Genomic DNA, 72089 nt, shown 5'->3' on the forward strand with positions numbered 1-72089 from the left:
AAATAAGATATCATGCTAAGGAGGAGATAGACTGGAAATGTGGCTCTAAAAAAGTATTGCATTTGTATAAACTTGAACCCTTATTTATAATGAAAACATTTGGCAATCACATGACAGGTGCCTTTGGTGCTGTGTGTTTTGGTTGCACAGTTTTGACTGCAACTGTAGGTACTTCCCGTATTTTTTATTTTATTTTTTGGCAGAAAAATACTCTGATTTGGCTGTTTTTCTCCTCTTTATGCATGACCAAACAGACTAATAATCACATGACGTTCTGTCTCTAGATACAGGCCTATGCATTGCTAATGTCTCATCAACAGAAACATTTCTAACATCTCCATGTACTGTGTGTACAGTTTGGGTTGATTGGATGGGTTTCAAGTGGGAAGGTCTTCAAACTGTGTAGTCAGTTTAGACAATCTTACAGACCATGTAAGCAGATACAAACTGAAATAGACAGTTGAATTCACTTCTCCATATCTGCAAGATCTTACAACAGTTACCTGAAAGGTAATTGCAATGTGTGTGACCACCTGCTGTGGTCAATAATGGAGTTAGGACTTTATCCTGAGAGTTCTAACGCACCAAATCATATATATCTTATTGTAATTACCATTGCCACCTTTAAAATATTCAGAATGGAATGGATTAAGTAATAAATGTAGGTGGGGTTCAGTTTTGAATAGGTCATATCCCCCTGGTGGTTGAAACTGGTATTGATATTTTTCCTGGTGCCTTACCACTAATAGTGGCTTATTTGTAATTATTAAATCTAAATTTGTGTGAAATACATTTTATGTAGGTGTGTTCCTTTTTTTTTTTTAAACAGACTTTAATAAAGCCATATATTTAATTCGTATTTTTTATAGCTGTAGATTATTATATTTCACAACTGGGACCAACTGCCTTTAATGCTGATATATTTTTAAGATGCAAGAATATGTCTTAGGTGACAGATTAAAAGTCTTTTTTTTTTTTTTTTTTTTTTACAAGTTTCTGACAGAAGATTAGGGTGCATCAGATCATATCACCCATAGCTGTATGACACACAGATTAACTATCCAGAACTAATGAAATCAGGGCTGCCCAATTATGTTATTGGAGATCTACTGTTTTGTAGGTTTTCATTTTAAGCCTGATCTGGCACACCCGTTTCTACTAATTAGCAGCTCACTGAGAGCTCTAACTGTTGAACGAAGTGTGCTTTATTAGGGCTGGAGGAAAAACCTACAGGACGGTAGACCTCCAGGAACAGGGTTGGGCAGTCCTGAATTGAGTCTTCTTTACCCACAGGCCTGAATTCAAACCCATTGCTTTTCACTTTCTCCTCTTATTTCAATAGGCTCATTTCTCATCTCATTTCAGCACGTAATCAACTTCTATTTTTTGTTACGAGACTTTTTGGGTTTGGAGGCTGTTGGAAAGAATAAACCATGTTGCAAGAAATGAAAAAAAGTTGAACTTGAAAACTCAAAGGAGAAACCGTCTTGTGCTATTAGCGATGTCCATTCACCTCCAGTCTTTTTATATGTACCATCCTCCTGTATATTGAAGTGTTTAAATCACCTCAGGCGTATTCTACCTGTAAGGCTGGATCATCCTGGTGCCCTTTCCCTGTCAAGGCCATTCATTGCTGGTGTGTGCGTGCATGCGTCTGTTCTGTTAGGCACTCGCACAAACCTGCTTGTGTCGTTTCTCAGCAGTTGTTTTGGGGTTGAAACCCCTTCGGCCAGAGTTGCCGAGGAATGCGAGGTCATGATACCCTTTTCCGGAACCTGCCAGGGCAGAGGTATTCCTCACCTTTGTTACAGCTGAATGCTAGCTTGCATGCGCCAGTGTTTTCATATCAAGGCCGGTCTGAGGGAGAATCAGTGAACCGATGCACCTCTGTTTATTGGGTAGGGTCCAGATCACTGTAATGAGGCTCGTGGCATTTCGTAACACGACTGTTTTCAACTTTGCAACTAGGATTTTTGGCTTTTAACTTGAAAACCACTGCCAGCCAAACCCAATGCTGCCAGATACCGAAGACCTTTGGTCCCACAGTTACAGGAGCTGTAAACCCTCTAGTTTCTGGGATACGTGGTAGTTTAATGTAAAATACCTCTTACCTTTAAGTGTGGAGGCACTTAAAGATGCTGCTCAATCAGTAACATGATTCCAGTCACACACGTGTGTGCTTTCTGTACCAAACTTTTTGATGCCTTTGTGGTTTGATTTTTTTCACATGAATATAGCATATAAATCAGATGTATTCGTATTATGAATTGGTAGAAAATACATGCTAAAGAATGTCGAGATTAATTGTTAATTGCTTAAGTGTATTGCTTAACTGCCAGATAAATTAGCAATAAAAACCAGCAGGACCCGTTTTTGAATTCATCAACTTTTTCATTTTTATTGTAATCTTGTTGGTTTTCCTGTTCACATTTCAGAACAGCTGTATTTATGGAATGGACTTGAATAAAATGTTACTTTATGGAAGCATCACAATTGAATATCTAGCACTCGTGTGCATTTGTAGACTGCTATAGTTTGTTTTTATTTGATAAAAAAATGTATTTTGTTTAATTGCACCCATTCAGTATGAGGCTGAAACTGCAAAAGATCAAGTCGAATAGCACTCAGTAAAATCAAAGTTTTATTCACAACATTTTACCAGGCCAATGACTGCAGACTGTCAACATATTAGTCATCAGCTACATTTTAATTTGCATGAATGTATGCAACTTCAGAAAGTTGCGTGACTTTTGGAAATGAGCATTGGTTTAGTGTAATCATTAGTCGTCAAACTAATGTTAAACAACTTCATAAACATACTAAGGAGGACTAGTGTTACTAAATATAATAACTGGTCCAAGCACATATTATGGCAAATTTGAATGTCATTTCTGCACACCTCTATCATAAACATACAAACTATGTCTTATAGAGATAAAACATTAATCCTGAAGAATATCCTGGAAAAGCCTCATTTCAAAGTGGAACACTTCCTTGAAGATTTACCATTCCTGTGTTGCTTGCCAGAAAACCTTAACTGAAAATGTGCTCTTAATAGGATTTGGTTAGGCTTTCACACAAAAGTCCCAAGATCATTCAGGTTTGCTCATCAGTTCAGCTTTCACCTCAGTAGAAAACTGGGACTCAAGTGTGCATTCTGTGAATGCTGTGTTCAAGTTCACTAAACAGACTTAATATATAAGCCGATTCACGGATGTGCATCACCATGTTCAACAGATTGCAAAACTTGTATTGTCTAGTTTGTGACATGAAAGGGTGCATCAGCAAACCTCAAAATCTCACAGATGTCATTTTGAATTCACTGACACACTATAATATGTAAATGCAGAAAATGGAAGGAATGCCTCAACATCAAATAGGTCCCTATTGCTAGCTTTGTTTTCAAATCAGAGCATGGGTTCATTCTGGTCATGTAGGGTTTTGAGATCATTTAGTAAAGAACTGCTTGAATTCTAGTATAAAACTTGGCACTCAATGGCAGCACCATAGATTCCAATACAGAGGTAAACACTAGAGTGACTACTATGTAGCTTGGTAGTTTTGTGCCACAAAATGGAGAGCTCTATACTGTATGCTGTTTTTGGATTTGCTAAAATCTGAATGATCCCAGCAATCATTGCTTAGCAAAACTGAGAGGAAGCACCAAACTGGCTCATTCTACAATGAAATGCTAAATGTTATCCTGAATGCCTGAATTTGCTTTTACCAAATTACTTTTATTGTAAATAAAATAAAAAATAAAGATTTTTTTACAAGTGATTAGGGAAAAGTTGCATTCCCTTTCCAATGGACATTGTCCGCTACTAAGGTTTGACTGCAATCATATATACACATTAACAACACACAAATTATTTGACAGTTTTATTTGTCTTTCTTAAAACTTGAAAAACAATTTAAAAAAAGATAACTGAAGTGATTTGCCTTCCTGTCATACACAAAGATCTCAGGTATTTCATTTAAGCACCCAGGCCTTCGAGCTTCAACCGAGCCTACTCTGCTTATACTGAAGAGAATGTCCATCGTATCCAAGAGTGATCTTCACAATACTATATCGATTCAGCAGGTGGAATTGTCAATTCACTGTGCAACAAACTGCAGTTTAATAGCATTTAGCAGCGGGTGCTGTATCAAAACAGTATTTACCTATTGTTGTTTGCAAAAATTAATATTCTAAAAGGTACAAATTCATAATTCTCTTTTGTACATATCAAGTAATGTTAAAACACATGATTCTAGGTTTAGTTACATAAAGGCTTTGACAGAAACTCTTAGGCCTGATTATACCCAACCACAATGCTCTCTGTACTTGACTGAGTAACAAATTTTACAATGGATTTTTTTTTTTTTAATCACTTAATACATTATGGATGCTGCAGCTTCTTAAGTTAACACTCATGAAATTTGCTCAAATTCATTGCTCAAAGTTAAGCACAGAGTACACTGTGGTTATACTGAACCTGGGCCTAAGATTCACACAAGCACACAAAAATAACTACAGTAGGGTGACGATACACTGCCATTTCAGATACGCCAAATTAAAGCATTACCTACACAAACAATGGATTTACTCCGATGATGTTTGCTCAAAATAAAAATGGTACAATCAATGTTCTATCACTTAAATATTTTATATATTTTCTTAAAAAAAAAAAAACATGGGGGGAAAAAAAAAACCCAACTCCAGAATGCACTTAGAGTACTGAAAGGAAATTACCGTACGCGACATTCATTAACGGGACCTTGTTTTCGAAACACGCGGTTGTGCTTAAGGAAATGACGGGACGGGCGACTCCAGCCCAGGAGGGGGGGCCCAGAGTCCAGCAGGTTACACACTTGCCTCCATTTTAGAATCAGTCACACCCTGAACAAGTGGCACGTAAAGTCCCTATCCAAATGACGAGGGGATTCAAAAAAAAAAAAAACGAACAAAAAAAAATAAAATAACGCGACTCCCCGCAGCCCTGGGGGACTCGAGAACCCAAAATCCGGTGTGAGTAACAGAAGCTGCGGACGTCGGCAAACAAACGCCGAAACGAACGTCGAACAAACACCAAAGGAACGTTGGTATAAAGAACAATAGGTATGGTGGTCCACGAGTGTCTTCAGCTGGCTGGGTGATATTAAAAAAAAATGGCCCATTCTACAGACTGAAGCCCAGAACACCGTTGGATGACCGAGGAGATATGCCTTTAAAAATGTCTCTTTTTTTTTTCTTCCTTTTCAGGCTCGCTCGTGGGGCTGAAAAGGCAGGACTTATTTCCCCGTAGTCCGGTCCTGTTCTCCTTACTGCCGTCTAGATGGATCTATGTACAGAGTATGTACACGCCTCCCGAGGGCTTTCGCAGGGGCTAGACCGTCGTGCTTTTTGTCCCGACTTGAGGTCGCGCGAACTCCACAAAGTCGTCAATGAGAACCGGCCACGCCCCTACGGTCGAAAGAAAACGGGTTAGACGTCAACCAGACCTGGGTCAAATACATATTTACAATACTTCCATTCTTTAGATCAGTGGTCTCCAAACCTGGTCCTGGAGAGCTACAGGGTCTGCTGGTTTTTGTTTTCACCTTAAAATCAGCACCCAATTGAGACCCAAGACACCAGGTGAGTTGAGTTAACTGTGTAATCAACTGCTCTAATTTATTCATGAAGTGCACAGTCACTATGAAAACCAGGAGACCCTGTAGCTCTCCAGGACCAGGGTTGGAGACCACTGCTTTAGATGCTGGTAAAAAAAAAAAAAATCAGAACCCTGCATGTACAATAATTTAACATTTAAAAAAAAAAGGTTTTGATTATTGAAAAGAGATCTTAAATTGTAAGTCATCTGCAGCTATATTTTACAGGTGTCTAAAAGGTTAAAGTGTTTCAAATAATTACTTGATATACATCTGATGGCAACACAGAACTGGCTTTCCAGCCCCAAGAGCAGAAGACACTGCCGTTTTAATTGAACGTTCATGATCGGTTTCAGCTTCAGAATTGTGTTCAGATGCTTTTCACAGAGGTACTCTAAAAATGAACCAGATCATGTGTACCATCTCAGTAGACGTACGTTTTCAGCTGTTTATATGTTACACAATTCTTTGTGCTGTGGGGTACAAATATATACTTGCTATGTATAGCTATACATTCTTAGGGCTTCATAGCTTAACATCCAGAACATAGTGGCTCAAAGATTTCAGGCACACAGGTTCATGGCATTTTTTGACCTGACTCACAGCAAATACTCTGCTACAGTGTAAACCTGCCCCACCTTAGGACATGAACCTGCAACCTTCCAATCCTGAGTCAACAACCATTATTATGGCTTCTGACAGCCAATGCTTGAGTATTACGTCTGCACAGCATCTGGCCGGTTTCAGTTAATCAGGTCAGAACCACCACTCTAACACATCAAACTTGCCACTGGAACATATAAACACACACATATGCTCCTACGATAAGAGCCTGTGCACGTGTCCCCATAGCGTGGGAGACCAAAGGGAATGTGAATGTGCGCAGCCTTACGAACCTTCTTCATCATAATTGGACATGTCATCGGTTATCATTGTGCTAAAGTCTAACAGGAGGTTCCATGTGTCTTTTGGTATTGATCTTTTATGGTGTTCCTGGGAGAGGGAAAAGAAGGTGGATTTAGTGGTAGATTTCATGTATACCTTTGCTTAAAGCACAAAAGAAAGCTAAGTGGTTCTATGTCTACAATTCCTAAAATATATAAGCATTTGTCTCATGTATCAAACAATACTTACACACAATGATATGACATGGGGTGTACAGTATTTTTTGAGTAGGAAGAATGACAGAAATCCCCAAACCTGTCCCAAGAGAGCCAGGTTGCCTGTAGTTTCAATTAGTAAGCATTTAACTGAACAATTAAAGCACTTGATTACATAATGAGGTTACCCGACCTGCTTTCTTGGGTCTAAACTCAATGGTGAGTTTAAGTCAAAAATAAAAACAACCATACCCTGTGGGATCTTCAGAACACTTAAACTATATTTACCACCCACGTGACACAAAAAACTGCATGCTATTTTCTAAACTATGGGTAGCAAGAGATATGACAGGGCCTTAGATGATTCTTTAACCAGGGACTCTCAGTAGAAAAACTAGACCAATTTAACATACAAAAAAACCTTTGAAAAATCTAAATGATTTTTTAAGAATCAACAAGAGCATGTGTGATGAACTTACCAACAAAAATTTGTTCCACAGGTCAAGGAATTTGAATCTTCCTGCAAGTACTAAATTCCAATATGCAATAGCCATTTCTAAATCTGCAAAATATATGAACTTAATGAAAAACGAACCATGAAACAATATTCAGAACATTTTTCCAGTGTGCAGACCTTTTAGATAAACAATGCAATGGAAAGACCAATGTCAAGGGCAAAAAATACATACCTAAACCTTTCTGTCCAGGATTCTTTGCAAAGTTAAATGTAAACTGATAAAAGTCCTTAAATTTCCCTTGGTCTTTTAACTCTTGCTCCATTTTTGGCAGCTGTGCTTTTAGTTTTTCTATGCTGTCACACCTTAGGAAGAAAATAGGTCACATAAGTGCTTACTTGGTGAATAAGGGTCTACAAATTGACACAAACTGTAGCAAGAGGGTATACCAAAAAGTGAAGTTCAATAGGTATGGAACTGAATATGGCTTTCAGAGAAGAAAACAGAGAGTCTGTGCATCTCTCTCTCCATCGTCCCCGGCAACAGACTTACCCTTGCTCGGCCATTCCGTCCATGAATTCCTGCTTGGAGAACTCGCACTGTGTTGCTGCTCGGAACTTCCAGGCAATGAGCAGCACACTTATACTGGCAGGGTCTAGGCCTAAGTCATCACAAAACTGCTGGATCCCATCAATCCCTATCTTGTTATCATCTTGGGGATCTGGTTGACCAATGACAAAGAATGTTTTGGCAGTTATTCTTTGTAATGTATTGTACAATTCAAAAGCAGTTTTCATTTGCAAAACACCAACAGAATTTTTTCACAGAACCATTCTGCACTCCATGAGAAAAACATGATCAATCGCACAAAAGTTCTATTACATTAGTTATATCTTTAACATTTTCATTCTGCAGTCAAAAATCATTTATACCGCATTTCTTAAAAACTATAGTTTTTAAGTAACTAAACTATCAAAGAAACATGTTATCCCAAGTACACATTCACATTTTTAAAGTCAAAGTGATTTATAACAATATTATAAATATTAATTAATGACATTATGATAGGGCAATAGCTTCTTTTATTTTTAAACACCATTAAACAGCACTTTTTGAATATGTGGATACACTCTTCCTCTATGCCTTATATTGAGGCATTATCTGTATGTAAATCTGATCTGCAGATTCTGTTGTTTAAAAATCTTATGAAAATGCCATGGTTATTGATTTAGCTCATAACCTTTATTGCACGTTGCTTTCAAAGCTGAGAAATGTGCATAAAGAATTAAGCGTGCTCTGTTCAATGATTGAACTCCTTTAACAACACTGAACTTTGTCTTGCTGAAAGTCTCTAACATGACTTGAAGTGAAAGCTATTGCTGGAAATGCAAATTATCAAAGGTGAATTAGCTGCCAATGAGTATGAATTATTCAGGTAATTGGCAAAATTGTAAATCAATTTTTTTTTTTTTAAACAAGGCTGAGACCAATGAACAGTCTAAAGGTAAATTTTCAACATCACAAATTGCCACTGATTAGATTACATTGTCATTTACTGTTTTGGCTCGTATTTTGATGTGCACTGTCACTTGTGACCACACCTCACTTCTGTGCAATGATGTAACACTTGTGAGCCTATTCCTCAAAAAAAAACAAAAAAACAATTGTCTGTATTACATAGGACTGATCCTATATATACGTTTGACAAGCACATCTCATCTTTGATCATCCATAATTTGACACGCTCAGCTGCAATGGATGAATGCGTAATGAAAATAAACACGGTCCATTCACAGAGTACCACACAGACATGTCACGTAGGAAAGAACACACTACTTTCCTCCAACTAATTGACTACTTGCCTCTATATCTGTTGTACAGCTGTTCTAACTTTTTTCTGTCCAGCACTCCCTTTAAACTTTGTAAGTACAAATCGGGATTTTGGAAAAAATTGTCTGTTGCGACGTCTAATTTCCAGTCATTTTGCGACAAACAGCTCAGTGCAGTCTTTTCACTAGATTGTGTGAAGATCATGAACTGACGCACTTTATCCTTCTGCGAGGACTTCAGCTTGTTCTGCGGAAGACATACAACTGGATGTTAGTCCACAGCATTTACCACACAGTTCATTCGGTTTCTAGTTACCTACTTTTTTAAAAAACAGAAAGGTTACAGGTGATTATTCCATTGAAATATAAATTCACTGTAGCTAGATAAATGTAAAGTTCACGCCATTCACACGCACAAACCGGACCCAGCAGTCCAATGCAGATCAGCAGTCGCATGAGCTGCATAACATCTAGCCGTATTAATGAAGCAAGGCAAGATAACGGTCAAAATATTATTCTAACGTGATGTTTACATGGCGTGTGTTAAACAACATCGTTTGAGTTATCCAAAAGGTATTATATATATATATATATATATATATATATATATATATATATATATATGCAGCTAGTAACTGTTGTAACCTAGCTCAAAATCAACTAGTCTACTTAAAATCCACTCCGTTTAACATTGGACTACGCTTCCTCGTATAGACGCCAACTCCAAGCTCACTGTACACTATATCAAATGGTGTAAAGTAACGTACCTATGCTTGTCATAGTGAAAACATGTCACTGTAGTTGGCGTTAACTGACATTATAATATAAACTGGCTATCTAGCGAACAGGTTCTATTTAAAAAAGTGACGCTTCAGTCGCTCAGTAACAAGTTATCGAAGCAGCTAGTCTAGCTAGACTACTCTAACGTAATCAACTAGACTAGCTAGTTCATACCCCGACAACTGTGCAGCTGGCTAGCTAGCTACTGTTTATCGCTAGCTAAACAGGCAACAAGCGAGGGAGACATTTTTGCTAGCTAGTACCTAGCAATTTTATTATTTCTCAAGACCAAAAGCTAACAAATTTGCAGCTTAATAACGGTTAACTACGGATAGCGTAAAGTTACGTCGATATAGCTAGGTCTATGGAATAGTTCATTATCCATACTTGATTAAGGCGAAACCGAACGGCATTAGCTAGCTAGACAAGTTAGCCTCCACCGCTGTACCAAAATGCTACCTGGCTAGCTAGCGAATGTTGCCTAGTAGCTAATTGGTCGACCCAAATTTATCATCAACTACTCATCGAGTGGGTGCTGTCAACAGTAAAATGTTAACGGAACATTGCGTTAAATAAGACAGCAACACAGAGCTAGCTCTATTTTATCCGCAGGTTTAACAAACGGTAGCTAACGTCACATGTTATCCCTGAACCCAGCTAGTGTTTGCAGTTTAAGCCCAACTAGCTAGGCCCAGCAGCACCGATCATCGATTACGCAATGACGGCGGGGGCCTCTCACTTTCTTCCGACCGGCGGCACAGATGTCCTGGGTGCAACCGGCGCCTTCTGCTTTTCAGGTTTTACAAGCCAGCTCGCTAAGTGTTAGCTAGCCTGGCCAGCCTTCAATGAATTGTAACCAGCAGATGGAATTTCAACCCTCGAAAATTTACAAATCGATAAAACGAAACGAAATATAACGTTTGTTTATACACGTCGTGGCTGGAAAATATAATCAGAATGAGGAGAACCAACCACAGGAAACAAAAATAGAAGGGTTTTTCCACTTACCATGTTTGTAATTAACAGACTCCCTCTTCCCCCTCACTCCTCCACTCTTCCTGCTCATGCGCAGCCAGACAAGGTAGCTGCACTCCTATCGAACACAGCAATTTGCGATTGTGGTCTCATAACAAGCATTCTTTCCTGCCAACGAACAACTCCACGACTAGAAATTTGACAACTTTTTCAAAGTAGTCGACACTAATTAATGCACTTTTGCGCATGTATAGAAGCAAACAGTTAGAGACGACACTCATTTTCGGTTGTGAGGAAGCACTGGAAGCTTATTTTGTCGTATCTAACGTAAAGACGTATTAAGATCTGATGCAATATTTCTGAGTAGGCTATACAGCAACATGAGAGGGCTGGGTTTTGAAGGGAATGCTCCCAAGCACCATGACATAAGTACAATTTCCTCTTAAATCACCTTGCCACTGTTGCTGAATTGTCCAGTCTAGTTTGAAACTTTACCAATGCCTTCTGCTTTTTTCAGGACTGTCCAACTCATTATTTACGCTAAATGTGAAAACAACGAGGCTTTCCCCCCGTGTGGTTTAGGTGCATGCATACACCTCTTCCAGAAGTCGGTCACCTTGATCTTGACCATTTGGCCAAGGGGGAGGCCTATTTGAAAGATCAGAAGTTAATTTTAATTAAACATAAAATTAATGAAATCTTGTGGTAACCAAGCAAGCTATTTACTTTTAGATTATGCACAGACACTTATCCAGATCAGATATTTACATATAGACAATTTATGCAGCTGAAATAAAAAACTGCATCCAAACCCAGTTCCCTAACCATTATACTACACGGACACTCTATATTTTTCTGGTTATTATGCTGGGGCAGCCCCAAATGGCACTTCTTCCATCCATTATCTATACCTGCTTATCCTAGTCAGGGTCACAGGGGAGCTGGAGCCTTTCCCAGAATGCATTGGGCTAGAGGCAGGAATACACCCTGGACAGGTCACCAATCTATCACAGGGCACACACACACCATTCACACACACATTCATACCTATGAGCAATTTAGAGTCTCCGAATTAGCCTACTTGCATATCTTTGGACTGTGGGAGCAAGCCAGAATGAACCCACACGGACAGAACATGCAAACTCTGAAGTGGCCCAGACGAGGATTCAAACCCAGGACCTTCTTGCTGTGAGACAACAGTGCTACCCACTCCACCATTATTATTATTATTATCATCATCATCATCATCATTATTATTATTATTATTATTTGTAGTGGAGCAGCACCTCTTGTGTCTGTGGCAAACCAAATCTGGCCTAGAGCAGCAGGGAAGAGAATCTGAGCCTTTCATTCCAGACAGCATCTGCAGTGCAGGAGGACCACACAAACAGCGATGCACAGAGTGCTTCTGTTTGCCATGCCAGTAGTCAGGCAGATTATCAAAACGAAACAAAGCAAGAGTGTGCTGCTAGCCAAACTGCTCCATTACACTTGGGTAGATAGAGAAACCCAAAGCCCTGTGCTGGGCTCCACGGGGCTAGGACAGGGCATAATCCCTGGTGCAGTCTCAACCGCAGTCACTTTTATCTCTAGATGGTCTGGAAAGGGAAATTACAGCCTGTGAGATCAGTGTCCTCCATCCTGATTGGTTCTTGCAAGTTTTAGTCAGTTTTGTTATATGTAAGTGGTTCAGTTGACTCGAATGTGCTCCCACCAGCATAGGATTGTGATTCCTTAGAAGCAAACTACAATTAGTTTATTAGATGGTAAATGGTAAATGGACTCCATTTATATAGCGCTTTTATCCAAATCGTTTTACAATTGATGCCTCTCATTTACCAGAGCAGTTAGGGGTTAGGTGTCTTGCTCAGGGACACTTCAACATGCCCAGGGCGGGAATTGAACCAGCAACCCTCCGACTGCCAGACAACTGCTCTTACCTCCTGAGCTATGTCGCCTCATGAACCACGATGGCCAGTGGTAAATCCTTGCCTGTCATCCTCAAGTCAGGACCAGCTGTGACTGTACTTTTGGATCTTGGGATTCCTTTTGGCCTCTACACTTTGCTCTTGTCTCATCTGCCAACAAGACCTTTTCCCAAAACTCTGCAGGTTCTTAGGTAGTTCTTAGGAAAATGCAACCTGGCCATCCTGCTTTTGCAGCTAACTGGTGGTTTACATCTTGCAGTGTAGCCTCTGTAGTTCTGTTTGTGCCCTCATCTGTTGAAAGTAGTCATTGACACATCCACCTCTACCTCCTGAAGAATGTTTCTGATCTGTCGGACAGGTGTTTGGGGTTTTTCTCTTCATAATGGTGAGAATACTTTGGTCATCAACTGAAGAGGTTTTCCTAAGCCTACCAGGACCTTTGCGCTTTCTGAGCTGTCTTTGTCCCAAACATTATGGAGCTCACTGTATATCTCCACATGAAATTCAATATCCCTTGTACTTAAGGCCCAGATTTTGATCATGGTTTAATTAGCAAGCAACTGCTGTATCAGAGCAGTTTGTGGAGGTCTCCAATACTTTGTACAATGCACACAGTGGAGTGTGATCCTTGTCTCTAGGGAGGGGTAGGGTGTCTGGGCTCATGGTGGAGTGAAATGGGTCTTTTCTTGCTTCTGGATGACAAAAAGAAGAATAGAGAGGCACAAGACTGGAACCGGAATAAAGACTTTTGTAAAAAAAAAAAAAATGGATTGAAAGAGGTACAAAACCACAGCCTGCCAGAGCCGTTGAGTATGGTTGCCATGGAAACCTGACTTGAATTTACAGAGAGGCCGAATGCACTTTTGAGAAACCACCTGTGGAAAGAAGGGCTGTCTGTGGAGACCTTCAAATACAATATGCTGAGAATTTAATGATGTCTTTTTTTTTTTGTTGTTGTTGCTTATTTTTACAAATTGGTTATTTTTGCTAAGAAAAGAGATTGGAAAATCAACCAAATTATAATTTGGTATGTATGCAGAGTAAATAAGTTGTAGATAAATAAATGAGTGTTAACCGCCAATATTTGTACACAGATTCTACTATTGCTGTTTTACCTGAATGAGAGTTAATGGCATTAAAATGTTGATAATATGAAGCTATGAAGCTATGACATGTATGTATTGACTCTTGGGACTCACAGCGACAGATGTATTGGCCCCGCCAATATTTTAGACTGTGTGGGGCATCACTTTGTCGGTATGTCACCATAGAGACTCCTGATACCTGCTCTTTAAAACTGGGGGTTATATGTTTCTGTGCAAATTTCACATAGTTTCTAATTTAGCTTTGACCTGCTAGAGGCAGATGATCAATTGCAACAATTACAGACATGAATTGTTGCTATAGATCTCCTGCCTCTAGTAAGTCACCCTCAGCTATCCTTCCATCAACTGTCTGTGACTATCTCTGATATTACTGTTCATCTCCAGGAAGCTGAGATTGTCCTTGAGAACTTAACATCTCAAGCAATGCAATGCTCAGCTCTTAGATATAACTGGAAACATTTGCCATGGCAATTGCAGTAGAAGTAGTAAATGTTGCAATAGTCTGAATGTCCAGTCGGGGGAGACAAAGTCTACCAAGTTTGTGACTTTCACAACATGAAGCTCGTCTGGGAAAGTCAGTTGGTTACATTTTCATCTAGAGGAATGCTGAGTAATATGCCAGTTAGCTTACTTACATAACCACAGTAAGGCCTTCAAAGTTTATCCCTGAATGAATCCTTATTTGTAACCTGTGATTTCAGTCCGAACTGTAAAATTAAGGTATGCATATAGTGTAAGACTTACTTAGTTCCTGCTTTCCATGGAGTGCCAAATATTTTGCCAGTATTTTTATGCTAAACTTCATTGCACCGATGTCAATTTGGAGTGTTTTGAGTGTTGACTTCTTTTCACATTGCAGTCCATCAGCTGAGATGTGCAGATATTACATCAACAAGCAGAGTATTTATCCACCTGTATAAATGGATGCAAAGTAAATGCTATGTAAAAAAAAAGGAAACAAAAGAAAAGTGGGTCACTCTGAGTAAGTGCACTTACGCTTGTGTAGTTGCTCTTGTTTGGTTCTTAGATGGGGATATCCTGCTGAACTAAACCCTTCTTCAGGGAAAAACTGGCCAATTATGTATCACACACTGGAGCTCTTAGCCATATTTGGCACTGGTTATGATGAAGGTTTGGTGAAACTTGAGCCACAGGGAACACCAATGCACCAAGAGAACGAGTGCTTCAGCTAGACAAGTGCTAGAGAAGAAGCTCTTCAGTGTTTTTCCCACAGTGTGTCTGCGCTTTTGTTTTTTTTTTGTTTTTTTTTTTGTTTTGGGGGGGGGGGGGAGGTAGGGTTGGGGGTTGGGTTGGGGGTTGTGCCAAAAAATTGATTTCTGAGGATTGTTTGTAATCTTTATTAAATTGTATGGTATCTATTAACAGGTTATTCAATTTTGAATAACCTGTTAATTGAGGGGGTCACATTACTGGCAGCTGTGTTGTGTATGAAAACCCTCACCAGCTTCAGGCAATGGCACACTTGAACCTGCAGCCTCTCTTCCACTACACACCCTTTCTCTCTGTCTCTCCTCACTCACTGCTGGGCCTGCTGATTTTCTCTCAGCACCCTTGCTTGCTGTCTTTCCCTATGCACACTTAGCCCTTGCACAACCACATATATCGCACTGAATGTCATCTGTAATTGAAAATATTGCAACTCCAGTCAGCTAGTTTGTTATTTGCAACATGTTAAAGCCCCTATGAGAGGTGGCGTGGGAGAAACATGAGAGGTACTTGGAAGTCTCATTTTAAGTAAGTGTATTGAGAATCCATAGTCATTTATCTTAACTGAATCCATTATATGGATGAGAGGTCAAGACATCTGGTTATTACAAGATCTTTGCTGTTGTTTACCACTTTCACATTGGCTCCTCTCCCATGTAAAAGATAGTTACATTTTCATCCTGATACACATTTTGTTTAAAACAAAAATTATGCAGTTCTTATGATTAAGCAAGTTAATTTTTTCCCCCAAAATCATGTCAGTTTTAATACCAGTTCAAGTGGTATTATGTTGGTTATTTATGCTACATTCCTCTGTGTGAAGGATATTTGTCTTCCATCGCCTTCTATACCTCTCAGTTTTTCTTCTAATTAGGTAGCTTTTGGACCCCACAACCCATTTAATTACATTTTATAAATTGGTAGCCTGCCATATGTTAAAATAAAGTTAAAATGTTTTTGACATATGTGCAAACAATCCAATGTAACCTGCAACTTGTTTAATGAATGCAACAGACCGGCATACATATCAGAAGTATATTATATGAGTCATATTTTTCACAAGGCATTTTGGCGACCCGGCAAATTGGAAACCGGCATTCAAAAATAACAGCCTTGCTCATAACATAAATCTATGAAAGAAAAGTAGGGGAACATTTACATAAAGTGTCATATGATATTTGTATGTGTCTTTTAAATACCAATAGCTGTCCGGACAGTTGTGCGTAAACTAATGCTCATCCAGCTATGCTTTTAAAGATGCAAGGCATCACATGTTTGGTAACAAGGCTGCTGTGAAGTATGAAAAATGTCCATAAAAGATCTATTTTTGATCCAAAGCTAATCCTGACCTGGCCCTTCCCGACAGGTGGTAACATTTTATAAGTTGTGCATGCTTTGAAAGGTCTTCTGGGTCACATATATGGTATTTGTACATACTCATAGTTATATTCTTGGGGATTTTCTTGGGAAATGGCAGGATGAAAGCTGAACATTGTGAGAATGGATGCACTCTACACGTATATGCAGACAGGCATCCGTTGGAGAAAAGTGATGAACGAGGTATTTTTAGAGATATCCCACACACCTGTTGTCGCTACCTCCAATCTAAAGATTCATTGCAATAAGGCAGTGCTGTAAATTGGGAGCGCTTGACATCAGTGAAGGGGGATATCCTCTGGCAAGTCGTTAAACCCACTTAAGGCAAACTGATTCGGTTCTGTCACAACAATGATGAGTTGAGTTTAAGCGCAGCTAAGTGAGCAGCTGAAGTGAAGTGGAACTGTTTTCCTCCTACTAAAGGGAATTAGTAGTCTGACCTTAATTGAAGTGTATGGGTATTTAGGCCTGGAGATTACGGATTTCATTTGCATTGAAGTGATTTATGTAGAGACCATTGTTGCTCCTGGGTACTGCTGCCTGTGCTGCTAAACTTCCTTAAACAAGATGACTCTAACAGGAAAATTATCTAAATTCAGAGATTTTGTAAATGGTTTATTGTACATGCTTTGGAAAACTCCACTTTATTAATATTATACTGTATTTGTATTTACATTGTTGCAATTAAGCACATGGCCATAACCATACTGTTGAAATTAAGTTCTAAGATTTTGTTTACTGTGCTTTTAGTCTAATACAAAATAGCACTTTGGTTGAAAGGGTATACACTCCCCAAAGTATATAGGCATGTACAGCTAACACTAATATAGCATTACTATTAGCAAGGCTACTCAGCAAATAACGTTTACAATTTAATCAACCATGTGGTGAAATATTTTAAATATACTGCAGAACCCTCAATGCAGCGACATTACTTTATTGCAGAAAAGGTTGAGCTTCTTTTTGAGGTGGAATGTTCTGACAGGTTATGATCGCTACAATATTATTATTCTTGGGACAGTATGCTGCAGACAAGACCACGCGTGGGATCTTGGAGTGGCCTGTGGTTAGCAATTATGTTGGAGATTGGTGTCCACCTGCAGTTAACACAGGCAGGAATGCCAGACTGGAAGTTTCTGTACCCTTATGCTGAGAATTTGAAGTATTTACATGTAAAGTAATAATTAGAACATTTGTTCAGGAGTCAAATTAAGATTTTAAGGAATATACTGAAGAAATAAAATTCTGGGTGTCTGGAAACACTGAACACAGGCCTTGGTGTGGGAGAGAGTGGTAGATCAATCACTTATCTGATCACTGAGCTCAGAGGTCTGAAAGGGCACACACTGGTAGCCAGTAGCTGGACAGTACATACAGGTACCTCTCACACGCGCAGGGCCCATGCCTAGAGCTACAGTCTTCTCAGGTCTGTAGGGTGCTTGTCATGTCTTCTCTAACGACTAAAACACTAAAATGTTATTTGTTTACTGCTCGTATAAATGCCACTGAATTCTGAATTACATTGTAGCAAAAATCAGTGGTTCTTTGGTGATGCAATGAAATTAAGTAGGCGCTTAAACAGAACCCTCTGGTGGTAGCAGGGACATCCTAGATTGACCTAGAAGTGGGGAATTTTTTAAAGATTTGCCCTCCAGAAGAATGTCAATAAGGGCAAGTGTTAAGTGAACAATCAGTCAGTGCTCTTCCTTTCCTCGGTTTGTGCAGGTGCAGATACACAGTAAAATGTAATAGTTACAGTGCTATACAGTATCAACTCTTACAGAGTACATATGGTCCCAATTATACTCATATGTAGTCTGTTAGAGATGAATTAACCCAATACATTTGACTGATTGTATAGAGAAAGGGTGGACTGACAGGGCCTCCCTCATTGGCAGCATGTTGCTAACACCACTCCTGGTCGCCGCTGTGCAGCCAATGTGATAGAAAATTGCAATGTTAATAATGGTGTTAATAATTAAAAAAGCTAAATTTTAGCAATAATAAGGCATATGCATTATGTATGTTTTAAACTGTGCCTGTGTGTATGCGACTGTCTGCTTGTATTTTTTAAATGTATAATCTGTTGCAACCACTTTTTTCTGTTAAGGCCCTCCCAGCTTCCCTTAGGCAGGCGGCAGTACATCCCGCTCCTCTTATCGCCACAGCCAAACATCTTGCCAGCGGACTAGAGTCTGTGTGACCCACACAGCCTAGGCTGACAACGTGTACTGTCAGTGGAAAAGTACTGGTGTGAGAGAACAAAGGAATGTGTGTGCCCCTTATAAAGTGTAGAAATTGAACACAGACAGAAACTTTTTTGAGGTTCGCTTCCCTAGCTCCTGCGAGAGCGCTTGAACCGCGTTTCCCATCTGTAAAAGGTTATAAAAAAAGGTATAACCTAAAAGGTAAAAAGATATAATAAAAGGCTTGAAGCTTTAAGCAGTGTCTCAGTCTCTCTTCCTTAGAGTAATAAACCATGTTGATTTTCCACGACACCAGTCAGGTGTGGTGCGAACCACGAGCACGGCAAGCCTGCCTGCCTCTGTAGCACCAGGAGCCATGGGAGTGCCTGCTCTGTTATTCTCATGTATCTGGAGCACGCATGTGAAAGCAGCGTGGTCTTACAGTCATACCCCTCAGAAATTCCACACACCTCCCTATGAGCTTGCTGCGTGACTTATACTGTAAGAAAATAGTAAAACGAATAAATGATTTCTTAACTAAACAGTATCGTGAGTGAAGATCAGAGAAAATGGCATTGTACATTAATTGTTGAGGACAGATAAGCTGCACCAGGACTCCAATGTGAAGCAGTTTTTGGTGGAAATGGATGATTTACCTGTTGTCTGAAGAGCTATATCCTTTAAGACAGTGAATTGAAAAGAGTCCTACCCATCCCTCCAGAAAGGTTATATTCTCTGGAGAATTGCCTGTTCTCGAGCACTCAGCCATGAATCTTACATTTTAGGAAGGAGAGAGAGTCATTTGGACTCTGACTTTCTTTTTTTTTTGTCAGAATTATTTATTCACATGATAATACTCTTTCTGGTGTCTTTTTGCTATACCAAAAAATGAAAAACCAGAAATTATGGTTGCAACCTTATTAGAACTAACATACAAGTAATACAAATACTTAAAATACATCTTTTGGGACATGAAACTTTTAAAACTTGACCTCTTGAAACTATACTACCTGCAGATTCTATGATTCTAATCTTTTGGCAACATTCAATTACTACTTGGAGAGAATGAATGAAAATACAATCATGAAAACAAAAAAGTGAGAAATTTCAGCAGGCAATTTTTAAAAATAAAAATGATTCCTCTCATTATAAATTCAGCAGTGAAGATAAGCTGACCACATTTGCCTTGCAGTACAGCATTAGGATTAGAAGGATTCAGTGCTAGGGATTAGTGAAAAAACAGTTGTAACAAGGCTTTCGAGAAGTGAACATGAGGGCATGGAGGCTAATGAGAATTTAGCAAGTTGGGACTGTTTAGAACACTCAGCATTTTTTTAAGGCAGAGTGCAGCATTTAAAGTGATAAGCTAAGATGTTATTTCACACCATGTGCATCCAATTTTACAGTGAACTAAACTTAGGGTGCCACATAAAAGAGCCAGATAGGAGCTGCTATTATGTAGTGTATACTAAGATTCAGAGAACAGTGGAGTGTCATCTGCACAAAGAACTGTTGCCAACATGCCGACTTTGTTCCTAGATTTAGCAGTTTTTCAGACCCCTGTAGCGACTGTATTTCAAAATAGAACCTAGCGACAAATCTGGCGACTTTTTGAGAAACCATCAGCAACTTTCCTTGAAAAATTCACTAACAGTGCTTGGTGGGTCTGCAGTCTTTGGTGGGTATGCACTCCCTAGCGCTCTACAGCTGACATTACAGCAGCTGGTAAGTGAGTGGAGAGAGAAGCTACACAGTCGTCACCGGCCGTCACTGAGACTGAAACATGAATGAACTGCACGTGCGTACGCCAGGGCACCCCGATGACCAATCACTGATCATCATTGTCTGCCCCTCCCTCCCATGATACAATACAGACAATATAGCCTGAAAATAGGCTGATACACTTCACTATACTGACTAGGACTACAGTGACTGATATGCACAACAAAAAAAAAATGCACTCTGTAATATATTAAATAAAATAATATGGTTTATGGTTGTCTTTTCAGAAAATCTCCCTCCTTCATGTAACAGAGACAGAGAAGGTCAGCAATTTTTCAGTGTCAGAAAGGATTAAAAAAGTTTAAGTATGTTTCTTATATGGCACTGAAAACACAAATCTGAATCAAAGATTACCATTAGTTTTCCCACCTCTGGTCGCAAATGATCTTTATATTTAGAGTCAATAATTAAAACCTAATAAAACTACTTATTAAATTATCCTTGATACGTTTGAGGAAATTTTTAGGTATCCAAATTCTGATGTTTTTCAACATTATACTAGATGTCTGTACTGTTATAATATGTTATCACAGTGATATATTGTACACCAGTTGCGTATTATCTACGCAGCAGTGAAAATTAACACAGTTTTCTAATTATACTGCCAAGGGAGAGCGTATACAATACAGATAAAAGAGCAAATGGCTGAAAATGTCATCATCTACATATGATTTTAACTATGTTTACAATTTTTGAAGTGGTATCTCCAATGGCAAATATATATTTTTGCTAATGACCTGGTGCCGTTAGTGTTAGTGACTTTACATTTTGGGGATGAAAATGTCTTAACACAACACAAATAGGTTTTGCAAAACACTTGCAGTTTCACTGCTGTGTTTGTCAGAATTCAATGGACAAACAGAAAGGGCAAAGCCAAAGTAATATCGACAGTATAGAAAATATTTATTTACAGCAGTTTAAAAATAATATGTCATGAAAATCAATTATTGCCATTTGACTCAAATTTGTTTGAATGGGAACACAGATATCGGTCACCATTTGACTGGTTTTACACACACACACACACACATACATCTGCAAAGGACTCAGATTGAGACCTGCATTTGCCAACAGGGTCAGTATATAAAATATATAAGGATAACATTTTCATAGAGGCAATGAGCATGATGATATAACAAAAATAGGTCTATGTCATGGGTATATGTAATGAGGATAAAATTGTGCTTAAGTTGTTAATACAACAAAAATAATTTGCAATTCAAAACTAAAGACACATTTCAAAAGATTAGCTTCCATAATGAGAAAATAAAATCTTTACAGACATATGCAGCACATTAGTCATGGGGCAGTAAACCGGTCCTTAGAAATGAAGTTCTTTGTTCTTTGTCATTTACAGAATTAACTTTGCACTTTCAGGAGTTTCCAAACATAGCAGAGCTCATATCGTTTTGAAGAAAAACATTTATGCAGTAACATTCCTGGTTGTTTAGCATTTTAAACAATGCAATAAGAAAACTTGTTTTCACCACACAGAATGACCATCATGGATTACCCAGATCTACTGATAATTTCATATTATTCATAACCAAGAAAAGGTATGGTTGGCTTTGAAAATTTTGGCATTTTTCTTAACAAAACTCTCTCCCGGAACAAATTACTATAGCCATAGTAAGATTAATGGAAGGTCACTTTATGATTATCAATGTAGCTTAAAACATTTCAGCCAACAAAATCATTGTGCTACACATATACGCGTAAAGAAATGGTACACAAGAAACATCTGTGAGCCTTTCAGTATCAGGATATACATTCATATGGTGTATAAAACTCTTAAATTATACTTCTGCTCTGAACAGAAGTTATTACGCTACCAATGTACCCATTCAAAACCACCTCTAAAAGTAGTAATAAATACACAGTGAAATCTCTTTCAATGAGGGATGGGAAACTCTAGGTGATAAATAAGTCTATATTAACTATATTCCATAAACCTATATGGTACCTACTGTTTGTCATAAGCATGACATAACACCTGGCATAACCAGTCATGTCATAACACTGTCATATTATATGAAGCAGTCATATAATGATATGTCACAATTTGCTGCATATGTAAAATTTGCTGCATACATTATCATTTTATAGCACTTGTTTTGAGTCTGCATACATTATGACAGTTATGGCATTTGTGTTGAGCTGTAATGCACTGCCATGGCTGGTCATGGCAGATGTTATGTCATTTTTATGGCAGCATTACACAGGATTCAGAGACTATGCTTCAAGTAGTGTTACCGAAAGTCTTTAAGGTTCTCTGGTGACGATGCGTGGATGCGTCTCCCCATGGCTTCTCTCCATGGTCCGGGGGTGCCACAGTGGCCCCCGTTTCACCTTTTGGCCTTGCCAATCTGTTCACAGAGGATGGACAGATGCTGCGTGAGCTTCACCATGAGGATGATGAGGGTACCGCCCGCAAACATACAGGAGGGCCAGAGGAGGGAGTGGAACAGCGCCCCCTGGCTGTACAGCCGCGTCAGGATCACGTTGTCCTGCCGCTCGTCCGGGTCGTAGTAGCAGGGCACCTGCTGCTGCGGCTTCAAACGCTCGGATATGTTTGCGATTATTGTGTGCATGGCCGCGTGGTCCTTTCTGCATTTGGGTACATAGAAGCACTGGGGAGACAGATCACAAGATTCATTACATTACAATCTAATGCATTAACCAGACACTCTTATCCTGAGAGGCTTCCAGTGAAAAACATGGTTATGTCAGAAACAGTATTAGACCTGGGGCTCGTTTAACAAAACCAATTTGCAAGGACTTTCATTTGCATATCTTGTCAAAACGTTTCATGAAAAAGTGGCGCTTGCAAATCTCAAATATGGCCAACAGGAACACACTTGGAACATGCGTTCTTAGCTTGCACTCGTGATTTCTAAGTGAAATGCTCCAAAAAGTGCAGAGAAATCTATTTCATCTCGCAGATCTCAACTTGTACATTACAACTTTCATAAAATGAGCCCCTGGCTAATAACACCCTTAGTACGTTTATGTGAAACTTCATTAAAACATTAGTCAATTAAAAACATTAATACAAATCATACCTTTAAAAAAAAAAAATTGCTCATTAATATTCACTAACAAAAACATGTTTTTGCACAATTGACTAAAAGAAAGTTCTGCCTGGTGGTTCCCAAAATTTTCACATCCATAACCCACGTTAGCACTAAATGCAGGGCTGTGAAAAAGTATTTTCCCCCTTCGTGATTTTTTCTACGATTTCATATTTGAAATGAATGGTTTTAGATATTTAGACAAAGTAGTTTTAGTAGTAGTGTAGTTTTAGACAAAGGGAAAGTCAGTAAACACAACACATATATTTTTTTAAACCCACATTTTGAAACACCCATATCACCATATTATCATAATTGCCCCCTTAGTCACTCAATCAACCAATAAACAAAATTTAATTGAGATTCAGCTGATTGAACACAGCCAGGCTTCATTGCAGCCAGCCCTGTTCAATCTAAACTTTGCTCATATTGAACCTTACCATGAGAGTGAAGCAGTCACCATAAAGTTTCTACTGGCACACTGTGCCACAATATGCTCATGTTTTTTATGTGTCAAAACAACTGCACTGTAACCAGAGCAATTTTTAAGGGTCCCATCCACAGTTGAGGAACCCCGCCATAAACGCTTTGTCAAAGGATTTCAATAAAAGTGCAGTGCTCAGTCCAGAATACATATACGTCTGTGATGCTGAAACCGTCTCAGCGGTCTTCTTCAAACCTAATTATCAAATCAATATTCAGAGTCGTGTCTACCTTGCTAATAATTAAAATCCTGCTCAGCACAGTAAAATGAAGTACAAAATTACTGCACAAAATTACTTAAGGAAGGGTCAGTATAGGGACACAATATTCTATTGAATTCTGATTTGTATCAGAAATCGATGCCTATGAGATATTAAATCAGAAGAAATTGAATGAGCTAGATGTTTTTTTTGTTTGTTTTTTTTTTTTTTGGCCTGAAAAAAATATTGTCTTGGAAAATTTGAAATGTATTTGATCAAAGAAAAAGGTGTTCAGTAAAATCATAAAAAGCAAAGCTAATGGCACGGCTTCATACTGCAGGATTTGTGCATGCTCCCGAAGCAGTAAGAATCTTCCAGAAATCTGTCCGTTATTGTAAACAAACTTCAAACGGCAGCAGTCACGCCAAGATAATTTTGCATGAAATGAAGTCTGACGCCCCCTGAAACACTCCCTTGAAAACATAAACGCTCGTGCGCGTTCCGAGGAAGCGCCGCTGACGCGCCGCTGCACGACTTGCCTCCGAACTGGCTTCCTGCGTCTCCTCGTTGTGGGAGAGGCGGACGACCTTCCCGGAGGCGTTGAGGCTGACGAACACCTGCAGGCAGGGGTACTTTGAGCCCCTCCAGCAGTCGGAGCCGCAGCTGTAGGTGCAGTTCATCTCCGCTGTGATGCTGGCATTGAGGACAGTGCAGCTGGACTCCTCCGTCCACACGCTGAGCATTATGGGGAGAGGAAACGGAGGAGGGATATTACCGCCTAGAAAAATACAACGGTGGAAGTAGTGTCTCGGGACGTTTAGAGAACTGCTGCTGTAATGTAGAGGTTTCAGGTTCAAATCCCATTTGGGCGAACTGCAGTAGTACCTTTGACAAAAGTGCTCAACCAGAGTTGATTCAGAAACTATCATGATATTGTATAAGTTTTATTTTTCTGCATTTTATAGATATTAGCTATGACCCATATGCCCCCCTCCCCCCAAAAAAATGATATAGTTACAGCTAATTTTAGAGAGACATATAAATGTTTTATAACATTGCATATACATATAAATATATATATATATATATATATATATATATATATAAGGCAATCCTTATTGCTTCAAGTTTTCATTTTGCAACGGTTGTAGAACTTAATATTCAGAAACCATTAATCCCTGCAGCTCATGAGTGCACTTTTAATAAGAATGGAAATGTTTTAAAATTGTAAGTTTCACTCTTCGAAGACACAGGAAGAAAATATATTATGGGGACTACTGAAGCAATCTGTTGCTTTAACAGAGATATAGTGGATTCAGTTATCATAGTGAGATTGATGGAGATTAAATATTGTTTATTTTTAAACATTCATTTCCAAAGGCAGCCTAGTTCAAGACAGGACTATGTTTCCTGTAGTGTTCACTGAGTAGTGTGTTCTATATTTGTATTTCTGGATTTCTGTATGCTTGTAGTTATGGAATCCCAACCTATTTGTATTGAAGGGAGGAGAGTTTTCTCTAGCATAATTATAATTCTGTGCAACACTAAATCCCTAGGCCTTGCAGCAGGGCCCCTCTGTCTCCAGGCACCAAACCTCCCAAGGACAACAACAAGTTTGAAATATTGCCTATACGTGTGTCTATGCATGTGTGTGTGTGTGTGTTTCTTTTCTCTCTGTCTTCTCATGTGCATTTCTAGAAGTGAGTTTGGCCTTACACCTCATTCTCCCCCCTTCATCCTGAACTAGGAATCTTGGCTTTCCACCCCGTTCTCCCTCTGCCATCCTGATAAAGGAGGAACCGGCTATGACGCCATAGTGACCAGGACTCTGAAAACAACTGATAGATCAAAGACTAAACAATTATTTCTGATTTAAAAGCCTGTTTAGACTAAGCGGTCACCAGGTGCCTATGTAGTATCTCATGTTAGACATAGCCAATCGTGTACTTTATTATATGAATGGACACAGCCAATCATTTTCTTTGTTAAATCTTGCTTTATGCTCAACTATCTGCTAGATACTCTCTACTATCTAATGCTGGGCTAGATCAAAAACCTCTACCCACACCGGCCCTTTTTGGATACGATTAGACACCCCTGCTCTAGACCTTAGGCAAATGATAATTCTAGAAGGATTAAATCACCTTTTCTTGTCAATTTTCTCATGTCAACACAATGCATTACTGTGAGTACATTGTAACTAGTGCAGTGTGTTTAGTAAGTTCAGTGTTCAATTTGACTGGGGGAATGTCAATGTAAAAGTGTATTATTACAGAAAGTCCTTTTGTTTCGGCATTGCTGCACAACCCACCTCTTCCCCTCCTAAAGACCCACCGGCTGAGCTGCTGTACCTGTCTGAGTAGGAGCGCACCATGGTTATGCCCAGGAGAAAGAACATCATGAATGAGGACAGGATCATGATCAGGCCCAGGAGAATGGCCCTGTCTTCGCCCGGCTTCAGCGCGGTCACCGTTTTCTTCTTCTCCAGAAGATCGTACTCCCGGATCTTCTGGTAGACTGTCCTGAGGTTTTAAACACAAGAATATGGCTTTCCCTCCCTTCTCACAGGTGTGCATCAAATACGTATTTGAAACGTATGAACTCTTTAGACACCGGTAAAAATTTGAAAGCTCTCGGCAGATCCCTGAGTATTTTCAGTCACGTGTGCCATTAAATAAAACATTTAATCATATGGAAGTAGGCCTTTGCTCTGATATTTATGAAAATTGATGTTTATTTTAAAATTGTCCATCATTTGCTGTATTTTTTTCATGATTAACAAAGCTGAGAAAAGATGTCCTCCTACTAACATTCACATTATCAAACACTGTACTGCTTAACATTTTTACTTTACTGCATTACAGTTGTGTCATAGTTAATCAGCCGTGATAGAAAATGCAGCAAATAAAACAGTGAAAATGCAGTGAATATATGAAGGAACATTAGTATTCCAAGAGTGAAGCTGTTACTTTGAACGGTTCCACTCATTCAAATTTAATTTCAGAGTTTGCTTCTGGCAGATATGCACTGCTTAATGTGCAGCTATGAAAGTTTTGCTTGAGACCTTTGTATGGGAAAGAGAGTAGACAATGCCTATCCCATGCTGTTACAGTTCTGAAACACATCATCTTACTACAATCATTCCATGAAATATGTTTAGAAAAACATGTGCTTTTAAAATATGCTGCACAATTATAAAATTATCATAGTAAAACATTATTATTCAGCTTTAAGTCATCATTTTATATAATAAAAATGTCTGCATTGTATGCTCCAAGTTTTAACTTTACTCATTCAGAATCAATATACATCTTCACATGAATAACTCAGAGATTAGGCCCTATTAAAACACACGCAATAAAGCTATCAAGAATAAAAACACAAGATATCAAGTTACCATGGTAGCACCTTACCTCCTTTCATTCCCTGCTCCCTGTGGCCCCTTGCTCCCCGTCAACAGGAACATCCTATTGGACGCCCCAGCAGGCCGTCTGCTCAGTGAGACGGTCTGAAAGGAGTACTGAAAAGACCTGCAAAAGCGACATCCAGTAACCCACCACAGCCAATCTCCCGCCGTAACCAAGACCGGGACAAGGAGAGCGGCAATCTCACGGCAACGCGAGGGAAGCATTCATTTCCTACTGCAAAAATATGCAAAAATGATAAATATTTGGATGCCAAATGTCCACCGTGCCTTGCAAAAAATCTGCCCTTCTGGTAGGCTAAACAAAGAGAGTCATTTTTTTTGTTTCCGCTTCGACACAGAGCCGTTCACAGACCCAGTCTTGCCAGGTGTTCGGCCTGCTTAGCCTGCCAGCTCTTCATTTAATTTCATTTCAACAGAACTGATAGCGCGAGGATGGCAGAATGATAATGAGGAGCCGGCAGAGGACCTGTGAGCCACATTGATCCCCTGATCCGGTGGTTTGCTCTGAGAGTTTTTCCAAGTCTCCCACAGTAACACGCCATTGATTAGTCCCCATGGAGCTCCTAGCAACAGGGTCACACAGGCGTTTCAAAGCATTAGCCGCTTCCAGCTATCTTCAGACGGCTAATGCTCCGAAACTCTTTGATTTGTTAAGAGTGGAGCCCTGCCTTTGATACTAAGGTTGTGACAGCAAAACCTCACCTGATAAATGCATAAGATTTCCCCTTCTGTTGCAAATGATAGTAATAAAGTATCATTTCAATTTACCACTTTCATGTTTGCTTAAACGCAGGCCGAACATTGTACATTTTTTCAGGTGAATGATGACCTGTAGTTATGTTTGGCTACTAAATTTTCTTTTTCAGTAGGTTATATTTGTAACTGTAAGATATCCATAATTCCATGATTGAAGGGTATACTCATACAAGAGCATCCAAGACTAAGTGCAAACGCAAATAAAACACTCCTGTAGACAGAGCATTCCCATTGACAAGTGAATTCATATATGCAGCCAATTGTTTTGCAATTATGCAGATTAGCCAGGCACCACTGCTTTGTTCCAATGTGCTATTCATGAACAGTTGAAAATTCCCAGTTGGCATTAACAGGGCAACCCACACAAACAACTGGTCCCAAAAGATAGGAAGCATACTTTGGTACTTTGTTAGATCAGAGTTTATATGTAATTGATTACTATAATAGAGCTATTAGAAGAGATGACCGGAAAGTGAGAATCAAGGGACATCACCTTTAATTTAAAAATATAACTATTAGCTGTCTGTATGTGATAGCACCAGCAGCCAGTGCAAATCTTCAATAAGAATAATTCATAAAAGAACAGGAACACAACAGCTCCATAATTTTTGCAGGATATTTATGTTACATGTATGTCTTGAATTCAAGTCTTTTAGATATAGCTTGCAATTGCCTTGTAAAAAAACTTGTAAAATCAGACAGCATTTTAACTTTCAGTTAAGGTTGGTGGGCAAACTTTTTATAACATCAATGAAAAGTAGTATTGAGCTCACAGCTCTATTCTTCTTAAGAAAAGAGGAATCATTTTCTTAAAACATTTTCCTTTTCTGTAATTTTGCACGCTGTCATTGTTATTTCAGTTAACCTTTAAAAAACACCCCCAATGTCAGTGAGAACTCCTCAGAAATTAGATTTTGAAAACCGGTTCAAGATTATATTACTGCTAACTGCTAAACATAAACTGTGGTTTACTTCCCTGAAACTCACAAAAAAATTTGATTAAAACATACACATTTAATGACCCAGTTGACTTATGATGATATATTTTTCTGAGAAACACTTTAATTTATATCAAAATATAAGGATCAAAGCAATGCTTACAGTCAAGAAACATACAGTACCCTCTAGCAGCCAGCTGTTAGCACAACTGTCCATACACTAGCATTTTGAAAATCGGCACTACAGTGGTAATAATGGACAGTTGAGGTGAGGTAGCCAGAAAGATCACCTGTTGAATGCAAAATAGTGCATGGTCCTGCCACTAATGGATCAATATATAGCTATGCCAGAACTAACAGCAGATGAGTTCTTGCTTCCAGAGATTTCAAGAGCAGATATTTTAGTCTGATCATAAGGCCCAGCATCCTGGCAAACATGTATTATGTAATATTGTGCATACAATGCTTTTCTAGGCATTTCACTTTGTTGAATGTTCACAGCTAAACATTTTTACATGTAAAAACTATATATGGCTTGCAATATATATGGATGTGAGTTTACTGGAAAACATATTAGCAAGAAAAAATGTAATAAAAATCAAGCCATAAAAATCACCTGCACCTGCATATAGTACTGTAAAATTATTAAGTGTTTTAACACTTTAACAGACTTTGTGTTGAAAGAGATGAATTACGTTCTGTAGACCAAGGGGGTTATTTGTGTGTAACTGCATCTTTAGCAGAGTGAAGTGATAATGCTGCCTTCTGGAAGCTCAACACTTGAACAGAAGAATAGATTATTTCCCACTCATCAAAGGGCTGTCAGCTGGACAGCACCCAATGCTGTCAGATGTTTTTTGTCATCTGCAGGGCCTTCAGAATGGCCCTGAACACAAGGGAGAGTTATTTCTGGTATGTTTCAGCAGCTGCCTCCTCCATACAGATTTGCAGCTACCAAAAACACAGTTAATTTTTTTAATTGATTTTTAAACTGTAAAGCTAAGTTGGCATTTGTCATTAAACTTGCTTTAGGTTTTAAAAACGAACAGAATGCCGTTTAGATTTATGTTTTTACAATGGCAATTGCCAATTAAAAGTGAATTAACCTGTAAAGAAATAACAAAAATTGCTTTATACAATACAATAATTAAAATATTTCATAATTTAAAAAAATGAAATATCATTCTCCTGAAACACAGGAGATAACACAAATATAAAGCATCAACCTTTCATGTTTCCCACAATGTTACCTCATGCAAACCAAAAACTTCCGTGGTATTTTTACTATGTGATTGCAGCACAATCATTTGTCTTTTTTTAATAGTAGCCAGTACAAACTGCAAACTTCCCATAAGTTGATCTGTGGTTTTCATCAAACTTATGAAATACAATGCATTGATTGGTGGCTTCTAAAACAGCTTTTAGTGTATATTTTCGTATACTACAAACTTGCTAAACCCACCCAAAAGAGATGCAGTCCACTGAAATGCAGTCCACTGCACAATCACAAAGCTAAACATCAACAAACATCAAGTGCAACTTTCAAAATGCTCACGTCAATAAGATAATTTATAAAAAACAACAAAATTCAATAGAATTCCTTTCAACAGTGTGCTGTAAATGCTCATTTGGGCATTATCATGTATCCTGACAAGCATAAATAATAATGGAAGAAGCGAGAAAATGTTTTACACAATTATACAATTACTGTATGACGTTAAAAACCCTATTACAGGTTAAAATGTTACAACTGAAAATAAATTATGCTTTCATACATTACTGTGTTACTGGTTGTTAATGTACCACATTGATTTTTTGTTAGGTTATTTGCTGAATAAAGTTCAAAAGGGCTTGGACACATGAATCCCAATGCACCTCTCTTATTTAACCCACAATTACAGGTCTAACCTTGCATGAAATTGTATTGGTAATTACATCACTGAAGGCATATTTTAAAAGGTGAGCATTTTTATGAGGTCATAAAAATGGACAAAGTGATGTACTTGCAACTCAGCAAATATTGGTGCCAACAACGCTTCCCTTGAATATTACATTCATGGTGAATTTACCTATGCATTTTCTTAAGAAGTAAGAAAGGGGACATATTTTTATATTACATTGTAGTTTATATACATAGCATATATCCATATTCAGGGACAATTAAACAGCTTATTTTCAAAAAGTTTGAACACATACAATAAAAGCTATTTTAAATGAATGATTTGCTTAAAATACTATACTGCATGTGCCTCACTAATTATTCAAGCCCACAGAATTATGCCTCATTGTTCCCAGAGGATACTCAAGGACAGTGAACTCCCCACAGACAGTGACTAAAGATGCAAAAGGCAATGTGTGTTACTTTTAACTGTTTTTTTAGTGTTGTTATGGAGGTTTTTTTTGTAGCAAAAGTCACAATATGTAAATGGTTTCACAAATCTGTAAATGGAGCTTCACAAATATGTAAATGCCCTTGTCTGATTGGTTGGGAGAGTGTCTCCACCAAAGGGTCAGTATTAGCCCATTAGAACAACTGTGACTTGCATTTTACATATTTGTGAACTCATTCTACATATTTGCGACTCCAGTCTACATATTTGTAACTTGCAATTTACATTTGTGTGAATGCATTCTACATATTTGTGAAAACATGTATATATTTGTGAAACCCCCTTATACAGATTTTTGAAACCATTTATAGATTTTTAATTCCATTTACATATTTGTGAAACCATTTACGTATTTGTGACTTTTGCTACAAAAAATACCTCCATAGCTGTGGACTGTTTACTGGCAACTTCACTGGTAGGGTTCAGACATGCAATCTTCATTGTCAAGCCTCTTGACTTTATTTGTCTGCATGTGTGTTCTCAGTTCCCCTGGGTGTTCATGTTGTTTGTTTTGCTCCAATACTATGTATACATTACCCATAAAGCAACAAGATGTGTAAAGACGGGAATAGTTGAAAGCTTAAATGGATGCTGAGAACAGAATATCACCTTTCTGAAAGGTGCAGGGCCTGTGGGCTACATATTGGACATTACACACTCCATTACTCTCAGGGATCAGGGATTTTCTTTTCACAGGGACCATGTGATTATCCTTGACCTCTCTGCAGTATTTGACAGGGTCGCCACCGCCTCCATAGTCTTCTCTAATCACCTTGGCGATCTCTGACACACCTCTCAGCTGTCTGCTTCAAGAGTCACTCCACCCAGATGAAATGGGGGAAACACAGTTTTAAAACCTTATAACCTCTCAGCAGGTGTTTCTCAGGGTTTGGTCCTTGGTCATTTCCTCTTTGCTCTCTATACTGTTTCTTGATTCTGTCATCGCCTCCCATTGCTTGTTTTTTCACAGCTATGCTGATGACTAGGGCCACCAGTTTATCTCCCCTTGTTTTCTCACATAGTACTTCAGTCCTCCGCCAGATATCAGAGATCACGACAGCCTCTTTCTCAAGACAGTTCTCAAACAACTATCGCATTTGCACCACCTCAGTAATCTAAGTAATTGCCACTAATTAAGCGCAGATGATTGACAGCGATGTTTACAAGCGACACTCACATTAAATTCAGTTCGATTACTTACTGCCATAGAGATTCTCCAGTATTTTTTAATGTTGTGCATTGTACAAATGAACTAATGGAATGTAGTGCATTGTAATAATGAACTAATCACAGCCTTTAATCAAGGCCTTAAGTAGAAACAGGTGCTTTATATGGACACATTTTCCTTTTTTACTGCACTGATACTCAGTTCATATCTTGGGCCAAACAGGCTGCTGGCTTTTGTTTTTTTCCTTATGATCAGTGACCGATTCAGACCCAAGAAACCAGGTGGCCTGTATTAACTGTGTAATAAACTGCTTTATCTAATCAATTGCTGTGCTAACAAGGAAAGCCAGCAGAGCCTGTGGCTTTCCAGGACCAGAAATGAGGACCACTGGCTCATTTAAACTTCCATCCAAACTTCCTCCCTCCGGAGCAAACCCTACTGCAAGTAATTTAAACTCCCATTCTCTTCTTTAAAGGACCACGTCCAATATTTTAGTGGATTATTATAAAAAGCAAGCTTTGTCGCATCATTGAAAATTGCCAATGAAGCTTTGCAGTGTAAAAATAGCTTCCAAGCAGCTCTACTAAATAGCTAAACTGTGTCGTATACCAGGGAGAGGACATTCATCCGGTACCCTGTATTACAGTTTGTGTTGCGGTGGAATGATGTCAGAGCGACATGCCACGCATTTGAAAGCCATAATTTACAGTCATGCCTCTCGGCCTATCCCGTTTGAAGTCGTGGCAGGCAGAGGGGATGTAGAGCACTACAGTGATTGTGCGGGACACATTGAAATGCCAGGTGTTATACTATTTTGGTGCTGCTAAACGGGGAGAGGTCAGTTATTACTGCACTTGAGAAGTGCTTTCTCTCACCAGATCTGCCTACAGTTACACAACAGAGGCTAAACTCACTTTGGTTAAACTGTATCATTTATGTATACCATGTGTGCCAAGCATTTAGATGTCTCACTTCTCACTGTGAGCAGTGTAGGCCTACTATAGATGCAAGCAACATCCACCATTGCCATTTTTTTCCTCAATGTTTGGTGAACTAATTCATGTGTTCATGAATAAAAAAACTATTGCTTGAATTTATAATTGAGTCAAAGATGTTAAAGTGCTTGCTACAATCAAGTAAACCTGTATACCTGGGACTGAGTGTGAAAAGTTGATCTTTTCACTATTTTCTACTCTTCTGGTTCTGAGTGACTGTAATGTGGCCCAGGACACATTTGTGTACACACTGCTAAAAAAATGTGCCCATACGAAACCCAGACCACTTCCGAATGTGGTCTGAGTGATCAGATCCTGGGTCCATTCACACCTGTAGTTAGAGCTGTCCACTTGTGATTGGATCATCCAAGACGCATTTTAATGCCAGGTCTGAACAGGGCCTAAAAGTCAACGCTAATCTCGTTTTTTTTTTTTTTTTAAACAATGGCTGACATTATTCTTTTGAGATAACAATCCAAACTTGAAATGCGTAGTTGACTTTCTCAGAATATTTGCACGACTTTCTGGATAATTATTTGGAAGGTGTTTAAATCAGACTGTGATGTTTTCCAGAGGATTTGTTTTTAAATTCTGCTTTGAAGAAAGCCTTACTTTAATGTTGCTTTCAACTCTCTAAATGTGCTCATTCATGTTTAAAGTCATAATGGAAAGTCAATAAACATCTGTCCACTGAACAAACTAATTACACTATGGAGGTAATCATGTGAATAGATTTACACAATAAAATATTTCATTAGAGACACCAAGAATGAATTAAGTCCCATACCACCAGTGCAGGCTGCAGAGTAAAATGTTAGATGAACTCTTACAATGAACACGTGGTCCCTATTGGGGTCATATAAACTCTGTTGAATTAACACTGGGGAATGTCTTTTTAAGTGCTTTCTTAGAATATTTATCCACCTATATTCTACACCACTAAAATGTAACAGTATATACACGCCAGTATACCTAACATAACTAAACCAAACTGTATCTCTATCTTATTGATATTGCATATACTGCTGGTATTGCAGCACCATTCTCCTATGCTGTAAAACTGGAATATAGATATCCCATTAATGTATAATTAACCACCAGCTTGCTTGCTGATTTTAGCAGAAGGAAAGCAGCACAACAAATGGTCACAGTGATTAAATGCATTAGGGACAGCTTTGAAAGTGACATGTTTTACAGAGTCTACGTGACAAGCCAATTCAATTAAAAGCTATCTGAAACAGTGCTGCTCCCATTCCAATGAACCTGTTTCTCTAAAAAAAAAATCCTGCATTTCACTCTGTTATCAGAATATTGTCACAAATATGTCTGCTTTCAAAGGATATGTAAGGCAGTGTTTGAAGTACCATGACAGATCATCCTAAAAATATATTTTTAGATGTTGTATGTGCAAGCATGTGCCACTGTTTTGTAACTGTAAGATGTGCAATTTGTTACTAATATAATTTAGTTCATTAATATTAAAAAGTTAATAAATAGTATTAAATAAGTTCACATAACATTCACAGCCCATCCTTGAAGACTCATTTCAAGGAACACAAAACCTATTACAATAAATTCCCATTCATACACAGACATAGATATTCAATGAAAATATAGTATTCAATTTACAAGACAACTTCAAATGCACCTGGCATTTTTGTATATATGAACACAAACATATATGAACAAACAGTAAACTTTGTCAAAAGCAGATTCATAAGTAAACCCAAAAAAGTTACCTTTGGTGCATGTCTCCCCTTTTGTTGAGAAATTCCCCCTCACCCTCCTCTTGTGACAAGAAGTATTGTGTTATCATGAAAACTTTTAGCAGATTTGCACCATTTGAAATCATTTGCCTTAAATCCAGACAGATCCTTCTTTCAGAATTCCACAAATCTCCTATTACAGGACAGAAAACAAAAACTGAAAAAAGCTCTGCGCTCAGATGCCTGCTCGCCCTCAAATGCAGCGCCAAGTTCACTGCCATTGCCTCTAAACAGATATCCGTCTGAGTACACAATATAGCTTCATTAAGAACAGAAGACACGATTGACTATTTCAGGAAGAACGTGTTAATAAAGCCATCGTGAAAGACATACCTGTTGGCGCAGCTGTGAATGAATACTGTCAGCACAAGCTCATAGTTGCTGTGCTCATAGCAAATATTGGTCTTATCCAGTGAATGCTAAGGGCTCAACACTGCATTTGGGGAATCATCGCCCCACAGTTTGTTCAATAAATTCCGACTCATTCATTAGACGTGTGCGGTGCCATGCATATTCAAATAAACGCTAAATGTAGCCTCTATGAATTACGGTGAGCAGGTCACGGGGGGGTCAGTGTATGCTCCAAGGGGGTCGATGCCTCTCCATTTTGCAGATTGCCAGGACCTTACTTAACATGCCAGCCAGGGATGAAGAGATTTACATGCCATTTTGCGAACACATTTGTCACTATGGCGTCTTAGTATGGAGAGCGCTTGGCACAACCCATTAACTGCCAAATATAAAACCTTCTGTGTTCCTCAAACATGACTTCAGGCAGTTGACAATCACAGTTCTACAACACAGTGAGAAAACCGCAACACCGCTGAAACTATACCACTCAATTCTGGATTTTTTAATGTAATAAATCTACACAGACTAACTCCTACTCCCAAGAGAATGAAAAAAAAAAAAAAAACAGGAGATGACTGAATATCAGTTTTTATATGCTTCCAGTGAGTTTTGGCTGTCATTAAACAAATTACTGAATTTAATTTAGATCTATGCTTGAAATGGTTTCTAAATGTGTGTCTTATGGTGAGATCAAAATCACCTCCAAGTATTCTTATCAGGTCCCCATGTTTTGTTTTTAAAACTGGTGCAGCACCTGGCTAATAGCTGTTCACATTGGTATAACAACGGTGTATCCATCTGAGAGAGATTTAATTCAATTGCATACCAGTAAAGCATCTTAGTCCTCCAAAGATAAGCACATTTAGTAATATATGTGAACAAACCAAGTCTTCACAGAATACTTCAGTTGACAGTTTGTCACAACAAAAATCAACAGTGTACATTTGTTATGAATTTATGAAACTGTCTTCTAACATAATACAGAAAGAACAAGCAAGCAAGAAAAGCATAAGCTGACCTGTAAAAATTTTTACAGTAAGTTGAATGATGCCGTTTTTTTATTTAAATAATATTAATAATCATAAATGTGTAATGCTGTTTACCACCACCAATCAAACGGCTAGAATTGCCGAACTCCTGCGTTAAATTAATCATTGGTGCCGTATCATTGGATGCTCCTACATACATCCTTTGTCTGTAACTTAAGTGTTGCCAAACACAAATATACGAATTCAAATGCAAACAAAATCACAAAGCTTGAGAACATGCATAGCAATTAGTGAAACATGACTAACCTAGCCAATCAGCTAGTCATAAACCTCTGACTAACTTGATGTGAGGTCAAGAATGTACCTGTATGGGCGGTCCTGATGTCCAGTCTGGCTGAGCAGCTGCTCAAATTTGAATCCGTTCAGTAATATTGGCTTCCCCTCTGCGCGGCAAAGATCGCTCTGGTTCTGAGAGAATCGGGAAGCTATTAAAAGGCCTGTTGCCGCCGTAGATTTGCGACTCCAGCGAAGTTTGAGGGGGGACGAAATGGCGGTGAACGGTGGTTTAATCAACACTTAAAGAGATGCGAACACAGCTGCCTTGCAGGGGCCATGACTTTGCGGTCTTTGCTCTCAGAGGGTATGGAGCAGAGGCAAGGAGAGCCATACTTTAATTATAGTGCCAAGGCTTTGCACTATGGCCAAAGTACAGAGACGCGGAAAGGATAACCGTTATTAATGGCCGTGCGCACCTCCGAGTAACTGGCACGTCGGAAGAATAATTACGACTATGTGTGTCCTCCCTTATCTGTGACTTTAATGACTGCTGAGTCTGCAGTCTGCGAAGAAAATGTGGTTTGCGAGGAAAAAGGAAGAGGTCGTATTGGGAGAGACAGAAAATTGACACCAGCGCGTGGTGGCTTTAAAAAAAGAGATTCTGCCTGTGCCAGAACAGACATCCTCCTGAAATTGTTCCAGTTCATCTTTTTCATTTTCCTGTACAGGACATGCTTCAAAGCCCACATTTACCGCAGAGCAAATGGAAACAATTTACGAGCATTAAAATAAAACATACTACCGCGCTTTGGCCGTACCTGCAATGCAGTGCTGTTCTGCTTTGCTGAGTTATTTTGAGTGGACACGCGTCCTTGCTATCTTACATGTGTTACGTGCATTTTATGTTGCGGATATACCTAGACCATCACATCTGAGTCCAAAAGTAGAACTCCAAAAAATAAATAATAAAATATTTACCTCATTTTGTATTGTGATTTAAGAGGGTTTTATTTCAAGCCTGCTAAATTTCAGTCTTCAAGCAAACTTGAGCACCTTCAAACAAATCCCCTTCAGTATTCATTAACCCTTTAATCAATTCACAATTTTCTTAATGGACATATTGATTGATGTTAGTTCAATATTTTCAAGAATATTTCTCTCACTTAAGATTGTTACAGAACCATACTCATGATCATGCACACCATCTTATGAAGGAAATGTCAATATAATTCATTAATTCATATACAATTCATTCAAAGATCATTATTTTAGATGATTTATGATTTAAATTATGTAATGTTAATAGCATTTGGTTAATATGAGAGCCAAGTCAACATTTGTATTAATGGCACCATGCTTGACAATAAAATGAATAGTACCAATACTAAAAATTAACAGGCCAAATGCTATTGATTTACACATACTACTATTAGTCAATAGACTTATTCCTTATATACTAACATAAGCTTAATTTACATATTGCTCATTCCTCTTGTTCACACAATTCTAATAAAATATATAATTGAAGGAAGTTAGTGTGTTATCTGAAGTTCATAGGTATAGTCATCATGGAACCAAGTTGTGATGTCAGTGTTAATGGGGATAATCAATGGTCCAACGTTGTCACTTTTCTGTAACTGAACAAAACATGTAACCAAATGTTGCTTTCTTCTACTTAACTGTTATTATTTTGTATCTATGTCAGTAACTCAATATCATGAGACATAAGTGAAAAGTCATAAAATAATTAGGCCTACACAAAAGCTAGCATATTACAATGGTACCAACAAAGGCAGACAATTTGGATATCAATGCATGATACTGAGCTGCTGCAACTGCCAAACGATACAGTCCAAACAATGTATAAGAACAGAATTCATCCTGGATAATTTTATTTTTGCTATTATTTTTTTTTCACAATTTCTAAGCACTAATATATTTATTGATTTTCTACACGAGTGCTGCCCAACCCTGTTCCTAGAGATTTAATGTCCTGTAGGTTTTAAATCCAACCATAATTCAGCACACCTGATTCTGCTAATCAGCAGCTCACGGTATTCATTACTACTGTAGGTGTGTATGTTATTTCACCATGTGGCTTGTAGGCTATGTTCATGTTATCCAGCTAATTTAAGCATAAATCTATGGTTTTGCAGGTTTGGGCTTAAAACTCTGTTGCCCCAGTAACAGGTCTGGCTAAATTATGAACTTGCTTCGTGAAACCAAAAATCCTGAGTTTATCCCAAAATGTCAACAAACTAATTGGGTTAACTGAGCCACGTACGTGAAACAGGGCCCTCGTCTGCGCTAACTTAACCATTCCTTTTTCCCTCAAAAATGATTCCTCTGGTCCATTTTGTCTTGATAATTTTTATTCTACCACAGGAGGAATGCATTTAGGAATAGTGCTATAAATTTTAACATACTTGCACATCCACCTCAATTCCAAAAGACAGGCATTATTTTGATCTATAGCACCACCTACGGGCAAGGTGGTGCTATAGATCAAAATAAATGGACAAGTAAATGTAAAATGGGCATGGCAAAAGGCTGAAAATGGGTTAATTGATCCTGTGGATCGACCAACCAAAATTGAAACAATGTGGTTTCATCACATGTGTAAGCAATCTAAAGTTCAATAGGGTAGGGTCTGAACAGTGGCTTTGGCTTATTTTCACATATATCTTGACACTGCGCTCTGGCACTTAAGAAATGGCATCGATTGGCCTGACTTAGTGCCCCCGCAGGTGAAAAGGTGTTTTATCCGAGATACCAACATTCATGGTATCTCAGACACCGCTGATCCGATTTTGACTAAACTTGGGGGGATTGACGCACTTGACACTGGATTTATTAAATAATTCTGAATGGCTGAACATAGCACCCGCTGCAGCCCAGAAGGTGACGCCGGTTCGACGCCATTGATCCAATTTTGACAAAAATGACGCATCTTGATACTCTGCTCTGGCGTATACAAATAACACTGATTGGCCCACAACAGTCCCTTTCCAATCAGAAGGGGTTACTGCATCATTTGTGTGGGACAACATTTTTACTGTTGCCTTACACTCTCTCCCCTCAACAAGGTGTTTATTTATTTATTTATACTTTATCTTCCCTCAGTCAAGGTGTTTTTTTTCTCCTTTCGGTCAACAGCCATTGTTTCCCTGCGCACGAGATGGACAGTATGTGCATGAGTGTGCCTGGCAGCCAGGCTTCAGGTACCAACTGCGTATTACACTGGTCTTATTACACTGGTCTGAATGGGAGCACAGATGGTAGCAAGAGCACTTGTGTGTGCTTGCTTGATGCATCTTCATGGACACACAGTTGTGTGTGTGTGTGTGTGTGTGTGTGTTTGTGTGTGTTCATGAGCAGCACTGATTAAAAATGATAATGTAAACCTCCGGATGTAATTTCTAATAGTTCAGGTATTTCAATAGGTGAAAATGTGTACATGAGCATGTATACTAGTGTTTTTGTGTGTAGGGACAATGGAGAGTTTGTGTGTATTGTGGGTGTATTTATTCAAATAAAATACATTCAAATAAGATTCGTTCATGGATCATATTGGCACAAAGCACTAAGCTGAAACATTTTCTGTCCAGCAAATCAGACAATCATTGAAAAATGATGAAAATGATTTTTGCTTTTCTGGGTAATTTTAGGAAAAGTCATTTAAGATCAAAGAGGTAAACCACTGATTTCTGTCTTTTTCACATTTTAAGTTGTTTTCGAGTCTCATTGACCCAAAACAACAGGAGGGTTAACTAGTAATATCCATCCATCCATCCATTATCAATACCCGCTTATTCTGAGCAGGGTCTCCAATTAGCCTACCTGCATGTCTTTGGACTGTGGGAGGAAACCGGAGTACCCAGAAGAAACCCACACGGACATGGGGAGAACATGCAGACTCCACACAGAAAGGCCCCAAGCTGAGATTGGGACCCACAATCTTCTTGCTGTGAGGCGACAGTGCTACCCACTGCACCACCGCACAAAAACATTTAATGTAAATTGCTTTTATGTAAATGTTAGCTTCCGAAGGACTAATATGGAATCTTTCAGTAGTGGTCAGAATAAAACCTTCATTTGAATAAAATATCATTAATGGCATAGTATAGGGTTATGCCGACATTCATTTAGTTTACAAACAGATTGTTGGTGAGTGTCTAACACAAAGGGCAACACTTATAGATTGAATATTTCCCAAAAGCTTTTAAATAGGAAGGAGAATCAGTGTTCTTACATTACAACAATGTAATTCAGATCAGATGAAATATTGCCAACCTTCATTTGTTCCACAGAAGAAATAATGTGTTCTCCGGACTTCTCTCACTGCAACTTCAATAACTTTGAAATATATCCACAACAAAAAGAAACCCTTTGGCTTGGGCAGTCTGCTTTATGTCTTTTCTTAGTTAAGAGAGAGCATCACTCAACTTTAATCACTGCTATATAATTTATTTTCCTGCCCATAGTCTCTAAACAATGATATATTTAAATCTCATACCAGGTAGCTATTTCTCACTCTGCTTATTCTTAGATTTTCCTAGCTGTTATATTTGTAATGAACTGCCATCTGAGCCTAAATCTGTTGGATCACATTCAGCATTGATGTGATATGTTTCCCAAGCCCCTGGGGACATTTGACATGAAGCCAAGGGACAATATTTCCATAATAGTTTTGAATATGTTCTTGTGTGACTACTAAATAAACTGATGCCAGTAATCGTTCTCATTAAAACTATTCACTGAGGATAGTATCTTAAATCAAATTCTAAACTTATATGCCATTTTGTATTAGACAGCATGGTCGCACTTTATTGTAACATCCAGTCTATACAGTATATGCTGAGTAAAAGTAGGAAATAATGCACAGGAACTCACCAACAGGTTTTGAGCTGTTTTGAAATGGTCAATTCCAGCACATGCTCCTTATGTGCACATACATTTTGCGGGAATGTTTTCTTTAAATGAACATTTATAATTTGCTATACTGTAGATGCTTTCTGAAATTATACACAAACAAAAAATTGTATAACCTGTTTGTTAATAGCTCATTAGCCATTTAATACATTTATTATTGAAACAATTGCTTTATCGCTGCATAATCGTAAACCGTCTGCCAGTAGTGGAATTATGCCCTTAAACTTAAGTGTGACTGACATCAATGACAAAAACAGATTTAACTTACTGTTCTGCTGCATGCTCGAGCCCTGCCGTAATTCCTGACATTTAAATGGGTCATCGGAAATTTGCCAATCACTTCTTTCGACTGAGAGCGTCGCCCCTTTTTAAGCCGCCGCCCAGGGCATTCTCCGCGGAGCCTGATAGAGTGGTTATCGCACCGCGGTCAGATGACCAACCGATCTCCCGTCTCACTCAAGGAATTTCCCGCCAGCCCAACCTCCCCTGCCCTCATTCAATAACGCTGTGCAACAGAAGCCCATCAGCCAGCTGGCGCTTAGCAACGTGAGGTGTGCGCTAGCATGGGCATCTGCTCTTTCGTCATGGGCAGTCATGAGGCAGCACATTTCAGAAGAGCAAGGCATTGTAATAACAGATGAACCAATGGGCAATGGCACGCACCCCCCGTACCCATCTGTGCGATAAATACAACTGAGTCTTTCTGAGAAATCGCATGACGCTGATGTTCCTACAACCAATAAACACGTGTACTACTGTACATGATATCGAGCCATCGGTGTTCTGCGTCTAAGGAAAGATTTTGGAATTGTTTTACTTGAATTGTACAATGTATAATCTGTGGGTTTATTGATGTACCTTTCTGCATGGTGTTTTACATGTAAACCGACTGCTTGCTGTTTGTCTTGGCCAGGCCTCCCTTGAAATAGAGATGGAAATCTCAATCAAATTCACCTGGTAAAATAAAGAGTAAATTAATTATAAAAATAATCCACAAAACCATACAGGTATACCTGTGAACAGATCTGTGAACAGATTTGTTTGTTTTAATGTTCTGGGTGCGATGATGTAACTTCACAGTGGTCATGCAGATACAGTGTACAATGTAATTAAATACAGTATGTACCATGTCACTACTTTACAGCATTGTACTGTACATACACAAGTTGACTGCTGGGTTAGAATATATGACGATATTATGTGGCCTTTTGGCAGTATATCATCATTAGCATTCAAAGACAGCATTCAATCCATGGAAAAAAAAATATTTGCATCACATTTGCAATGCAAGCATTTAGTGCCAGTGTGAGTTTGATGTTTGTGCTCATATATACTGAGCGTAAAAGGATTTCCACTAAATGTACGTGTCTGGGTCAAATATGTATTTGAAGTACTTTCTCTTCAAAGATGAATTAATACTTTTTTCACTTCAAAGATGGTCCAAGACACTCCTGCATCCCTGTGAATTTTCAATGAAACAAGCAACTAAAAAGCAAGAGTTTGAAAGAAGGCTTTTAGTCATTGATGAAAATGCTTTTAAATCAATGAAGAAAGTTTACAGGGATTTTACTGATGTCCGAAAGGTTAATGCATTTCAAATATGCACTTGACCAGTGTCTGGCATTTAAGTATTGTATCATCATGCAAATGTCCATACTGCAGATTATTAATTATGCTTTTAAGCACTCCCAGAGGGCAGCCTGTAGATATACATTTAGTAGGATAATTAAAACCATTTTCTGTTCTGCAATACCCCTGCCTTACCCAGCACTCTTCTTTTATTTTCATCGTAAATGTATACATATGCAGCTCTCTGGGACAATGAACTATACTTAGTTTTATTTAAACCTAAGTCTGGCAATAAAATAAGATCCATCTTCTCTCCTGCTAACACGAGCCCAATGAACCACTTGCTGCAGACAACAAAGGAGCCCCTGTGTCTGTCTATAACATAATCCTGTTTTGACCAATCACAAAGTTTTGTATTTGTTTGTACGTTATTGCAGTCAGGATGTTTGGTTATGTTAATTGAAACTGACTCATTTGAAGTGAGAAGTTACCCTATGGTTTATCCAGTATGAAATATGTATATATGCACAGTTGTTGGCCATTCGGACTTAAAAGTATTAATGCAAGTCATGGTGTTATGTTCATGGTGCAGTCTTTAAGTGTTTGGCAAATGGTACAATTTTTGTTCTTTTCGCTATATTCTTCAGCACATTGGATTTGAAATGAAACAATGAGTATGAGGTTAAAGGCCCTTATCTTTACACAGTGGAGGTAGTATTATGGCTTGGGTATGTATGGCTGCCATTGGAACTGGCTCAATTGATGATGTAACTTTTTATGGCCGCAGCAGAATGAATTCTGAAGTATAAAGAAACATCTTATCTGCTCAAATCCAACCAAATGCCTCAAACCTCACTGGACAACACTTCACCTTGCAGCAGGACAATAACCTCAAACACTCTGCTAAAGCAACCACCGAGTTTCACAGGACCAAAAGGTGGAATGTTCTTGACTGGCTAAGTCAATCAACCAACCTGAATCCAACTGAATATGTGTTTCACTTGCTGAAGACAAGACTAAAGGCAAAAATTATTCCAAAACAAACAGGCACTGAAGATGGACATCACCAGGGAAGATACCCAGCAACTGATTATGTCTATGGGTTTCAGACTTCAGACAGTCATCAGATGTGAAGGATTTCACAGCCAAAACAACAAAGTGTGTGCCACTATCTAAATACATATAGACTACAATGTATAGAATAGGTGTAATTGAGTTGAAGTTCATTCTACACTCATATCTGGACATTTTACAGAGTTGTGTGGGACAGCTTGCCAGGTCATATTGAGACTTTTGGGGTGTTCCAGTCCAGGCTTGATGCAAAGCTGGATAGTATAATCTGTTGGTAAATGACAGGTGCAGATGGTTTGAATGTTCTGTTCACTTCATTATGTGTTCTTATGTAAAATACTGTATATAAGCCCTGAGCTGAATCGTTTATGTTCCATGCCTATTAAAATTGGCATATTGACAAAGCACCACAGGAAATCTTCATTGCAATGAGGGGGTGGCAGCGATAAGCCTGACCCTGAAAGAAAAAACATGCCTGCCTGCTGGATGGTCCGGGGTTGGTCTGGATCTACCTATCAAGGTTCTTTGGGTTACAGGCAGAATTACTCCTCCCAATGATGCACCAGTGCCTAAAGTTTACAATTGTTCCTCAGTAAGAAATATGTCTCTCCAAATATCTGATTTGTCCTCGCTTACCAGGTGCCCAAAGTTTACAATTGGTCCTCAGTAAAAGTGCACTGTCCTATGGGTAAGTGCATCGGTTGGAGTTCAGCTGCAGTGCTCCTGGAGTGCAAGAATGGGGGCAGAGATATTTGCTACAATTAATGGACGACAGATTTTGCCATCAAACATGAATCATGTAATTGAAATGTATCTGTAGTTACGTGGAGATGAACCAGAACCTCCAAACACTTTCAAACTTTAATGAAAGGTCTTAAGTTACTTTTAAATGTCATGCTATACATTTTTAAATATAACATTTTGTGATAGTCTATGTAGTAAAAGTGGGCCACTTATATTACCCTATAGGCATCTATGGCGCATAAAAGCCATCATGTGATGGGGAGGTCTATTGAAAGTTTCTTTGTATTTATTTGAAAACTGACGAATGTCTGACAAAGTCAGCCACTATTGATAAAGTACCAACTTGCAATATATGGCGTGATGTAGAGTTTCATTTTGTTGTTTGTGTTTGTGTGTCTCTGACACCTGCAGTCAACACTGAGGTGTGCAAACAGTTTTACCCTAATAGCTCTTAATGAATGAAACTCAAGAGAGAAATTGACACCAAGGCACAGCTGCTGTCTCTCTCACACACACACACACACACATGCACACGCACAAACACACACACACAAACATACAGTACACACACAAATATGCACATACACACACACAAATGCACACTCTAGAGACAGCAGACATTATATTCCTAGGGCAACAATCATTGTCATATGAATATATGAAATCCTAAGTTTGCGTTACAAGAAATAATTGTTTTATTACTTGCATGACAAAGCATATGAATTTCATGATAGGCTGTAGTAAGGCGTGAATGTATTATCCATGCTGAATGAATGATGAATATTCAGTGTACAGTATGTTATACTAAACTATGCTAGTATGAGAACATTGCTATTGAAATTGAAATGGAGGGAAAGGCAGAAATAGTGATCTGCAGGTTCAAGTCCTACCTTTCATGATTCTGATTTTCCTAGATTGGTTGGATAATCCCATTTCCGACCGAGGGGTGTGAACAACAGCTGTGCTTGAAAAGGTCTGTTGGAGCCTCTTATTTGTTTGTTGTGTTTCTGAGGTGGTTAACTCCTGCTCTAAGCTCCGGTGCTCAAGTTGCCTGACATAGCTGAGAGTCCAGCAAGAGTGACAGGCACAATGGACCCTCATGCTTAAAATTAGTTAGGCAGGCGCGCATTGACTGCGTGTGTACGCGTGTGCGCATGTGCATGTGTGTGTGTGTGCGTGTGCGCGAGCAAAGCTCTGATTCATATTTTTATGATTACTATGTAATAACTAATTCTTTAAAGGTTAACCATTGCACTCATATAACTTTAAATTGTTGAAAGAATCTTTTGGTGCTCTTAAACAGCAAACAAATGATTCATAAAACATATTTTAAAATAGCAATAAAGCACTACTGTGATTATTCTTATTGTTATGATTGTAATTATTAGCAGCAATACAGCACAATAACAAGGCTGTGCACATTGAATTTCCTTCCATGACATCACTTGCCATCTAGTGGAAGAAACTTGGTACAACAGTGTTTTTTTCCAGTTCAGTCGTATTACACCTTGTTCTAACCACAGCAATGGAATGAGCGCTATGTTCTGTAAAGACATGTAGAGAGCACTTTAGGGGAACGGGGGGTGGGGTGGGGGGGGGGTTAGAGGGACCAATGTATAGGCGCACTGGTCTACAGAATTCTTTATATGCAACAAAATAAATTGAAAATATATTTTGGTAAAAAAAAGTGTGTATTTGTGAACAGCTGGATTGTTAAAATACAAAAAGTGTTTTGAACAGAGTAATATTTTATGAAAACAAGTTGTTTCATTTTCAGGGTTTTTGACAAGCTAATAGTAAACAGTAGCCATCATTTTAAACTCTCAATGTAACATTTAATTCACATCAAGGAAGTATGGCTGCAGAAACAAAACTTCAATACAAATGGTTAATTATTACTACCGATGAACACAAAAGACTGGATTCAAATTTTGTTGCATTACAATGAATCCATCAAGAGATCTACCCGATTTGGCTAAGGGTTAAGTTGTAAAATAGATACTGCCCTGCAGTTACACCTCTCTTGATTTTGCGAGTGGTTCCCGTTCTGTTCTAAACGAACAAACGCTGCAGCCTATATGATTTAAAGTGTAGTCTCGCTGTGACGCACGAGATCTGTCAACATAAGAGGCTGTCGTACCCTCGCTAAATCCATTCCTGCTAACCTAAATGGATGCATCGCAGCGACCTTTGCACTAATTGGACACCTTACAGTTTAGCTATGACTCGATGTGCCGGAGCACTGAACTGAACGATCCTAGCAAAAAATGTGCTGACATTCATCTGGATTAACTGAAAAGGACAAACTTCAAAGGGTCTGTTCAGAATCACCTCTCAAATATTTCGCAATTACGCGGTCACACTCTCAGCACAAAGTCGCCAGCCATGGTTATAAACAACGACAGTTGGCGTGGCTCATTGGTGTAGTGTATTAAGAAGGCGGTGCACCTATAGAAGAACAGCTGAAGCATGTAGTTCCAGTCATTAGCACAGATTCAGTGTAGAAAAGGTCATCCAACATGGGTGTGAGAGGGGGTGTGTAGCCACACAATTTCAAATACTGCCACTAACTTATTACAAGTGAACAACACCTTGACCCACAAGATCTTGCACAGGTCCATCAAATTACGTATTTAAGTGACAACCCATTATTTCATTAGCTTCCAAGGAATAAAAATTGTGACTTTAGAAAGAGGTGTCTCATTCCTTCCCTTGTATTGGGTAATAAACATGCAGTAAGAGAAAACATAATCAAATAACAGCGCACAATAAGCTGTTCAGTTGGTTGTATACATGGTCACCTAAAATGGTCACTTACTTGAAATTTCTTTTTTTAAATTCACATTATTCTCACAAAAAAACATGTCGACATATTATGTACACTAGACCATTTTATCGTTTTCAGCTTGGAAGCAAAAAAAAAAAAAAAAAAAACATATCACACAAAAATGTGCAATAAACTACAAATAATTTAAAAAAACTACACTTAATTAAACAGAAATAAGAAGCTTTTACAGTTTTGCTGAATCCTAGACATTTAAAATGTCTAAATTTCTGCTGTTTTTTATAACATTTTTTTATTTTTTTTACAGTTTCCCTCAGTATATTTAAACTTGTGCACAGGATGGTATCTGCAAGCTTAAATACACTTTGGCATTCATTTAAAGGAACATTTTGTAACCTCACTGCGGTCTCCGGTGTTTATAAGTTGTTTATATCTACACCCAAGGCATGTTCATGAAATGGCCCGGCGAATGGCACAACTTGCCAGAGAGAGAGAGAGAGAGAGAGCGCGGTTGCCCGAGTGGTAAAGGTTGTGGGAGCTAGGAAAAGAAATGCGCTGGTGCGCACAGATAAGCTCTCTCTAATAAACCGCAGAACACGAGAACAGGAGAAACGCGTGGAAAGAAGCGGCGGACGGTCTTTACCTCACGTTCCTCCTGAGGCTTGTGAGGCGCTCTTCTTGGCGCATGGCTCTGCCCTTTCCCAATGTCTGTTCGCTCGTGCCCCAAACAGGAAAAGACAGAGGGAAGTACATTATGTGCATGAAAATAACAGGAAAGGAGGGTGCCGAAAATCATTTTTTGTGCCCGGGTCAGGCTCTTACTCCTGCAGACCAAACGCAGTTGAGTCTGCCTGTAAATTCTTTCAAATGTTGTGACGACTGAAAATAGATTAAATTTATGGGTTGACTAGTGTGTTGACAGTTATTTGTTAACATAGTAGAATGGGAGCTGTAAGCATAACAGGCTTCTTAAACTAGACAGCTTTAGATTGATGCTTTTTTTAAAAAGGATTTTTCAGTGTTGCATAAATTTTGAGATATAGTACGGTTCAATATATAACAATATCTTGTTGGTTATATTGGCAAGGGAAAACACCTTTTTAACCTGTAAAGCTTATGTTCACTTTTCACCTTTCACTCCATATAGTGAGCTCCATAATATTCGGGACAATGACATATGCTTTCTTGATTTGGCTCTTGATTTGATATTTCAATAAATAAAAGCTGAAAATTATTGTATCTGTACCAAACATTATGGCACTCGCTCACTATATGGAGTGAAATGTGGAAAATGAACATAAGATTTAGAGGTTTTCCCTTGGCAAAATAACCTATAACTCGATATAACCAAGAAGATATTGTTATAGATTGAACCATACTATATCTCAAAATTGATGCAACATTGAAATATATATACACACTACATGGCCAAAACTATGTGGACACCCCTTCTGATTAGAGGGTTCGGCCACTTCAGCCACACCCATTTCTAACAGGCGCATAAAATAAAGCATACAGCCATGCGACCTCCATAGACAAACATTGGCAGTAGAATGGGTCGTACTTAATAGCTCATTGACTTCCAACGTGACACTGTCATAGGAAGCCACCTTTCCAACAAGTCAGTTTGTCAAATTTCTTCCCTGCTCGAGCTTGAGAAGTGGAAACATCTAGGACTAACAATAACTCAGCCGTGGTAAGCCACACAAGCTCACAGAACAGGACCACAGAGTTCTGCAGCGTGTTTGCACATTAAAATGATCTATCTTCAGTTGTAACACTCACTACTGAGTTCAAGACTGCCTCTGGAAGAACCGTCAGCGCTGGATCTGTTCATCGGGAGCTTCACGAAATGGGTTTCCAAATCCGAGCAGCTGCACACAAGCCTAAGATCACCACGCGCAATGCCAAGCATCAGCTGGAGTGGGGTAAAGCACATCACCATTGGACTCTGTAGCAGTGGAAATGTGTTCTCTGGAGTGATAAATCACGCTTCACTATCTGGCAGCCTGATGGATGAATCTGGGTTTAGCGAATGCCAGGAGAATGCTACCTGCCCAAATGCAGAATGCCAACTGTAAAGTTTGGTTGAAACAAATTTCCACTTGTGGACAATGCCTTCGTGTGCAAAGCAAGGTCCATAAAGAAATGGTTTGATGAGGAAGAACTTGACTGGCCTGTACAGAGCCCTGACCTCAGCCCCATCAAACACCTTTGGGATGAACTGGAATGCCGACTGTGAGCCATGCCTTATCACCGAACATATCTCTACTCATTTATATAGGTTTTTCCTTTAATTTGTCTGACTGTTTGTACACTAACAATAACTGCTTGTTTTCTTCATTTTTGAAAAACGAACACAAAAGTTTTTATCCAGTTCATACATCTGAAACAGATTACATAATTCTTTACAAACACAAGTCAAAACATTTAGCAAACATTAACAGAAAGTCAAAATGTGAACCATTCTAGAGACTCGTTGCCATTTCTTTGATTTCCGATAAGTCTTGCTAAGCTTTGATGTATTTTTCTGGAGATGAATGCCTGTCCCAATGCCCAATTGCAGCTAAAAAGCGAGATCATGCAGACCTAGAGCAGCCACACCACCCGAAGGCCAATTTATTAAGCTAACATGTTCAGGAGACAGAACAGCATTAGACAGCAATGATTACAATATTTTCCAGGACTGTCTGAGGTTCAAGGAATAGCAAGAACTGTTGACTTGTACAACTTTCCACTTTTACCTTATCCCAATTGAATCATATATCTATTGGAACCTTAGAAAAAGAAAAGACAAAACAAACTGTAGCATATATAGAGAAATTGACTTTCTGTTTATTCTAGCAACTTGTTTTAACTTGTATTAGTAAAAAGTAATGCAATTTTGTTTCATATATATGAACAAATTAAAAATTATGTGGTAGCTTTTGATGAATGATGAAAGCAAACTTGGTAGAGGCTGCAGATTTTTGTCTCCACAGTGTATATATGCCTACACGTTATTAACACTAGAGGGAGCACAATGTGCAGTTATTTCCAAATAAAAAACATTCTGGCCACTAGGTAGAGCTAGTGAATCGCAAAATCTTATGATGGCGATGATTTTAGGATGTTTTTGGATTGGAATAACAAAGACAAACTGTATTCATTCTTTATGATTCATTTTAACTCTGACTGACCTAAAGCATCCCTCAAAAATACATTTTTAGCTTACTGATAATAGATCTGAAATGATCCCAAGACACTCTTTACATTTACCATCTGGGAACAGCACCTACTGTGGCAGACGTAGAGACGTCAGAGACAAATTAAACACTGGTCAGCTTCCAAGAAGGTGCTTCCCAGAATTGTGGTATATTTAACAGACTTCCTCTATTCAACTACTTCCCTGTACAGTTTCTGTTTGTGTCACTAGTTTGCTTCATCACATTCACATAAAACAAGCCTTGACTGGTTTGATCAGTTTAAAGTATTGATTATGTCCCCAAGGTAGGTTGTTTCATTTCTCTGAACTTCAGTGCTTTTACCAGGCTTATGGAAAAGGAACCAAAGTCTTGTGCACAAGACAAATGTCATCTAGCCGTTGGTGCCAGTATACAGAAATATGATTTAGAACAGAAATACATGACGTGTGGTGTATTCCTGTTCTGTAAAGTATAGACATGCAATTTTGCAGTGTCTGCTTACAGCTTAATAAAAAATTTTAAAACATTTTTGCATCTGAATACAGCAGTTTTAAAACATCAAAGCATTCAAAACAAATCTGGACACATGCTTACGTGCACTTTTATTTATTGCAATGCAGCCAGTCAGTAATAAAATACAGTAAGCAGTTCAAGTTATTGCATAACTTGATGACAAAAGTGCAGTTGCAAATCTTACCACTTGATGTCTCTGTTTCCATTAAAAAACCAGCCGTCCTTGTCAACCTCCCCGCTCAAGTTTCCCTCAGGAATGGCCTTCTACACTCAATCCCACGCAGATTCAGCTTATTTCGGGGTTTATCGGTTTTGGGTAATAATAAAAAATCCTCCCACATATTTTTACATGTTTTTGCAAGTTCTCGAAGTTATTCTCAAATGACTTATCCATCAGACAAATACAAAACGAACAAAACAAACTGCATTAAAATATCATATTTAATATAAAAGCTGAATGGCTCCTATTCAGCAGAGAGGATTCGACCATCATCCTTGAGACATGTGAGAACGTTTTTCTTACATTAAACTGCGGCAACAGAGCAGCAACATCTAGAATAACAAGGAACTATCAGTTTTTTTTACCATCCAAAATCTGGTCTTAAATGCATCGATACATCTAGCAATATTTAATATAAATGGTGCACTGATGTCAATCTGGCAGACCAAGTCAAATGACTTGTGTACTTTAAGACTTCCTGTTATGGAGTGGTGTTTTTGGTGTGTCACTTAAAATGTCCAGCTTTTCTACACAAGTGATACCTGAAGACTCAGTGCAAATTAATAATGCCCAAAAGATATTTTCTTCTTTATGGTGACAACTCTTCAGTCATCAACTGTCTTTGTTAGCCTATCAAGCCCTTTGCAATTACTGTGCTCGACAGTGCTCTCTTCCTCATTAATGATGTTCCAAACAGTTGCTTTTAAACCTAAGGTTTGGCTTATATCTCTGAATGTTTTTTAAATTTTTTCTCAGCTTCATAATTGCTTCCTTGATTTTCATTGGCACGACTCTGGTCCTCACGTTGACTAATGCCAGCAACAGACTCCAAATGCAATCAAAAGCCTAGAATTAATATACTGAAATCTCGCTTATACCTGAACAAAGGATGCAACTGAACACTCCTGACTAATCAGGAATACCTGTGAAGCCATTTGTCCCAATCATTATGGTGCCCTGAAATGGGGGGACTATCTATAAAAAGTGCAGTCATTTCCACAAAATGAAGCCAAAATGTATAAAAATCCCCAATGATAAAAGCTGAGAATCTGCACAATGTGAATTGTTTGATGACAAATCGAAAATTGTGGAGTATAGAATATATCAATCTGTGTATATCATGTTTTTAAAACAAAATGCCAAGTTTCTCCTGCATACAAATGTACTGACTGTAAGTAATCAATTACAACTCTAGGCTTGGTGTAAAAAGTATTGATGTCAAAATGAGGCCAAGTTGCAAAAAACAATATTGACTACTCAGCTATTCCAAAGCAGTGCTACCCACTGTTTCCTGAATTATTTCATGTAACTTGGCACTATGTTTTTTCATCTTACCCTCTGAAGAGAATGCAGTCATTCAAAGTTCATGTGTCACCTGAACGTGTGAAATGCCAATTATGTATGGTGGAAATAATCAGAAATTCAGCTGTGTTACACTTGTATAAATTGTAAAAATGACTAGACTATATGTCTGAACAATTGTCTACATCTGATGCTTTGGGTATATGAAAAGAACAAGATGAATATAATGCATTATTGCTATTATTATTATTATTATTATTATTATTATTATTATTTACATGATTTTGTTTAAAATTAACTTGACAACCAACCAAGTATAATCATATCTTTTCTGAAGTGTAAGTTTTCATCAGCTGATTAAACCATTAACTTAAGTGATGTCTTCTTCCATGAGGCAATTTTTGTTATTTGACACTGATGTGATACAGTTTGAATGAAAATATTCTCTTCAGATGGTAAGATGAAAATAACGCAGGGCCAAGTTACATGAAATAATGAAGGAAACATTGGGTAGCATTTCTTTGGAATACAGCTTGTTTAATTTTTGTGAGCTAACATAGCCAATACAGTTTGTTGTAACTTAGCCTCATTTTGATATCAATACTTTTAAGGGCAGGCTTATATTTTGTATATATTATATTTTTAAGTTTTAATTAATGACTAAGAGACAGCACTTTGTTTGCATGAGTAACTTGGCTTTTTTTGTTGAAAACATGTTTTTGTTGAGATATCACTTGTTTTTGTACTTTATTTGTTATGAGTAACTGGTAATTATAATGAATATAAATGTATGAACCATACGATAATTAAATCTAGACAGGCATGCATACACATACGTCATTTATCTTGCCTGCATGCTTGAGCATTTTAATCACTGTGTATAACATTGCAAAAGGACTCCAATAGTACCCAGCTGCAGGCCTGCAGAACAAGCCGCTGGCTGGGCAAAGCCAGCAAGAATAGTCGTAAAAGTAGTTTTATGGCCTACCTTGTAGTTATGTAGAGTCATGAATAGGGTTGGGTAGCGAAACCCAGAAGCACAATGGCATTGGTTCTTATATGACCTGGAGGCCTACCTACCAGACCGAAATGCAATGCAGATTTTGGTGGTTCATTTCAGTGCCATCTTCATCACTCGTTATACTCGCTCTGTCGAATCGGTCAGTGGCACAAGAACCATTAGCAAGCGAGGCCAATAAATGTCAAACTTGGTCAAAATGGAAAAACAAAAACTTGTGTGTGTGGCTGTATTTTACGCAAAAGGATTCAAACAATGGGACGTGCCTTTGCAATAAAATGACATTTCTTAATGTGGTCATTTGCTCGTTACTACGTAGACTACCAGTTCAAGCACTATACCTTTAAAAAAGTAACTGTATTAGCAAGGCTATCATCAAAATTTAAATGATATGCATTCCTGCTCGTGAAACAATATTATGTGAAACAGTATTATGTTTGCATGTGAAATGATAGCGAATGCATTTCAGAAATATAAATGTGTCTCCCACAAAGATTATACGATGGTAAAAGCAATAGTTGAAAGGTAACAAGGAAGCTAGCTTCCTCACAAAAAAAAGATGTTGAGCACAAAGTATTAAAAATGTGTTCTATTAGCTGAAATATCATCAAATATGAATTCCCTTAATTGTCCATTTTGCCTGTGTATTCAAGTATTCTGCCACTGGTTACTTTCATCAGACTACATTGATCAAATATTATTGGCAGAAATAGCTAAATATTCATGTGGAAATTATTATTGTGGGACTGGAGTTATTGTGATGACAAAATCAGCATGAAAAAGAAGGAAAAACACATAATAAGCCAGATTTGGGGATCTATTGTGTGAAAGTGTGAAGTTGTGTCTGGATTCTGTGTGTTTACATGAGATCACAAGGTACAGAAGTTAATGTTCTTAAGGGCTGAGAATCTGTGGTCATTGTGGTTATTTACGGTGGCCCAGAGGTGCAATCTTCCTGCTTAAAGTGCTATATAGGTATGGGGCATGCACAACCAAGCCTTAACTTGGTGGATGGCATACCTGCCATCCCAATTAAAAATATGTTGTCAGCTAACAAATACTGGCATATTTTTGTAGCCAGGCAGGGCTTCTCTCTGATTGGTTGATTAGTTGAGTTTCATCTTTCTGAGCCACAGTTGAAGACTTCCAGAGTTTACCAGCAAAGATACAACATCAAAACATATCTGTGACAGTCAGAAAGGGCAATCAGGACAACTGTAGTCAGCAGTGATTGACAGCTAAGATGTTGTCAGATATCTCAGAGCTTTGGCACATTCTTGCCAGCAATTTATATGAGGCACTGTGATCCTCACAGGTTCAAACCAGCAGCTCTGAACAGCTTACTTCCAGTATCAGAGCAATTATTTTCAAATTACTCTGACTCTCTTTATTTTTACATACTTAGCATTCATTTCAGTTCAATTATCACCCATTATGTGATGATTCCTTCTTATCCCATTTCAGTGTGGTGAATGTTCCAACACAAAATGGCAGGCATGCATTTCCCTGGTGGGTGCTATATATTATTCGTGGTTGAGGTAAGTTTCCTCCCTTCACTGTAAATAAAAGTGCTTTGAGATAATGGAAGGCACTACATACATTTAATTAATCATTCAATCAAACAGTGGCTAATTAATTTGTTAGTTTTGTGTACTTCACATAGATTTCTTTTTTTATGATTGAAAAAGTCTTTTGGCTTAAAATGAAGGAAAATCTTAAATATCTTTTGGATGAGAAAAATAATTTACTTCAACCGTTTCTTTGACAGAATTAGTAATAAAAGATACAATATTGTGGACTAAACATGTAAAAATTATATAATCTGCTTATGAGTGAGCCTTACAGAGATAGAAACAAGGAACAGGTTCAAGATTTTTATCATTATCAGTTTGAATTAAGTTCTCTGCCTCCCCTGTAGTGTTTCCCACTACTGGCTGCCAAGGCATGTTTTGAAAGAAAATGGAACCCATTCATAAGGGTTTTTGAGACGGATGAGCTTTCCAACTTCAGGTTTACCCCAGTCATTACAATTCAAGGTTCTCTCGGAGAAAATCATGGGTTGCTTATCAGACTGCAAAGGAAATGTGTGATCAGCTATAAATAATACCTGCATTAGCTCTGTGACTCCATGGAAGCAAACATTCAACTGTTCTATATTGGAAAAGATTGTGGAGAAAAAAGAAAGAAATGAATGCATGCGACAGCACTGTAAACAGGCATGGGTGATGGTGACAGAGATGTAGACTATTTTTATATAGGCTCTATGCTACTAGCTGTGAGTCTTCGGCTCCAAGGTGGTCCACAGGAGTGGTTGCTGTTGAAAAGAAATGGAGAGGAATAAAAATAACCAGAGGTCTTCAAAAACCTTCACATATAGCAGTCCTCATAGTTACTGCCTTAAAGGGGAACTCAGTGATTTGATGGATTTATGATATTTGTAGACAGCCAATGCATAAAGCAGGATTTTTCAACTAAATGTTCCTGTGGACCAGTCTTTTTAAATGTGGTACATGTGGTCCAAGCATTCTTGCACATGCTACTTACAGTATACAACAAGGTGTAATTTGAATGTATGTATTTAAAGTCAATGTCCCCTTATAATATACATAGCCATTACTCATTAGTCTGCCACTAGTATGCTGATTTAGTGCATATGTAGACCTAGACATATTCACAATGATGAAAGGGTATATTTGCTCCCTTCAACAGTTTTGAAAGTTGATATTTAGTTTTCATTGTTACAGCATATGCAATTATAGAAATGCATTTACAATTTCTCAGGACTTTCACTTGAAAATGAAAATGTCACATTAAAATAAAAGGCACCTGTCTAATAAATGACTGGTTAATCCAATGCATTTCTGGCTCCTGTAGTCTTATTGAACAGGACAAAAAACAGCAACCAATTCACAACTAAGAAATCTGCTGAGAAGAGGTGGACTGTTTGGGACCAGGGTTGGGATCCTTGTCATAGAACCGTTTCCACCATCCTAAAGTGTGAAGGGAACATGAGGAGGCCCTGGCTCTGCTGTGTATTGTGAGTGAGGGAGTGTTGTTCATGTGCAGTCAAGCTGAGAGGGAGGTGAGAGAGAGAGAGAGTCTCTCTATGCTGGCTCGGCCGTGAACTGCCCCTCAAACAAAACAGGCTCCGGGAATGCTCTTCCCCTACAGAAAAGATGACCTACATACTGATACTGATCAGGCAAAGGAAAATAGCAAAGGGGTTTTTGGAAGATGTTCATGCGTCAGCTTGATAATTGCCATAAGCTGTTGTGTGTGTGTGTGTTTGTGCAATTGCATGTGTGTGTGTGTGTGTGTGTGTTTTGGTGTATTTGTGTATTTTACATATTGATCTTTGTCAATGGAGCTATATTTAATTAAAGCAGCAATTATACGTTAATATGTATTTACGTTCTGGGAGGAATTACCTGTTTATGATGTATGGAAAGTTTGTTTGAATAAATTCTGTCATTTTTAACTTCAATTAATCCAACTTATGTGTGCACAAAATAACCTTATGCCGGGGTCTGGAAGTGACTGAACACTATTGAGGTATTTTGCAAGTAACTACAGTTTGTTTGGGTACTAACTGTTCTACATAGGTTAGATGAGAACTCATTAAACCCGGTATCTGGCATTGGTCTTTATAGTGTCTTTATAATAAAGACTGCAAGGTTTAAGTTCAAGATCTCTCATTGTATGTTCTTTAAAAAGGAAGGTTTTTTCTGCCATTCTCTGTAATACAGCAGAATTATACAGTGAAAATAAATGAAATCCCCCCAGTGTCTTAAATGTTTTGTAAGTGTTATATTTCTCCTGACAGTGATGCTTTGTTTACTTCATTGTATTGTTTTTGTTCATTTGAATGGAAATCATTTTAATCGTTTTGTTCTGGCAAGGTCTGTCAACTGTGTGTGTGTGTGTGTGGCTGTATGTTTGTGTGTATGAGCATGAGTGTGTGAGCTTCTTCATGTGTGTATGAGTGTATCTGTGCATGTATGTTTATGCATATGCAAATCTGTGTACTTTTGTTTGTGTGTGTGTGGCTATATGTTTGTGTGTATGCGCATGAGTCTGTGAGCTTGCTCATGTGTGTAGGAGTTTATCTGTGTATGTATGTTTCTGCATATACAAATGTGTGTACTTATGTTTGTGTGTATGTTTGTTTGTGTGTGTGTGTGTGTGTGTGTGCGTGTATGTATGTGTGCGTGTGTGTGCTTGTTTGTGTGTGCTTGTGTTTGTGTGTGTGTGCGTGCGTGGGTGTGCGTGTGCACACAACATTAATGAACAGTACACAGCTGCGGGCACTGTCACAGTAATATGGACTCTGGCAAGCGAGCAGCTCTGCCACCCAACTGCTCAAAGATGCGAGGAGCCACAGCCTCACTGGGGGTGGTGGTGGGGCGGGGTGGGGGGTGGGGGGGGGGATCTGAGCAGGGAGAGAGTCACGATGCACGGTCACGTCCCTTCAGCATCACTCTCACGGCGCAGCTGCTGCTCTCCACAGCACAAAGCCACGCGCCTCCGAACCATGACCTGGAATGGCCCACTGCTCCTGGGATTAAACCAATCAATAATCTTTATGCGTGTGTATGTATTTGTGTGTGTACTCGTGTGCATTTCTGTCTGTGTTTACGAGTGTGTATTTGCACGCTCAGGCACGCGGGCGTGCACGAAGACGTGCGTTCTTGCGCAAGGTTCGCGTGTGCGGGTACGGTTGTGTGTGAAAACTATGATGAGACAATCTGAAATCCCCACACTAAGTGCAGACGAATCGCTCCTTTGTAATTTATTCCGAATAAAAAACGATCATGAGATGTGAAGCAGCGAAGCAGAAGGAAACGATAAAATTTAAAGGTCCAAGGCACTCTTACTTGCATCTGTTAGTGAAATTACCATTGTTCCACTGGTTATTATAAATATAAAGGGTGTATCCAGACCTGACGACCGCACTGGGAAATGCACAAATAATGGCAGATATGTTTCGTTCCCAAGGTTGACCAATGACCATTTAGCAGAGAAAATGAGCAATATATGGGTCATGAAACACCAGTCATTTGTTGCGCACAGTAAAACACAATTTTTAATACATTTTTGTCACCTTTGTAGGGATGTGATGTCCCCTATGACTGGACACCCAACCTGGTATCTCCCCCTGAATACTCATTTTGACTAATAATTGTGTTTTCTAATATATCTCCACCACTTGCAGGTGTTTGTATTAAGCATTTCATGATATGCATGTCTGTACAAATGACACACATTCACCCTTCACTATTGCTCACACAATTAATCTGGAGAGTTTCATGCAACCTTGTATGCTTGAACTAATGTTGTAATAAGTCCCCACTCCAGCTTGGTACATAGCAGGAGAGTTGTTAGACTGCAGTGGGAGAGGATGTCAGAGAGCATATTCCACACATTCCTTCACAGAAGGTGCAGGCAAGCAGGGACAATATCAGCAATCTACCTCACACACATATATGCACACACACACACACACACACACACGCAAACACACGCACACGTACACACACACACACACACACACCTATGCGGGCTATCAAATATTCACATTGATAATCACTGACCACTCTAAATCACACATGATTGCTATTGCACTATTAGGGCTATTAACTGGATTGTTATACAGTTCTGTGGCAATACCTTTTCAGTTCCTCTCATTTTGTTCATCCTTTTCCCAGTGCACATTAAGGGGGCCTTGGGTGACCTTCCCCACAGGCTTGGCCCAGAACAGATAACACTGCATCTGGCTGGTGAAAAGGAAAAGCTAACGAGTTGTTTTGAATTCAAACAAACATACAATACAAATATAAGCTAGGTGCAACGGCTGATTGCCTAGCAACCTGGCACGTGACTGATTGTTGCAATATCGATGCCATCGTGACCAATCAGACTATTAGAATTGAAGTATTATCAGTTTGCAGATTTTCTACGAGAACTCCCTGTAACTATTTTTATCTTCAATACGCTTAGCATCCGGAGGAGTGCTTTGGAACTGTGTGCGAGCGCTGCATTAAAATTGCCTGAGAGCTGCATTTCTGATTCTGGCTAGTGTTCTCCATTGCCTGCTGACTCGACTGCCTCACTCCTGGATCTTACAGTACCAGTCCTTCACAGTGACAAATGCTTTTGTGAAATGACAGTGCAAGACAAACAGATAGTACACCCTCTTCCTTGCTTGTTTCCCGAATACAAATATAGATAATGGTTGAACAGATACAGATAGTGTTGTCCCTGCACCCCTCCACACACACACACAACATAATATACTACGTACTGTAATGTTAGCTTATCTTTAACTATTTATGCAGGGTTGGCAAGCGAAGGACGGGCTCCCCCTATACACCCAGGTTCCTCATGGCACTCCCGTTTACTTCCTGATATTGAATAAAATAATAGTCACGGTCCTGTTCAATGTAGAAAGCGAAATGAAAACCAATTGTAGTAGTCAAACGCAATGCAGTATCCCTAGTGCTGTCTATCACATTGCAGAACACTACCACTAGACAGGTCTTCACACAGCTATACTGATTACATTATCCAAAATTAAATCCAAAGAAAGTGAAAAAGAAAGAAAAAGACACATGGTTTTCATTTGTTCCTATTGCAACCATTGCTGATATTCAAATGACTTGCGATTCAGAATCTATCTCTGGTATCATGTATCAATGTCTTAATTTGCTTCAAGTCCCCCTTTTCCATTTCTATATGACCTATGAGTCATAATAATTTGCAGGAGAAACACATTTTGGTTTTAATTAAAGCACATTTCTGCGAAAACAGACGCTGCACACAGAGAGAAGCGTACTTAATTGAAACAGGAGGTCAACTTCAATCACAGCTACAGTGCACATCTATTGTGGGACAATTTTGCATTGTGATGATGTGTTGGCAGATGAATAGGGTGGATAATTGCTAAGCAGCAGCCTGGAGGAGTCTATACCGAGAAGAGCAGTCTGTTGAGAGAGAAATGACACACTGTCCACGCTGTCATATCAAGAAGTGCCATGTGACTGGTTGCCATGGGAATGGTCCCGATTCCCAGCTCATCCAAACGCTTTGCACCTTTGTAATCCTGGCTGAACAGTTACATCTACTAACATGATGAAAGGTTACATTCCAGAACAATCCATTACCCCCCTTCTATAATCTTCTAATCCAGTGTTTTCTTAAATCATGTCCATTCGCATACACATTCATGTTTTCCACTGCTTAATATATGTTTTCATATTCCATCATGCTGGCTCTCCGATATTGTGCATCCTTCTAGACTGGCATATATTTAGATCATCCTGGCACTACTGTGTCCAGGAATCCCACAGAGAAATGTACAATAAGCTACTGCCCTTGGAAGCCAATGACTGAGGCTTTCCCATCTCATTGCGTAAAAGTGACTACTCTCGCCTATTTTAGAGTATCTTATTTCTTCCTGATATAATCTCAAAGCCTCATGCCCCAGAGTCTGGCATTATTCCTCCCCCATAACCCCAGAGAGTCAGGCATAGTCCATCCTGGTGACCCCTCAGAGTCCAGCATACTCCATCCCCCATAACCCCTCAGAATACAAGCATGCCATACTGTACATAAAGTCACAAGGTAAAGCACTTTCTAAGGACTCCAAAGTCATTGTAGTTATTGTAGTATAATCTTCATATTAGTTTATTAGAGATTATTAATTAAAATTAACTGGACTGATTAATCAGAAAATCAAATGAATAACAATTTTTAGTTATGTTTTAAATGCATAATGTAGTCATCACAGATAAATATAGGCAGGTTCTTGAAAACAACATCAAAGGTCATTTAAAGTCAAAACATGAACGTCCTGTATTGTACCGTGATCGCTGGCAGCCCGTTTCAGCAGCACACCCCATACGTGCAGACCTCTTAAAAATAATTTACAGGCTGTCTTTGGTTTAGTACACATACAGAAGGAAAAATAATCTACTGTTTGCACTGTAAGTACAGCTTTTCACAGTGAGGCAGTATGACAAATTTGAGCTGTTATCTGAGTCAAGCGCTCATTAGTAGCCGTAGTAGGTTAACTGAAAAAGAGCAGCTTATCTTTTGTCACAGTTTCAAATAAAACAAGTGTCATTTTTTGTGCAATGAAATATGTGTCATTCCATATTCAATGGCACACTGTTAAAACATTTAATATAAACAAACACCAGATTTAGTCTTGCTAAAAAACATGATTAATATACTGATAAATTCAACTTTTTGACTGACTGCCTTAAAGATTACAATCCTATGTTTACATGCTGTAGGCACAAAATATTGATTTATCACAGCAGTTTCTACAACTGTATTGCCGAGACATAAAATATTTCAAAATACTTATTTAGGCGGTGTGGCCTCTTCACAGCATTGATAAATGCAAGCGATGTGAATGGAAGGATTCATTCTGTTCAAATCTGCAGCAACACATCCAGAACTCACTTTTTTCTGATCTGCGTCAGTGTTATTGCATTACTGGCTGACAGATGCAGCCATGTACACATTTTTCCAATTTGTGCCCCCCATATTACAGAAATCCTTAACAATGAATCTGCTTCTCGGGAACACGGCGCTGCGATTGTGACTGGAATAGCAATCTGCCACTGAAAAGCTAATCTGTTTTTCTCTTCCGTAACTGTCCTAGAACACCGTGTATGGAAAAGAGCGCGTCTATCATCCCCCGCGTCACCGTTGCTGGCAGAAACGCTCTACGGCTATTGTGGCACCCACAGAGTGTTTTAGACATTAATATCGCGCCCGGCGAGAAGAAGTCAGGGGGAAAAAAAGCAATTTGCAGCAATGCCTTCTGGGAAGTCCCAATCGTGAAGACCTATAGTAATGTGTTGACTAGACTCTACTAATGGCTCAGTGGACTTTTCTAGAACGTTTATATGTGACGTAGCACATTTTAAAACCCAGGTACAAATTAAAAAGTCTTTTAGGCCTCTGTTCAATCTACCTTCAATGGGTTTTGTCCGCAAGTACGTAACTCACACATTAAGTTAAACAGTGCAAAGACTACACATTTTGCACGGGTTCCATGAACATGCTATGTGAGTAGCCAAATTACCAATGCTAATAATAATAACTCAATAGTTTAAAACAAAGACTGGTCTCCACTTCATCTCAATTAAGTATATAGTTTTTGTTCCTTCTCGTTTGGTTTCTGAATGACAAACGTGCTGTGTACTGCCACATAACGCAGTGCTGTTGAGCTCTCTAAACTGTGAGTCCATCTCAACTTCACTGGACCAGTTCCCATCCACCCTCAGTTGAAGGCTGGGTCATGCGTGTGTACATTTTTGTTTTTCTCCAAGCCTCACCCAAGCAAACGGCCCCTCTCGATCATAATGGCCATGATTTTACTTGCGTATCATGGAGTCATCAGCTCATCATCAAAGTGTTGGCAGGCTCTTCCATTCCGGCTTTTATAGCAGCAGTCTTCAACTGGAGAGCCTCAGCTCATCAGTCTAAATCTGAATTCATTGATTTTCGCTTCTCAACTGAAGCCACTGATTGGACGAGAACAAGACATATTGAACGTTTTGTTTGTATTAACATTGCCATTCTTCTTGTATTACCAGAGATGTAGTGCTGACCTGGGCATCTAGGCAAGCTTATAAAAGATAATATCAGGATATCAACAGGGAAACGCTGATCCTAGATCAGACTATTCAGATACGCCGCCTAGGTGTCTGTAATTCAGGCTACAATGCATTTTTACAACCATCAGGATTATTGATTACAGCGCTTGCTATTGATTTGTAGCCCCCTTGATTTTTTAACAACCAAAGGGTTTATGTTCGGCTGATAACAGAAAATAAGTATGAGCACTGATCTCAGGTCAGTAAAGTAGACATTCTTCAATAAGAAATAGCATGAATGCCTCTAAAATGTGGGACTGGATCAGGCCTCCTCACACTATTTATAGGAAGTGTGTCAGCCCAAGAGAACAAGTCAGACTATGATAAAATATCCAAGAGCTAAAGTCATTTAAGTCAGACCTGGAGTCAGCCATTGCATATTGTGCACTGTGATCACAGGGTGGTTTGTAATTTCAACTAAAAGATAGTGTCATAATCAGGCATTTAATTACTGTTAAGTAAGTAAGCTGGAGTTTAGGGAGGTCAATCAGTAGAACCCAATTAAAGGGTCTATTCAAGGATCAAAAGAATTATCAGCGTTAGTCCCTAGCAAGATCCTGTGGCATCTCTTTATGAGGTGCCCCACCACTCTTGTGTGGATACAGCAGTCCACAGTTCCATTTCAGTATTGATGCAAGGGCCCAATTAGCGCAAAATGGTAGCCACCCCAAAAACACAACAATGCAGTGTTGTAAGAAGGCCAAGATTATATTTTCTGTAGCCTAAACATGTCTGAACTCTGCCACGTTTGCTGAAATAACAAGCTGAGAAGGCACTTCCTGACATATTACAGATTAGGGCTGTGCTGGTAATCGGTTAACCGAATAACAGCCCTAACATGTCCCATGTTACTGTCATGGTAAAAACCAATGAAAAAAAGGTCATTTTTAAAAAAAATTTTGTGCATACCATAGCAAGATGCTGCTATTATGTCGACCGTTTACTTGTGCGGTCTTATTTAGTCTTGGTTGCAAATGAAATGCTAACGGCTTACAATGAGCAAAAAGACGAAGATATGGTACTATAGTACAGAATTATTCTCTGAATAAAAATAATGATAATTATCCTCATGAAAAGCTCTCCAGAAGGAAACATATGTATTTTATTATGTTCATTTTCCCTCTTACACATTATATTATTTTTGCTTGCTTTGATATCTGAGCATTTTTGTGGCCCTTGAGCAGCTTATGGCTGTGGAAAAGAACTCATCGCTTACTCTTGAGATGAAACATCAAAAGGAGTAGTTAGTTATCCCTTGTAAACCATGCCAAATAAACAATGCCTAATTACCTCAGATGTACTGGAAAGTGCCACACTAGCATTGTGCAAACTGTAACAGTATAACAAAGGCTCAGAAGGCTGAGCAAAGTTGTTTCCTAGGTTACCAAACACTTGTCCAAGATGCCAAAAACTTGGACAAGGTACTTTGTTGTCATCTGCGTAACTTTCATCAATTAGGAAATAAAGTGGGCCTTTAATCACTCTTACGGCAAGTTTACACAACATTAACATTTAAATGTATTGTAACGGCAAGTAATCTATGAGTCCTTAAAAAGTAACGAATGTGTGGAACACTTTTTGTGTTAAGATTTTCTGAATAGAAATTGATCCAATGAAATGGCAAAAGAAAATGTGCATTTCACTGGAGCAGCAGGATGTCCTCCATTGCTCTCCTGCACGATTCCCTAGCTACGTTTCCTCTAGTGCTTGGAAACCCTGCATCGCCGACAACCGCAGACATCAAAAAGGCAGGGGTACCACCTCACAGCCCCAAATCAAGGCGGATTAGGCCACTTGAAATAAAAGTCACAATGAAAGACCTCTGGGGTTTTCCTCCCAATGCTGCCTACTTTGTTCCCGTGACATGTTAGATGAAATCCAAGTTCTCTACCTCAGGGGTACAAGAGAAGTATCCCACCTTGGAGTAGAACATTTACCATAAAGCTTCCATTTCACACTTTTCGCAAGTCTCTAAGACAGCAAGCAAGTTTGAAAACCTCTGAACTACAGCATATAAAAATTAATTTAAAAAAAAATAATTGCCCAAATTTCCCTTGTTAGACATCAAACACACTGAATGCAAAAACTTATAAGAGCGCTGCCCTTTCTCATTCAATATGTGCAAGTGACTGTTTTAATAACTGCAATCTCTGTAACATTGAAAGCCTGGTTAAAAATCAATAAATTCACAAACCACACTTTGACACTTTGTAAATACACTCAATTTTGTAATTACACTCCATCTAAACTTTTGAAGCAACAAAAAACATTTTTCTCATGAACTTCTGGAAAAAAAAGTGAAAATGCTCACCAAGAAGAAACCTGAAAATAAGGTTATAATATATATGAAATTAAAATATAAAACAGTTTTCTACACAGAAAAAAATATTACAGTAAATTACTGGCTACTAGTTGGAGTAATTTTAAAGTAAGCATCACAGTAATTTACTGTAACAAATTCAGAGTAAATTACAATGAAATGTCAACTTTATACTGTGATTTCACAGTACACAAGACCATGGATTACGAAGATACAGTTGTATGCTACAGTAGAATTACTGCAATCAGCGATTTCTAAATTACAGTAATCACATGTACTTTCAAATATCAACTGTAAAAGTAATGCCACTCAGTAGCCAGTAAATTGTCATTCAATTAGTTAATATTGTTATATACTGTAAATTTGGCCATTTAATAATAATAATAATAATAATAATAATAATAATAATAATAATTCATTGCATTTATATAGTTCTTTGCTCATGCTCAAAGCACTTTACAGTGATGAGGGGGAAACTCGCGCCAACCACCACCAATGTGTAGCATTCACCTGGGTGATGCACAGCAGCCATTTTGTGCCAGAAGTCTCACCACACATCAGCTGAGGTGGAGAGGGAGAGAACACTTTTTTAGACAATTAAATCAGGGAATGATTAGGTGGCAAGTTGAGAAAGCCAGTTTGGGAATTTAACCAGGACACTAGGGAACCCCCTACTCTATGAGAGGGAATCTCCTACAGCACAGCACTGGGGCATTGGGGATTTTTTGACCTGAGGGAAGATCACCTCCTACTCGCCCACCCAACTCTATTTCTGGAAGTGCACTTTGTTTACCCCGAGGGTCTCACATCCAAGCAGTAACCAAGTCTACACTTGCACAGCAGGAGCAGGGCGCATGGTGGTATGGCTGCTGGCATTATGCAACAGCTTTTCCAATCAGGTAAATTAAAGTAAAAACAAAGACAATATCTATTTCACATATTAAGCAGTTTTTATAATACCAACATGTTTTTTGCTTAGGACTTCAAACACCATGAAGAATTTATCAGAAGCTTACACAATGACAACCGCATATGAAGACTCAATTTCTTTTTCACATTTTTATTATGCAAAATAATATAAACATCTGATTTAAATGTAAATGTACAAGTGCAATAACACTGAACCCTTCAGCAAATATTTTCAACATTTTAAAAACAATGGAAAAACAATTTTATGAATGAATGAATCAATGACCATTATATTTATATAGCACTTGTCCAGATGTTCAAAGTGCTATACAGTGAAAGGAAAGACTCACCTCAACCACCACCAATGAGTAGCACCATCTGGCCACAATTTCACACCAGAACGCTCACCACACATCAGCTAAGGTGGAGAGGGAGTGAATAAACAACAATGCAGCTATAAAACCTCCAATGTAAACACAGTATACAGTCCAGTCAGAAGATTATGTCTACACTGACATCCACTCCAAAAGCAACTAGCTTTCTCAGAAAAGGGCAAACTCTCCGGTCGAAGCCCTTGCTCTTCTTTTATTTTGAGCCTCTCTCTGAGTTGATGCCCAAGAAGCAACTGTAAACAAACAGACAAAACAAAAGCTTTCAGTTTCAGAAGACATTTTTGGCATTGTTTCTCCAAGGTACATGCAATAATGCCTCTTTCTTACAAAAACCGAATTCAAAAAAAAAAAAAAAAAGACTGAAAGTGAAGTGAGATTGATGCCACATGCATTTCAATACTCAACAACACAGCCTAATAAACATGGTTCATCAGAAGCATTACAATTGTAAAACACTCAAACTGTCAACTTGGCTAATAATTTCAGTGTAAAATAATGTTAAATCACCCACTTCCAACGTGCTAGAAACAATGGAATCTAATCTGGTCCTAACAGTATCAGCATGGGGAACTTATCTTACATCTCACTGTCATCACAGACAATGACATCTGAAAACAGTCTGTATCAGTATGCTTTCCTTGACCTACTTCTTATTTTAATCTAGAAAAGCTCCAAAATATCCTTAAATTCACTGATATTGCTTAAAAAATCATTACATTGGACAAACTGCTATCTGACCACTGCAAAAATCTACTTTGGTTTATCAAAAATCAAACAGTGCACTTAATTGAAAATGTCTGTAGCCAGTATTTACATTCCCTTTATATTTTTAGAGAAATTGAATTAAATTCAACTAAATTAAAATGGAGTCATGGCTTTTGGAACAATTTCATGGCAGGGAGAGTGGGTGGAATATGACATATCCAACAAGGGCATGGCTGTGCTGTTGCACCTGACCTCTAAGCTGGCTTCTGAGATATTTCCCCCAGAGGAAGAACAAAATCCATCAGCCAATCTTCCAAATGTTCAGTTAGTGTACCACATGTACCTTAAAAATTGTTGCAAGACAAGGGAGACACAAACCTGTACACACATTACTAATAAAAAAAGGGCCTTTTATCAACACAACATGTTGGATGTTTCACTACCGTGATGATATTAGGAGCAGAAAGGTTAGCTGAAAAAAGGAGAACAAAATCTAATTAGAGCTCACTGCCTCTGAAGAGACATAAAAAGCCGTGATCTGTTAAACGAGCCTCAGCAGACCTTGGCAGAACCGTAAAGGGTGGCTTCGTCTCTTATTTTATCAGAAAAAAAATGTGATTCAGAGTAAATGTATGGCTGTTTCATGACATAAACAAGGTTCCTGGGCAAGGCCTTATCATTTCAAAAGGAACACGCCAAAAGTAATTGTCGAACACAGGGTGACTTACCAAAAATGTTGAAGGTTGCCTCCAGCTTGCCTGCTGATTTTGCATGTAGAATAAGATTAGCATATTTACAGTGTATTGTCTCGTTTTGATGCTGTTGCAAAATGTCACGATCTTGCAAGAAAATGCCCTTAAAACGCAAAGTATTTATAGATACAAAAAAAAACGCGGACACGCAAAAATTACTTCTGCATGTTCTGTATGCAAAATCACCAATCACGATGGGAGCATGTGTCACAGTGTTCACTTGTCAAGACCTTTCATTTCAAGAGAAAGTGCTAAAAATAATTCTTGAACACATGTCTTAGTGAAAAGATGCAACAGATGTCATTGGTATTCCTTCTGTTATGCGTTCCTTTTGCATACAGAACATGCACAAATAAGATTTGCATCTGAACACCGCTTAATTTTGTATCTTTGTATATGATGTCACAGTTCTGCAGAACAAAACTTCAAAACACGAGCAAACGATAAATATATAGCAAAGGAAGTCATGGCATGGAGCTGAATACATTATACTGTATATCCTGTAATATACTATTTTTTTCAGATTTGTGGTGGTGGTATCATAGCAGCAGCAGAGTCATGCTTCGCGAGCATACCTTAATGGCTGACAGCTCTCCTATTTTAAAAATGCATTGCACAATAATAGACTGTAAAGTTATATAAACGTGAGTTATTACACATAACTAGCATGTGGTTTACAGCCTCTAGATGTAGCCTACTGCTGAACAACAGCACTGTCTCGGCTGTTTGTCAGGGATTTCCTTTGTCAATTTAATGAAATACAGAAAAGACAGAACTCTATAAAATCATATATATATATATATACAAATCATTCACCCCAGATATCTGAATGCATTGCAGTATCTACTGTAAAACAGTGACCCTCAACCAAGCCACAGTATCACCTGGTATGCATAAACTGTGCAATCAATTGCTTTACTTAATCAGCTGAGAAGAACCAGCAAACACTACAAGTTTAAGGCCAGGGTTAAGCACCACTGCTCTAAGATTTTATGTGGACCATTTTACAGTAACATTATAACAACATTAAAGATTTAATCTGCAAAATAAATGTTAATTCAATATAATTTGAGTGAATTGGGCAGTTTTATTGGAAGGACTGCGACTGAAATGATCAATCTTGTGACTGTCTGAGACAATGGCTTGAATTTATCCAGTAGGGGGAATTCCCCCAGCCCTCCCTCCCCTCCCCACCCCACACTGCATATTTCCTCTTCTTTGTCATTACGCACAATGCATGGAAATCCCCTACCTTTTCATTGTAAGGCTCTGGCAATGAATGTCATTCCTGTAATTCCAATTCACTACGCTGACAATAAGTCCGCCTGCGAGTTCAGCAGTCCATAGATTACTATTGCCGTCCGTCAGTCGTACTCTATTTCATTTGGGGTCAGTGTGAGATATTACCTCTGTAAAACTAAGGCTGACACTTGTGCATCTGTCCTTGTATTTTAATTTGAAAAGGAAGGAAGTATCTGGGATAGATAGGACTAGTAGCTATAAAAAAAATAAAAAAATAAAAAAGCAAAGCTATGATATACACAGAGCAAAAAACAGTGAAGCAGGGAAATGCTCAAACACAATTGTCATAGTCTCATTCCTGTAATGTCTTCTGTCAGTTCAGTTCTGCCCTTCCTTAGAAATGAATTCAGCCAGTCACTGTTGATTTTTACTCATTTTTTTTTAACACACACACACACGCACAATTTTAATACAATAAATATTTACTGCCATTGCACCAGGGGTCCAGAGGACTAACTTCCTTCAGGTTGATTTGGATTATTTTATGACATCAAGTGACACCATGAATTATGTCACAGTTAGCCTAGCATCATACAGTACATATGCAAGTTTTATGTCACCGTATATAACATATAGCCAGCCTGTTGGTTTTGCCACATTTGGTGTTAGGTGTTATGTCACTCTTTCTGAAGCATGACATTTGCATATGTATGATTTATGAAGAATTATGCAATGTTTATGAAGGCATATGCTATATAAAGCCTTTATGAGAAACACTTCAAGTGTGACCCAAAATAGATAAACAGTTTGATGTATGACTGATGCAAGTCTAAATGTATTTGCTAGGTAGGCTAGGTGTGTGTGTGTGTACTTTCGAATTCTAACATGGGTCGTATTGATCCAAAGCACATAGGGGTAACATTTTCTGTGTAGGCAAATCAGAGGATCATTGAAAAATGGTGAAAATGATTCTTGCTTTTTTGGTTAATTAAAGGAAAAGTCACTGAAGATCAAAGTGGTAAACCATTGATTTCTGCCTTTTTGCACATCGGAAGTCAGGAGTCAAATTGATCCAAAAACAACAGGAGAGGTTTGCTAATAATTCCTTCAGAGTAATGTTATGTTTTATATCACTACTGATTGGATGGAAAAAAACAAAAAAAAAACATGTAAATCTATTTTATGTAGCACACATGGATATGTGCGAGTACATGTGGGTTACAGTGAGTATGCATTCAATGGTATTCAAATTAATAGAGTCCCCCTCTATAAATATTTGGGCATTTGGGTAGATGGAAAATCACATAGTCCTACTGACAACAGAAATTCAAGGAAGAATTTCCTACATTCACTAGAAAGAGGATAGCCAAATTTTTCTGTCTACCCTTGATTATGGGGATATAGTTTATAGACATGCAGCTGCTTCGACCCTCACGCCTTTATATGCTGTGTACCACACAGCTTTTAAATTTATAACTGGTGACAATGATGGTACATATCACTGAATCTTATATAAAAAAGTAGGTTGGCCCTCTCTTTCCACAAGGAGAAAGCAGCGCTGGTTTATTTTGTT

General features: G+C 38.5%; 2 protein-coding genes across 8 annotated transcripts; both read right to left on the reverse strand.

The window, feature by feature from the left end:
• Positions 1-2628: 2628 nt before the first annotated feature.
• Positions 2629-11088, reverse strand: LOC118229278 (DCN1-like protein 1). Of its 2 annotated transcripts, none has more exons than XM_035421123.1 (7): positions 10807-11088; positions 9052-9265; positions 7742-7910; positions 7424-7554; positions 7214-7296; positions 6531-6627; positions 2629-5446 (listed from the first exon to the last, which is right to left on the reverse strand). In XM_035421123.1, the coding sequence occupies exons 1-7, from the start codon at positions 10807-10809 to the stop codon at positions 5370-5372; spliced, it is 774 nt and encodes a 257-aa protein (XP_035277014.1). In that variant the 5' UTR covers positions 10810-11088; the 3' UTR covers positions 2629-5369. The 2 variants fall into 2 exon arrangements, with proteins under 2 accessions (XP_035277014.1, XP_035277015.1); XM_035421124.1 differs by lacking the exon at positions 10807-11088 and adding an exon at positions 10538-10766.
• A 10170-nt stretch (positions 11089-21258) lies between these two features.
• On the reverse strand, positions 21259-48999 carry LOC118229066 (calcium-activated potassium channel subunit beta-2-like). Of its 6 annotated transcripts, none has more exons than XM_035420738.1 (5): positions 48934-48999; positions 27547-27663; positions 26485-26655; positions 24673-24868; positions 21259-23009 (listed from the first exon to the last, which is right to left on the reverse strand). In XM_035420738.1, exons 1-5 carry the CDS (start codon positions 48975-48977, stop codon positions 22725-22727), a joined length of 813 nt encoding a protein of 270 aa, XP_035276629.1. In that variant the 5' UTR covers positions 48978-48999; the 3' UTR covers positions 21259-22724. The 6 variants fall into 6 exon arrangements, with proteins under 6 accessions (XP_035276629.1, XP_035276631.1, XP_035276630.1 ...); XM_035420740.1 differs by lacking the exon at positions 48934-48999 and adding an exon at positions 46396-46531; XM_035420739.1 differs by lacking the exon at positions 48934-48999 and adding an exon at positions 42390-42445.
• Between the last annotated feature and the right edge of the window lie 23090 nt (positions 49000-72089).

Source organism: Anguilla anguilla, chromosome 6 (assembly GCF_013347855.1).
Source record: "Anguilla anguilla isolate fAngAng1 chromosome 6, fAngAng1.pri, whole genome shotgun sequence".
NCBI lineage: Eukaryota > Metazoa > Chordata > Actinopteri > Anguilliformes > Anguillidae > Anguilla > Anguilla anguilla.

Coding starts and splice junctions, on each gene's coding strand:
- LOC118229278 (XM_035421123.1), bottom strand. Junction 7,911..9,051: donor GCTGTACAACAGATATAGAG/GCAAGTAGTCAA, acceptor TTGGTCAACCAG/ATCCCCAAGATGATAACAAG. Junction 6,628..7,213: donor TGTGGAACAAATTTTTGTTG/GTAAGTTCATCA, acceptor TCCCTCTCCCAG/GAACACCATAAAAGATCAAT.
- LOC118229066 (XM_035420737.1), bottom strand. CDS start 27,764: ATGCTTCCCTCGCGTTGCCGTGAGATTGCCGCTCTCCTTGTCCCGGTC. Junction 24,869..26,484: donor GTGCGCTCCTACTCAGACAG/GTACAGCAGCTC, acceptor CATAATGCTCAG/CGTGTGGACGGAGGAGTCCA. Junction 23,010..24,672: donor CGCAGGAAGCCAGTTCGGAG/GCAAGTCGTGCA, acceptor CTGTCTCCCCAG/TGCTTCTATGTACCCAAATG.